Source organism: Vulpes lagopus, chromosome 3 (assembly GCF_018345385.1).
Source record: "Vulpes lagopus strain Blue_001 chromosome 3, ASM1834538v1, whole genome shotgun sequence".
NCBI lineage: Eukaryota > Metazoa > Chordata > Mammalia > Carnivora > Canidae > Vulpes > Vulpes lagopus.
This window is the reverse complement of record NC_054826.1, coordinates 53358459-53426236: the sequence shown is the minus strand read 5'-3', so window position 1 is coordinate 53426236 and position 67778 is coordinate 53358459. Positions and strand designations below refer to the sequence as shown.

Genomic DNA, 67778 nt, shown 5'->3' with positions numbered 1-67778 from the left:
CTGGAACAACTCCGAAGTCCCTCCACAGGACAGTGAGGAGGGACTTACTCCAGTGGCAGGGGGGCTCCCAGCTCTGTCGGCTCTGCTGGAAGCTGGTGGCTGGGCACATATCTCCCTAGTCATCAGCCTCCATGGAGCATAAGAAAAATCCGAGGTGTTGTAGCCTGGGGGGCTATAAGCGGGGCACCCGGGAAGCCTGAGTCCTGTCACCCCCACCCCCCTGGGGCTACTCCAACTGACCTCCAGACCCCATCCCCTTCCCAGGAGATTGCAAATGCAAAGGTCTTCCCTACTCTACATTCTGGGGTGGTTTTGAGGATGAGGGAAGTGCAGTGGAAGGGCTCTGGAAGCCAAATACGCTTCAGTCACACCCACAGTCACACCACGGATAGTACTGACCCCGTAAAGTTCATTCCCAACCCAACAGACAAGTGGGAAATGGCACCAGGTCAACGTCTCCGATCTTTCCAAGCATGGCTGTCGACCCCCTCCCTTCTTTGAGGGGCACAAGGTGCCTAGCGCACAGCCTGGCTCCCCAGGATGACACCTGTCAGACCCAGCTGTCCCAAAGCACACACAAGCTGAGACACGGTGTCCAGGTGGTTGAGGAAAGAAGCAAAAGCCTTGGAGGGAAAGCCAAGGACTTTCTAAGCAGTGCCGCTCTGAGCCCCCTGAGGCGACAGGGCATCTCCCTGGCACCCAGCACAAAGAGAGTCTGCTCCAGGGAAAAGCACCACAGCAGAGGACCACACAGACACAAACCCAGCGGGTTTCTAATAACCGCCCAGAAGGAGCTCCTGGCCATCACCTGCCCCTCTCCCTGCTTAAGGGGCGTGCAGAGGGTCTTATCTTGGGTTTGATCAAGACTGTCCCCACCTCCCCTTTTCCAGAGGCTGAGGTCTCCTTGAGCCCCTTCATGTAAGCAGTGACCCTGGGGTCAAAAGTGCCCTGAGGGGCACCCCAGAGTCAGGGTGGGAGGGCTGCTCTCGTGTCCAGGATGAAGTAGAGATCAAAGGCACCCTCGCAGGTTTTCAGCTTCTCTGTCTTGCTCCTATAGTGCCTGGTGCCCTGATGGAAGTTTTTCCAGGCTGGGAGGCGGTGTAGGAAGCTCCCTGTGCTCAGCAGTGGAGGTGGCAGCAGCAGGAGCAGCAGCAGAGGGAGTGCAGGGGCTGGTACCCAGAGACTGCTGCTTCTCACTTTCTCAGCTACTCCTGAGGTCCTACTCTCTCCTGGCGAAGGGATGGGATTAGTGCTGGCCATGCTTGGCCACCACAGGCCTCTGTCTCTTCCACTGTCTCCCCCAACCCCTGTGCCCTGGGGCCCTGTCCCCTCCAGCCCTTCCTCCACGTGCTACCTGCCCTTGGGGCGCAAGAGGCAAGCGGCTGGCTCTGGGGTGATGGCCCCACTACCTGCGCGGCCTCTCCCCGCGCCCCGGGGCAGAAGGCCTTGTGTGATGAGCAGTGGGGTTGGCATGGTGACTTTGTGACCTGCAGCTCTGCTCCGTGTCCTGCCTGCCTACAGCCCCAGGCGGGAGTCCTGGCATCTCTGGATGGGCGGCAAGATGAGGCCGCCTTTTGTCCCTTATCCCAACCCCCCCAGGTGGCCATTAATCCTCAAGACCCCGCCTGTTTATAACTCGAAGCAGGCCGCTGAGGTGGCTTAGATGAGGATGTCCCTGTGGATGAGGAGGTCAAGAACTATGTAGCTCCAGGGATCCCTGGGTTGCGCAGCGGTTTGGCGCCTGCCGTTGGCCCGGGGCGCGATCCTGGAGACCTGGGATCGAGTCCCACATCAGGCTCCCGGTGCATGGAGCCTGCTTCTCCCTCCGCCTGTGTCTCTGCCTCTCTCTCTCTCTCTGTGACTATCATAAATAAGTAAAAATTAAAAAAAAAAAAAAAAAGAACTATGTAGCTCCAGAATGGTAATGGTCATCCGTGGGAACACTGAAGTCATTCATGGGCATGGAAGGATCTAGAAGGTCTAGAAGGTTCATGTAAGCATTCCAAAGTCCTTTGTGAATGGGGGACATTCCAGTTACCTCCTGCTTTGTAATAAGCCACCCAGACAGGTGACATAGAAGAGAATCCTTTCCTCTGTGCGCAGGTTCTGTGGATTAGACTCGCAGAGAGGGCCGAGTGGGGAGGGCTTGTCCCTGCTTCGCGGAAAAACACAGGCATAGACAATTCTGGGCCAAAAGTGATTGCAAAAAGTCAGTATGTGAAGTAAAAAGCATTTAGAAATCCAATAAGTGATTTGTTTTATTTTCTTCACTTTTTGTATGCACAAGAGTGAATATACACTAAAAATCCTAAGCTTAAAACAAATTTTTCAATACTTATTACATAAAAATTACAAGTGATAAAAAGCTTTGTGTTGGAGGTTTTGTTTTCTTTGTTGGAGTGGTATTTAAAAGGACATGGAATATCTTAAACAATATTTGGAGTTGATAAGATTGGTATGCAGCTGTCAGCATAGTAGCTTCTCCTTTTCACATCCTTCAGGACACTTGGTATTGTCACATTTTGCATACTTATCTATTCAGTAGACATCTCATCGGTCTTATTCACATTTCCATAATTTCTGGTGGAATTGGTTTTCTGTTCAGGAGATTTTTGGTCATTCACTTTTGTTTGTGAAGCTTTTGTTCTTACCTGTATCCATTTTCTAATCCGTGTTTGTGCTTCTTATATCGATTCTTTAGCATTGCTTATACGTTTGGGGTACTGATACTTTATCAATTGTTGCAAGTATTTTCTTTTGGCCTATGGTTTGTTTTTCACTTTTAAGATTGGTAGGATTTTGTATTTCATTTAAGTAATTCTTCACTGTTAAGGTGAGACACATTTGATCTTAAGAGTTTTAAAGATTCTATGTCACAATGAAGTCTGATTTAATTGTAATTAGTAAGTATGATTTGTGCCAGGGATTTTACTTCATGTTTTCCCACATATATGTTTTACCACCATCCTTTTTTCTTTTTAAGATTTTATGTATTTGTTCATGAGAGACCCAGAAAGAGGCAGAAACACAGGCAGAGGGAGAAGCAGGCTCCCTGTGGGAGACTCAATCCCAGGACCCTGGGGTCATGCCCTGAGCCAAAGGCAGATGCTCAACCACTGAGCCACCCAGGTGCCCCTACACCATCCTTTTCGATCTGCTGACTACTCTATCTTCTTCTGAATGATTTGCAAGTCACCTCTCATGTGTTGCAAGTCCCATGTAGGTGTGGATATGGTTCTGTGCTCTCTCATCCATTCCATTTATCCATCTATTGGTTTATATTGATAGTGTCAACACCACACTTATTTCTTATAGTATGGATGACTATTATTTTTCCTTGCTGTCCTTTCCTCTCGTAGGGAAGGACTGTGCTTCCCTGTCACATTCACGGAGGGCTTGGACTTGCGTTCATCGGATGCTAACTACATGTGCTACCTCTGGACGGAAACTTTAAGAATCCAGGTATTTCAGATGGACCCAACAGCCTGGTGCCTGAGCAACTGTGTTGTCAAGTGCCCTCTTGGGAACCTGTGGGGGGGGGGGGGGATGTGTATATGTGGGAAAGTGAGAAATATGGATGGAAAATAAAGTTTGTGCTTTTAAGCTGTTCAGATGGGGGAAGGCTGTTACCAGAAGATAACTTAGCCAAATTTGATACACATGGCATCGGTTACTTAATCTAACATATAGAGTTCTGCAGCAGGCCCTAGAGGGGCAGCATAAATCAGATATACAGATACATTTGAAAGGATTTGAAACTGCCATCTAGCCTCCCCTATTGGTGAACATGCCAATGTCTCCATTTATTTGTTTTTTTTTTTTAAATGCCTTTCATATAAATTTCCCTATGAAGATCTTAAGCTGTTTTGCCAAGTACTTTTCCTATACGTTACATATACATACATACATGTATTTAACACATGTATACATATATACACATATATTTACATGCATATGTATAGCTGCTATTATAAATGGCATTTAAAAAAATAAAGTCCTTAAACTGCTAATTGGTATTGTGCACACATTTATTAATTTATTGATTATTCACCTAACTTGCTAAGCTCCCTTTATTTTTTTTATTTTTATGCTCCCTTACTTTAAAATACATCTGCAGAGCTGTTTTGGTTTCTATAAAAACCAAAACCCAAAAAGCATTGGGCTGACTAGTTCTCCAATGACATGACTGGAAACTTTGATTGGAGGCATTCTTAATTTTAGAAAGAATACTTCTAAAACAACACCATTAAGAATGATATTTATTGAAGGCTTTTTGTGGACATCTTCTAACAAATTAGGCAGTTTCACTATTCTTCTTTGCTACAAATTATGACTGAATATACATTAAATTATCTAAATTCTTTTTCTCATATTTTGTGAATATAATTTTTCTCCAGTAATTTATTAATATGGTTACTTACATTAATGTGAGTAAAAGCAATTTTAATATTTCATAAATAAACCCAACTTGGCCACGATAATTTTTGTAAACACTGCTGGATTGACTTTACTATCAGTTTAGAATTTGTTTTTATCTATGAACATGAGTGAGGCTGAGCTGTAATTACCTATTTCTGTGGTGTCTTTAACTGGTATTATATCAGGTAATAATAACCTCAGAATACATGCTTGGCAGGTTGTTACTTTCTTTCCTCTTGGAAATACTTTCAACATGATCCCAATAATCTGCTCCGTGTATATTTGGTATGATATCATCTGTGCCTGGTATTTTCTGTGTCAGAATTTTTTAAGCTACCAATATCATTTATTTAATGTTTCCTGAACATTATGGACTGAATTGTGTCCACAGACCTCAATTCATATCATGAAGCTCTAACATTTCATGTGACTGTCTTTGGAATAGGCCCTATAAGGAAGGAGGTGATTCAGGTTAAAGGAGGTCCTAAGAATGTGGCCCTCATCCTCCAGGTCTTGTGTCATAAGAGGAGGAACTTTTCTGTGGTACTTTGTTATGGCAATCTGAGCAGACAAACACACTGGATTATATTATGCTTGTATTTCTCTTATCAGATTTAGGGACCATATTTTTCTAGGAAGTTGGGCCATTTGTTTCCATGTGTTGGTATAAGCGTGTTCAGACTATGTCTGAATTTTGTGTTTCTGTTCTCTCTGTAGTTGTATCTTTTTTTTTTTATCTTTTTAAAAAGATTTTATCCATTCATGAGAGAGAGAGAGGCAGAGACCCAGGCAGAGGGAGAAGCAGGCTTTATGCAGGGAGCCTGACGTGGGACTCCATCCCAGGTTTCCAGGATCACACCCTGGGCTAAAGGCAGGTGCTAAACCGCTGAGCCACCCGGGCTGCCCCCAGTCAGATCTTTTAAATTACTAATATTACTCGTTTCTTTTCTTATTCTATGCATTCATAACAGGGAGCATATTGCCCCAAGGGGGGTGAAATTTAGTCTTTCAGTTTATAATTCTAAAACATATATAAATTCTTGGTACTAAAATTTCATGGAGGGGGAGAGTCTATAAGGACAAAAATTTTTTAAGACCTCTTGGGGAAGAGGCACCTACCTCGGTGGCTCAGTGGTTGAGCGTCTGCCTTGGGCACAGGGCGTGACCCCGGGTGTCCCGGGATGGAGTCCCGCAAGGGGCTCCCTGCAGGGATCCTGCTTCTCCTTCCGCTTCTCTCTCTGGGTCTCATGAATAAATACATAAAATCTTTTTTTTTTAAATTTTTATTTATTTACGATAGTCACAGAGAGAGAGAGAGAGAAGAGACAGAGGCAGAGGGAAAAGCAGGCCCCATGCACCGGGAGCCCGACGTGGGACTCGATCCCCGGTCTCCAGGATTGCGCCCTGGGCCAAAGGCAGGTGCTAAACCGCTACGCCACCCAGGGATCCCTACGTAAAATATTTCTTTCAAAAAAAAGGTTCTGGGGGGGGGCAGTTATAATAATAAAAAAATTGGGAAGCACAGTCTTGTTTTACAATCAAATTCATTAGAATATTATCTATGTTAACCGTCTCTTCAAATAACTTTTGGCTTTATTTCACTATTTTTTTGTATTTCTCTAAAATACCCTCCCTTTCATTCTCTTTGGGTTTAATTCTACTCTTTTTCAAATACTCCTAGGTCAGCCGTGAACTCGTGTATCTTCGCCGTGTTCCCCCTCCCCCCCCACCCCCCCCCAAATACCCACCTCCGGCCCCAGATTCTCGTCTCCGCCTCTGGCCCTGGGGCTCCACACACGCTCGCGGGGATTTGGGGTCTCACGTCACGGTCACCAGAGGGCTTGTCTGCGGACGGACCCTCCCCAGGTTCGAAGTTCCAACGTCCGTCCTGCGTCGGCCCCCCCCCCCGCCCCTCCCCCCTCACACTTACTAGACGCTGCGAGGCCTGAGGAGAAGCAGGGCTGCCCCGCCCCCAGGACCGCGCCCCACCCTCTCAGGGCGCCCAGAGCGCGGGGTCGCAGGGAGGAGCCGGCTCCGTGCGCCGGCCGCGCTCCCCGACGTGACCCGACGTGACCTGTCAGGCCGCCTCAGGCGAGCCCCCAGAAGCCCCCGCCCCGGCCCTCCAGCCCCGGCCCGTCCCACCGTCCGCTGGGCGGGCCCGGAGCGCTGGCGCGGAGCCCCCGGGACGTGGAGGTGACGGCACTCACCGCGCCGGCCTCAGGGGCGGAGTTCGGCGGGCGGCGCCCCGACGGCCGGTCGCGGCGTCCCAGGGGCGGTGAGGGGGAAGCGGCGGCGGCCCCCGCGGCCCCGAGGCCCCGGCGCAGCCCTCGGTCGGGGCTCTTCTCTGAGCCGGGCGGCCGCCCCGGGACGCTCCCGTCAGCCCGGCTGGGCGAGGCTCGGCGCCAGGGCGCGGCGGGCGGGGTGCGGAGCCGAGCGCGGGGCGCCCACCCGAGCCCTCACGGCCGCCGCGGCCCGCGGGCCCCGCACCCAGGGGTGGTGGAGGCGGCTGCCCGGGGCCCCGCCACGGAGGCGGTGCTGAGCCGTCCGAGGGCGGGGCGGGGGCGGGGGCGGGGCCGAGCCGTGCGGGGGCGGGGCGGGGGCGGGGCGGGGGCGGCCCCGGGTCTCGCGCTCGGGGTCCCGACACGCGTGTGGCGCCGCGCGGCCGGAGCGGTGGGGCGGCCCGCGCGTGAGCAGCAGCCGGCGCCGCGGGAGAGCGCAGGTGAGGCGGTCCTCCCGGGCCGGGCGAGGGGCGCGAGGGGCGCGAGGCGCGCGAGGCGCATGAGGGGCGCGAGGCGCGCGAGGCCGCGGACCCTCCCGGTGGGTGCGCGGTGCCGCCCGCCCGCCGTCGCCCCGCTGCGCCCGTGCTCCGAGCCCTGCCTTCTGCCTCCGCCCTTTGTCCCCTCCGCCGTCGGGCTCACTTTCCCGTCTCTGCCTGTGCGTCGCTCGCCCCCCTTCACCCCGCCCCGCGCTCCCCGCCCCAGGAATTCCTTTATTACCTTGCTGTGTCTCCCCGGGGGCGACTTTCGGCTGGGCCCTAGGGTGCGCGCCGCCCTCGCCCGCCCTCGCCCGCCCTCCGTCCCCCTCGGGGCAGTGGGGCCGCGTCCTCGCCCGGCGGGTCGCGTGCACCGCGTGGGCGGCCGCAGCCGGTTCTGGGGGAAACAGGGGCGCTCTGCTTGTGCATGGCGGAGACCTGGGGCGAGCTGGCGGAGGACGCGCGGTTAGAGAGGCAGGAACCGTTTCCCTGACGTTTGCCTGCGGTAATAGGTACAGACAGCGGCCGGGACGCTAAGTCATGCGGAAACGCTGGGGGCGCGGGGCGCACCGGCCTCTGCGGAAGTCGTGTCGGGCCGTGCGGGTGGGGGGTGGGGGGTGGGGGTGGGGGCGGTGCGAGCGGGCGGGGGTGGGGGTGGGGGTGGGGGTGGGAACACAACAGGGACGTCAGGGCTTTGCATGGCAGGCCGTTGAGAGTTCAAAGGTGAAATTAACTGTATATTTTCAAAATATGTACTTGTCAGTGCCGCTGATGAGCAGAAATTAAGTTACATAATCATGCTGAATCACACAGGCGTCTTTATAGCAATTACTGTGGCATTTAAAATTCATGTTTTTGTATCCACTAGATAAGACGGCAGTTGAAAATGTGCCCATCTTAGTATCAAAGATCGTCTTAGAGACATACTAAGTAACGAAATCTAGGAAAAACGAATCTGACTCATCTGGGGGAATAAAGCAGAAGTATTGTATAGGGAAGCAGCATTGTGCTTCTCGTTAAAAATGTAATTTTGTCAGAGACATGACTTCATTCTTTTATGATGTTTTATGATATGTAGCTCTATGCTCAAACACATGCACACACACCACAAAAATATGAAAAAAACCTTTTTATTTTTAAAGGTATTAATTACCACCTAACAGAAGCTTTTTTAAAAAGATTTATTTATTTATTCATTCATTCATTCGTTCATTCGTGAGAAACACAGAGAGAGAGGGGCAGAGACACAGGCAGAGGGAGAAGCAGGCTCCATGCAGGGAGCCCGATGTGGGACTCGATCCCAGGTCTCCAGGATCACGCCCTGGGCTACAGGCCTCGCTAAATCGCTGAGCCACCGGGGCTGCCCCAGAAGCTTTTTTAAATGAGTAATTTAGCCTTTTAGTTTACTATGGCTTTTAATGGTATTTCAGTTCATTTGACTTCTCAGTTGTTATGGAAAAGGAAACGTGACATTACATAAATCGCACAAGAGGAAAACAAAAATGAAATATGATGGAAGAGGATTGTAGTCTGTTTACTGAAAGAACTTTTTTTGTTTTAAATCAAGAACGTTGGGCAAATTCTTAAGTATATGCACAGAACTTTGATTTGGGAAACTGTTTTCTGCCTTGAAGAGTCAAATTGACTTCAGTCATTGTACCACTGCTTTCCAGTGTACCAGAATTCTGGAGAGGTGGGATGAAAGGGATGCTTTGCAAATGATTTGAGACCATCATGTCTGCTTTGCTTAGCAGATTCGTTTTGAGAAATCCAGGAAATTACTTTTTTTAAAAAACAAAATGACAATAAAAAGATTTTTTTCAAGCTTTTGTGTTGAGCTGTAATGCTTTTAAATTTCTTCTCTTTCTTTTGGTAGGGTGTATCTCTCCTTTCTAGTAGATGATGCTATTATTGGCATCAGGTAAAGTCTGGCTGAACAGTTTTATATACAAGTCACAGACTTTCCCCCGAAGGATGCCACTAGGATTGGTCTACAAGGCCAAGATGTGTTAGGTTTCCAGCTGACCTCATTATGGGCCTGCTGTCTGGCTGCATCCTGGGAATCCTGCATGTGGTTTTACTTGAACACAGCAGGCATCACTGCTAATGGGGTGTAGGCAGAGCTGGACATAGAGCCTGTAGGGATTGGCTAGGAAGCTCTCCTCTCTCCCAGCATCGTGGCATCACCAGCCACCCTCCAGGAAAGCCTGGATAGCTCTCCGGTTTTCACTTTTCTCAGGGTTCCAGAGAGCTAGGAGGATGCATGCATATTTCCCTTCTCAGAAAAGTCTAAGACCTCACGATCCATATGTAGAAGGGGTGGATGGATAATTATCCTCTGGAACCATCCAGAATGGTCTGAGAAGTGACTCCGAGGTCTAGAGAGACCAAAGGATTAGTGCACAGGAGGTATGATCTGCTCTTGTTTTACCTAAATAGGAAGGCAGACTCAGAAAGGCACTAGCTGGTAGTGTAAATGGTACCCCGGAATAAGATCCAGTTCCTGGATGAGGTGCAGCTTTGAAAGGCTGGAGGCTGGCAGCTGACAGATTAGAGACTACCTTCACATACCCTAGGAAAAGAAGGTCGTCCAGTTGTTTGCTGAAAGCTCTGTCTTGTGTGACTGAAGGGGGAAGAAGGAAAATGTGCAGGCCATTTGGTCACTCATTAAACACTACTATGCACAGGTTTCTGGGAACACATGAGTAGGGGAAAGGCAGCCAGAAGGTTGACTCTCACTCTTTGCACTAGTATGATAATAATCAATTAATGCTACCTAACATTTATTGAGCCAGGCTCTTTCCCACTTTAGATACATTAATTCATCTAATTTTTACCAACCACCAATGTATTAGGCCCCAAGGTGATCCTTTTTTAGAAAGGGTCATTTTTAAGATGAGAAGATAGGCAGAGAGGACCAGCACCTTGCCTACGGTCACAGGATTGGTAAGAGCAGAGTTGGGTTTGATCAAGGCATCTGACATGAGAGCCTCTAGGTGATATAAGGCCTGATGATTCCAAGGCACGGCCTGGGTGTAGCATCAACAGGAAAGTGCCATGGAAGAGTGTCGCCCGTTCTCCCCGGCGAAGGGATGATCGGGGCCTGTACTCAGTGCCTTGGAAATGGGTAATAAAGACACATGTGTTTGCAACACTGTGAGGTGGGTGAGGCTTCATCTCCAATAATGTAGCCCTTCCTGTGTCAGTCAGCAGCATCCTCACTGGTGGCCCAGGAAGTTGACAGCCTGAGAAAGAAGTATCCCCCCATGGTAGGAAAGGCTGGATGTGGTGAGACACCATGGCGGCTTGGGGAGCTCAGATTCAGGTTTCAGAGATAGCCATTTCTACTCCCATGATCTAAGGACTCAGAAATGTTGGAGAGTCTGGTATTGAAATCAGGTCCTTTCAATAGGAAAGACCACGAGGTGGTACTGAGAGATGTCTGTGTGACTCCGAGGGCTGTCTTGCTGGGCTCACACTGAAAAGATCCACGGAGGACAAGAGAACCCTTCTCAGGGCACACACAGCAGAGTGACGAGGACGAGCAGATGGTGTCAGTGGGTGAGAGCCCAGAATGAACTGAGGCTATTGAGGAGCACAGAAGGACAGCAAAGGGTCCCTTAAACAGGCACGGGAGCAAGGAGAACAAGGGCTGCATAGATCCATGGAACGTCCTGAGTGTATCCTCCAGGTGCAAAGGCAGTGGTAGGTCCACATAGGAGGAAGGAGAGGGGCAGCACTGAGCAGCTGTGCGTGTGGTCTCCTGACCCAGAACGCATTGGCCAGGGCATGACCCGACCCCGGAGATGCCATCACGTACCCGCACAGGCCATCTGAGAGGTGGATCACAGGAGAGGTGCATGAAGCCTGGAGCTGGATGAGACCTAGAGTCTGACATTGACCCTGGGAAAGGCCAGTGAGTCCTTCGACAGGAAGGGATGGGCATCTGGGGCTGGCACGGGCTCCCCGGGGACAGGCCACGTCAGGCCCCATCATTTTCCACTTTGAGAGGCTTCCATCTGGCAGTGTCGTAGAGTGGACCGGTTAGCTGGAGCCTCAGACAGGGTGTTTGTTATAGGACATTGTGTGCATTTGCCTGAGTGACCTTAGGCCAGCTGTGCTGACGCGTGAGAGACAGGTGACCTTCAGGGGGTTGGTCATGCCCATGGTCCTCAGCCAATGTAGGACCCTTGTCTTCTCCTTTTCTTCTTCTCCTCCTCTTCCTAATCCTCCTCCTCCTTGTTATTATTATATTTCCTTTTCTCTTCCTTCCTGTTGGTCCCATTGTTATTATTAAGATTTGAATAATACAATTGATGGTGCATGAAGTTGGGTGGTTAACGTAATATAATAGTTGGCAGGGTCCAGACCCACAGTGGTACATGAGGCTGGAAGGCAGCGTTGCACTTAGCAACGTGGCAACGTGACATTTGGCAGGTTGGTGATGAAGAGACCAGGCAGGTTGGCCCTTGGGTTGGATCGTGCGGCTTCCTTTGTGTGGTTTCTGTGAAAATTCCATGCAATAAGGTGCATGAAGCCTCTGGCCTCGCGGGCCTGGGTGCACTGGCAGAGTCAGGAAGCGGTCCCTTCCGCTCTTATATGATGGTAGTAAATATGTTATCCTGCAGTAGGGTGCTATGTTCCAAACTTGAATGCTGAAAGCAGAGTGTTCATCTGTGGCTCAGGGCGCTCCGGACATTGCTGATGACTGGGTGTACGTGGCTGCAGTTGGCAGAGGTGCCTGACTGTGAAGGCCCCCAGTGGGCCTGTCTGTTGAGGGGTGCCGCACACAGCAGGGCCCAAGGACAGCAGCATGGGCGCCCCCCAGGCTTGGGAAGGACGTTGTGTGGTTCTAAAATGTCATCTAGAGTCTGAGACACAGCTGGGGAGAAAGAGATGGATTGGGGTGGAAGGCGTGTGTATAAGTATTTGAGGGTATGTGTGTGTGTTGGTGTATGTGTATTTGAGTGTGTGTGAGTGTGCACGTGAGGGCGGGAGTATATCTGAGTGTGTGTGTGGTTTCTGTGTGCACATGAGGGTGTGAGTATATTTGAACGTGTGTGAAGGTGTGTGTGTGTACGTGAGGGTGGGAGTGTACCTGAGTGTGTGTGAGTGTGTGTGTGCATGTGAGGGTGTGAGTGTATCTGAATGTGTGAAGGTGTGTGCATGTGAGGGCAGGAACGTACCTGAGTGTGTGTGTAAAGGTGTGAGTGTGTACGAGGGCAGGAGTGTACCTGAATGTGTGTGTGAGTGTGAGTGTGTGCGTGAAGGTAGGGACATACCTGAGTGTGTGTGTGAGCGTGCATTGTGAGGGCGGGAGTGTACGTGTGTGAAGGTATCAGTGTGCGTATGAGGGTGGGAGCATCCCTGGGTGTGTGAGTGGGTGTGAGCATGCAGTGAGGGCGGGAAGGGCAGCAGAGGCGCCTGTGCCCTGGGCCGCCCTGGGAGGTGACCGGGCCCGGCCTGGCGCATAGGGGAGGGCGGCACGGGCTCGGGGGGGACCGGGTCACTGCAGGGGCAGGGGCAGGGGCAGGGCTGGGTCCCTAAGCTCTGCTGCCCAGGCCACCCTCTGCCAATGAGCTGGGCCAGGCCGCTTGGAGAGGCTGCGCCCCTAGAGGTGCCGCTGGGACCCGAGCTCACCGCGGGAATCCAGGAGGGCCCCGGGTGGTCCACGCGGGCGTGCTTTGGGGCCACCCTGTTGAGGCGCATGCCAGTTGCGCCCCGAGCCGCGGAGGCCGTCGGGCAGGGTGGTTAGCTTCCAGAACCCGCGTTGTCCCCTGTGAGACGGTGGTGACCCTGTGCTCCCGGCGGTGAAGGTGGATGGAGGCCCCGCGTGGGCACCTGGCCGAGGGAAGGCCCCTGCGGCGCCTTGGGCCCCCGATGCTCCTGCGCCACAAGCCCGGTCGTCCTCACGCGGGGGAGTTGGCCGCCCGTGGTCAGGCCCTCGTGGCCCGAGGGTGCCACCGTGACACTCGGGGGAGGCAGGTGCAGCCTCAGCTGCTTGCCCGCCGTGGGGGGGGGACTTAGAGCCGGTGTCCTGGTCTCAAGCACCAGCTGGAAGAGGGCAGAGGAAAGCCCCCCCGCGGTGCCCCCAGCCCCCCCGCAGTGCCCCTCACAAAGGCCACGAGCCTCGTGCGCCTCCGGGCCAAGTGCAGGCTGGTGTCCCCGAGCAGGCCCAGCAGGCGGGCCCGCGCACGCTGACAAGTGCGCAGAGCAGGGAGCGCGTTCATGTCCAGAGGACCCAGGGGACGGCTCTGGCGAGTGCACATGGGGCAGGCGTCGGCCCGGGGCAGGGCCCAGAGGGCGGGAGGGGCTGCCCCCGGGAGCAGCAGGGGGCCACAGGCGGCCCAGACCCACCTGGCAGGCCCGAGCGTGTGTTGTGCAGCCTTCACGCGCTGGCCACCTATGCCCAGGAGCTCCAGGGCCAGGTGGGCAGCGCCCAGCACGTCTGATGCTGTGGAAGGAACAGGGGTGGCCGAGCCGCGACACCGCTCTGAGCATAGACGAAAGCTTTCCTTTCGTAAACGCGGGCCACACACGTTAGGGACGCCGCCTGGTGGGAGCCACTGGGTGGGCACCTCGGGCGCCCGCAGACACAGCGGCTGCTGCCTGCATGCTGGCGGGGCAGGGGCTGCCAGGCCGCGGCCCTGGTGGCAGCGTGACGTGGTCGGGGCCTGCCCTGACAGGGCACAGGAGGTGAAGGGGGGGCCGCGCTCTGAGGCCGGGGTGGGGGTGCTGCAGGCCCCTTGGCTGCACCCTGCAGAGATGAGGCGCGCGTCTCACTGCTGTTGCTTCCTCTCTGTGTAGAGTCCTGCGGCCCAAGTGGGGCTGGCCCAGCCTACAGGGGACCCAACCTCCGGCTCCTGCCCGGGGCGGGCGCCCCGCGACCCCGAGCCCTGAAGCCCGACGGCCGTTGGAGCACCCTCCTCGTCAGCTGGCGCCCACCCTGCCTGTCGGCATGGCTGCTGGGAAGGGCACCCCACGGAGCGCTTCGGCTGACGACAGGTGGCGGCTGAGTGAAGCTGAGCCGGGCAGGGGCAGCAAGCCGGTGTTGCTGGAGAAAACCAACCACCTGCGCCCTGAGGCCACCACGGGCAATGGAGGGCAGGACGAGGCTCATGCTGACCTGCTGCTGCCAGCAACACCGGGAAAACTCGGACTGGGGGGTCCCATGGCCCGGGCGTGCTGCGAACAGGGGCCGAGCGCCTTCACGGAGGTGCCTCGGCTCAAGAAGAGGCTGGAGGGTGTGCAGGCCCAGGAAAGGGGGCATGTAAACCCCACAGACCATCCTGGTCCCCGGCAGCTGCTCCGGGACCTCCCCAGGAGTCCAGCTGGCAGCAAGGGCTCCGTGTGGCCTTGCGGAGCCCCAGGGGAGCAGAGGAGCGCCTTCTGCACTCCAGCCAGGTGTCCGGCAGGGGGCCCTTCGCCAGCCTCTGTCTTCCAGGCAGGCGGGCCCACGGGTGCCCTCGGGGAGCTGCTGGGACTCATCAACACGGTGGACGTCCCCGGTTGGGGTCAACTTTCGAATCCTAAGCTTCTGGTGGGTGATTTCTGGGGCCTGCAAACGTTGCCACAGAATGCTCCGGTGTGCAGTGCTTTCTTGGGCGCCCCCACGCTGTGGCTGAAGCGAGCCCCGGCCCGGACGCCCGTGGCCTCCTCGTCCTCTTCTGCAGCCTCCCGGGCCCTGCTGCCGCCCACATTCACCTCCCTGGGCCTGTCCACCCAGAACTGGTGTGCGAAGTGCAACCTGTCCTTTCGTCTGACCTCCGACCTGGTCTTCCACATGCGGTCCCACCACAAAAAGGAGCGTGCAAGCCCCGACCCCAGTTCTAAGAAGCTGAGAGAAGAGGCCCTCACGTGTCCCATTTGCCATGAATACTTCCGGGAGCGCCACCATCTCTCTCGGCACATGACCTCTCACAGTTAGCCGTTGGCTGAGGAGCAAAGCCACGGGCGCAGTGACGCAGAGCTGGCTCGCCGGTGCTGCCTCTGAGGGGGTGGCCAGAGTGGTCACCGCTGGGGGTCGAGGATGGGCACCTTGGCCATCGTTTGAGGAAGCCCTTGGCGAGTGTGTGTTTAGACGGGAATAAAGTCATGAAATAAAGTGACACAGTTTGCTAAGCCGGGGCACCGGGCCTGCGAGGCACAGGGTGGAGGGCCTGCTCCTGTCACCGTCCTGCGTGCTCTGTGTGGGGCCGGGTTGGGCACAGTGTGGGCTTTGCAGGCAGGCAAACCTAGATTCAGATATTTCACGTTAGCCCTCCCTTGCACACGTTGCTTTGACCCTTTGAGCCCTGACTTTTTATGTGTAAATGGAGATGGTGACACCTGTGTCTTAGGGATGTCGTCAGGGTTGTGTGGGCAGGTGAGTGGAAAATAGCCAGCATGGCACCTGGCGCGGTGTGATCACCGAGTCACCGGTGTTTATTACTGTCCCGATTAGTCAGTGTGGGGCCTCGGGCACAGAGCCCAGGCTGTGGCTGGGAAGGAGCTGGAGGGGGCATCTCAGAGCCCGCACCCCCACCTCTTCTTTCCACCTCCTGCATCACCTGGTCCGGGTGGCAGCGGGTCCCAGCCGGCCCACCCTATGCCCACCCCGCTGACTCCCGCACCCCTCATCTGCCTCCACCCAGAGCCAGCCATTTATTCACTCAATTATTGACCTCACCGGGCATCCCTGCTGTGGCAGGCTCAGGGCCAGGCCCTGGGGGAGGCCCATGGTCCTGTTCAGACCTGTGGGGGTGCTAGGCTCGGGGGAGCAGGCTCACATCCACCTGGGGGAGGGGGGTGCTCCCGCAGGCCTCCAGGAGTAGGGGCAGGGGCGGATCATCAGAGTCCAGGCGGTGCTGGGAGGAGGGGACAGAGCTGCAGATGCCCTGGAAGGGACAGAGCTGCAGAGGCTCTAGGAGGGGACAGAGCTGCAGACGCCCCGGGAGGGGACAGAGCTGCAGATGCCCCGGGAGGGGACAGAGCTGCAGATGCCCTGGGAGGGGACAGAGCTGCTGATGCTGCAAGGCCGTGTGAGAAAGGAGTGAAACAGGCCCTTTGAGGTGGAGTCGGAGGAAGGCCTCCAAGGACAGCTGTTTGGCCCAGAGCGCTGGAAGGCTCTGGAAGGCTGGTTCCCAGAGGCACTTGAGGAATACTGTGCTGCAGGGCGGCAGCAGCGGGGGTGGGGGGGTGGGGGGTGGGAAGCTGCAAGAGAGGAGAGGAAGCCAGCCAGAGGAGCCTTTGCATCTGGAAGGAGGCAATGTGTTCCCTGCAGGCACCCATACCTCCGCTCTCGCAGGGAGGTTTGCAGCCCCCACCCCCGAGGGAGACAGGAACGCTCTGTAGGATGGCCCCTGTCCCCACAGAAGGGCAGAAGCTGCGCGGGCCTCCTTCCCCTCCCCTCTCGCCCCATGTTTCTGCAGCAGAAGCTACGCTCCGTGAGGTTAAGTGTCAAGATCACAGGTTCAGGAGAAGCAGTGCACGGATCAGTCCCAGGACCCCCCGACTCTGAGCTCCCCTCTTCCCGGCCCGCCGTGCATCTGCTCAGACGTTCTCACGTGGCACCCTGGGTGGTTTAAAAGATGGGACTTTAGGTCCGGGCATCGACCTCTTCTAAAATTTCACCTCGCGCCCTACATACGCCCCCACATTTCCCACCACCTTTTCCTGGAACACTTTGCCACCAGCTGGCTCGCTACGCGAGTTACTGACTCGTCTCCCTTACTGTGTCTCTCCCATTGCCAGGGAGTCAGCTCCAGGAGGGCCTTGGGCCGTTTGGTTCACTGCCGGGTCCCAGCAGGAAGAACAACGTAGGAACGTAGGAGGTGTTCGGCGCACACACATCGCAGTCTCACCCGAGTCAGCTGGGCAGCGTCAGCCTCCTCGGGCTCATCGGATTGGCCCGTATTTCTGAGGCCGCCTCGAAAGGCACACGTGCACGATGCTCAGAATTAAATTCCAAATAGAAGGGGCTCTAGGGTTCTCGCGTGTCCTCTCACTTTACAGCGGCGAGCAGCGGGGTCCGCTGACTAGCTGAGCTGCGGAATCGTGCAGGACAGTTGGCGGTGAGGTCGAGGCCAGCCCCCCCCCCCCACACGTCAGCCTGAGCACCCTCCCTGCCCCCGCCCCCCCCCCCCCCCCCCCCCCGTGGCGTCGGCGAGCACTGGCCTTGGCCACATGCAGAATCACTTCTAGCGGCGACCCCAGCGTCTTCAAGCAAGGGAGATGTTTTGAAAAACATTAAAGTTAGCCGAATAAAAGTTATGAAGAAGTGAATGGAACGGCTTCCCCCAATTCAACTTTAGAAGACGGAGCTCATTTTGATGAAAACGGATGGACATGCCCGTCGCTTTGCAGCCATTTAAATCGACAAACTCCAAGAAGATGACTAGCGGAGTGATGACATGAACGTGGCGGCTCCTGCTTGTCAGCAGCTCGGCTTCCCAAAGTCCCTTTGACGGTCAAACCCTGTCTCATCCCTTCCCGAGTCGTCACTGTTAATCATGGCTTTGCCCAGGCTCCCCCTGCCACCTTCCAGACCGGTTAGGAGTTGGCTGGTGATGTTGCCACAAAGCATCACATCAGCAGGTGAGGGTTTTCCTCTTTGATTCTGGGGTGAGAATGAGCACGTTCCTTAAACTCTTTATATCTAATTGAATCTGCTCTGCACCTCGATCCTGTTTCTAGTGAGATACAGTCTGTCATTTTCAAATAGCCCCTGTCTTGGAAGCTCACAGAAAGTTCCCCAATCTGCCCCCCTGCCGAGGATGTAGACTCCCTGAGCATCCCGCAGTCCCCATGCTGAACTGTTGGCTTCAGTCTCCTCCACCTCTTCCAGGATCTCGGGCCTCGGCGCTTTTCTGGCCTCGTCGTCATTACGCACATCCCGCAGAAACCACTGAGTCAGTGAACAGAAATGCTTGGCTAATTTCTTGCAGTAGGCGAGGGAAAATACCCCCTAGGGGCTGGGAAAAGCAATGTGTATCTTAATCTCCCAAGCAGCAGCCCTTCAGTCAAGTTTTATGAGTGCCCAAAAATGTGCAAATGAGGCTAAAATAAGATGTCCCGGATTCAGGTCCATTTTGGTTCTCAATTTTAACCAAAGGCTGCTTTCATCTGGAGGCTGAGATCCTAGATTTCAACTTCCGGCCAGTTCTTGAATCTTAGACCTTCAAGACCGGGTATCCTACTCAAGTGACCCTATAGTTAGATTAGTGAACCCCAGTGGAGTCCACCGGGCTTCAGGGAGGGGAGGACAGAGGACAGAGGGTGGGTCTGGCACCCGGAACTCTTGCGTCCTGGGTGAAGACAGGCCCGTCAGTGCCAGGCTGAGCGCAGGCCCCCAGAGGAGCTAGAAACCAGGGCCCTGTGCGAAATTTTGATTCCCTTGGTCTTTGAAAACTCTTGGCCAGAACAGCAGGGACTTCAGGCAGCGACGGGGCTGGGGACAGCGGAGTGAGCGCCCGAGAGCCCCGGCTCTGTCGTGCATCCAGACTTGGAGAGGCCGGGTGCTGGGCCTGGACGCTGGCCTCCCACAATCCGCCCTGTCCTGGGCACAGCAGGAGAACCCCCCGCGGGAGGGTGGGTCCTGCTCCTTGGAGGAGCACCTTGCTGGGTCTTCCCTTTCCTGGGAGGTGCTGGTGCCCCCTGTGGGCAGCAGGCCTCCCCTGCAGGCCACATCTCTCCGACCCGGGTTTGCATTCCCCCATGAACTGCATAACTTAGTTTTTGTCTTGTGTTTGCAGTGGAAGTCATGAGAGAGGACTAAAACCCATATAGTAAGAGGTGAATCCCATAGGAAAAAGGTTTTATTTATTTTATTTTGTAAATATTTATTTATTCATGAGAGACCCAGAGAGAGAGAGAGGCAGAGACACAGGCAGAGGGAGAAGCAGGCTCCATGCAGGGAGCCCGACGTGGGACTCGATTCCAGGACCCCTGGGTCACGCCCTGGGCTGAAGGCGGCGCTAAACTGCTGAGCCACCGGGGTGGGCTGCCCTGTTTTATTTTATTTTTTTAAATAAATTATCCCCCAATGTGTTTTGATTTGTGTCACGTCCTAGGAGAGAAATTTCAGGAACCAGTTTTTTTTTTTTTTTTTTTTAGGAACCAGTTTTGCGCCAGGGTTGGGGAGGCAGTGAATTCTGGGAGGAGGGTTGGGGTTCCTTAACCCTAACATCTTCCTCCGCCAGCTAGTGTTTTCCTGGGGCAGGAGACAGGAAGCCGGTGGCCTCCCGGACCCGCGCTATTCTAAGCTGCTCGGATTAGCAAGCTATTTTCACGGCCCGCAGGAGGGAAGGAGGGCCTCAGGCCAGGTGGCCACTAATCCTACAGGACCCAGGAGGAAAGAGGCGGGCGCCCTCCAGTGGGAATCTCCGAGGCAGGCTTCTTGGCCCACAAGTGTGATCTGGGTTGCATCCTTTTTTTTTTTTTCTGAGCCCGTCCTCTCATTGCCTTCAACCTGTGGGGATAATCCAGGGCCTGAGGGCATGCAGCCTGGCCCTCGGCTGTGTGTTGGCTGCAGACAGACGCAGAGATGCAGCAAGCTGGAGGGGAAGATGGGAGAAGGGCCGGGTCCTCCCCTCTGATGCCCAGTATGGTCCCTGGCCCCTGCTGGACTTCTTCGGCCACCTGTCCAGCACGCAGCCTGATGGTGGAGGGTCGGCCTGTCTGAGGGCTGGGGTTACCTTGGGATATGGGGAGGATGGTGGGTGCCCTGTGGGGGCTGGTTCTCAAGCAGGGGGAGACCTGAGAAGGTTGCATGGCAGACAAGTAAAATTTCACCTCGTGCCCTACATACGCCCCCACAGGGTGGGCCCCAGAAGCAGGGTGGGAGGCTGTGGTGGGGATTAAGGAACCAAGCCAGGCCCCAGAAGAAGGGAGGGGGAGTGGCCGGTGGGCCCAGAGCAGAGTGCTGTTAGCGCAGACAAGTCCTCTTGGACGCGGGGTGGGGATGGACAGCAGGAGCCTGGGCTAGCTCTCAGATGTCTGCTCTGATCTCAGAGGGAGGTATGGCTGCGTACAAGACGAAGGATAGGAGCAGGCCTGGCCGGGCCCGGTGGGAGAGGTGGAGGTGATGAGCTCCTCCTGGAACATCATGGGCTCAAGGGCCCTATACTTTTTTTGCGGGGGTGGGGGGGCCTATACTTTTGTAACAGAGGCTGCTGGGCGGCTGTGGGGCACCCGGCTCTGCCCCTGAAGGGACGCCCGCTGGGATCTTGTCTCCCCCCACCCCCCTCCCGTCTTCTGTCTCCAAGCAGGTAACAGTGCAAGATAACTGGCTCAGGAGCACTGACCCTTTCTTTTTTGGTCTACTTCTCCCACTTCAGCCCTCTTCCCAGACCAGGCCCAGGGCCTCTTCATGATACGGTACAAACAGCAGGGTCTTTGGAGGCAGGTAGATGTGGGTTCAAAGTTCACCCGTGCCCTAACCCAGCTGTACTAGGCAGTGATGTTTAAAAAAAAAAAAAGTTTGTTGTAAAAAAATGTAGTATGTGGTTGAGGGAAGCAGGAAAGGACGTCTTGAGAGGAGCCTGGAGTGCACAGCATTGGGTTGGCAGGCTGGGGGCTCAGGCTGGACCGTGGGCGGGGAAAGGGAGCTGCGGCGGGACCTCAGCCATGGTGGCAAGGCCTCTGGAGGGTGCTGCAGCTGCTGCTGAGTGGGGCGGCTACGCTGCCCTCACGCTGGGCATCCGGCCCTTCCTGCTGCCCAGCTCTCACTTGCTTAAACATGTGAAATGTTTTGCACATTGGCCCGGGAGGACCTCGTGCCCGTGCCCTGCTGCTGTGGAGCTGGGAATGCGACCTTCCGAGCGTCCAGCCGGATGGTGGACAAATGGAGTCAGATGACGTGGGCCGGGCGCCGGATTAGCTTGTCTAGTCTAAGGAGTAAATGGCTTGGCCTTCCCCCCGGGGCAGGTTCAAGCCCAAGCCTGGGCTCCCAGACACCTCCCTGCTCTTGGTGAGTCTGTTTCCCACGGGTTCATGCGGGCAGTGACTCCCTGAACATTCACAGGGGGAACACGTGTTGGGTGACCTGGAGGAGGACAAGCGTCCACTGTGCTAACTCTGGGACCTCCTGTGAATTACTGAGCTTAACTGTCAGCTGCCTCCCGTGGAGACGGCAAGACCCACCGAAGGCTGTGCCATCTGCAGACCCCACAGTCCCTGGCCTGACACCTTCAACAAAATACAGTCAAATGTCAGTCATGCAAATCAAGGGAACCCGGATGCTATTGAAGGAGAACCCACGGGGAAAACAAGCAATCACTAGTGGTCATGGAGGTATGGTTAGGGACTCAGAACTTGATTTGATTTACTCCATTTTTGGAATAATGATGGCCGCATTTGAAAATTATGGTACAAGCTTATTATAAGGACTTAAGAAAAAGAGAAAGGTATAAAGAAAGTTAAAATATCAGCCCTAAAGAAAATTAAAAATAAATAAAATAAAATATCAGCCCTGATTGTACCACCAAGAGGAACCATTGTTTGATTTAGACGCTCAGGTAACTGAGTGTGGGGAGGGGCGGGGAAGAGGAGGGAGCACAGAGAACCCCTAGACTGTGTGCCCGCATGGTGCCCCACCTCTGCCTGGATGTTAGGTCCAGTCGGGAAAGGTGGGATCCCAGCATCCCGGGTATGCAGCCTGCCGCTCAAGTCCTCTCGTGCACTCAGTCTCAAACGCAGCAGAAGGGAAGGGGCCGGGGTGCTGGCCGTTGTCCCGTTGAGACGGGGCTGGTTCAAGGTTTTCCAGGTGGTGAATCCTTCGCTATCCCTGGCGACCCAGGGTCTGCTCGGACCTACAACTCTGTGGGACCCGGGGAGGTGGCTGGTGACGAGAGGGTTAGTGGTGAGGTTAGCTTGGGGTTCCGGGGGGAAGTGGGCGGTGGCAGCTACAGGTTGGACTTGGGCGGCGTGGCCTGGTGTCCTCACCGAGACATCCTGGAGCTCGGCCCTCAGAGCCCTGACGGGGGCTGGGGGTGTCCCCACTGCACATCCCCCCGTGACCTTGGGGGGTCCCGGGTATCTCTCACTTCTGGGTCGCTGCTGGAAATCAGCAGAGGAAGGTGGCTGGGTGCCCAGGGCCAGCCGGGGGCCTCATTCCTCCAGGTGGCCCTCGAGCCCTCATCTCCTTTTGGGGCCTGCTTGGTCCTGGAGGAGGAGGTCTTGGGCTCTGCAGGCTTCTCAGTCGGCTGGGAGCATCTGGTGGCCAGGGCAGCCACGGGTGCACTGGTCAGGAAGGGCAGGTACCCAGGTCCGCGCTCCCCCTAGCCTGCTGTGCTGGGTCCCAGGGCCGTGTGGTGCCAGAGATCGCTTTTGGGTGAGAACAAGGCCACGGAGGAACCCGCGAAGGGAAGACAGACTTGCTGTACAGAGCTGGACCGGGAGGGTTCTGGGTGAGACGAGGCCTGTCTTCGGGTGTCTAACGGCTGCCGCCTGGAGGTGCTGTGCTAAGTGGCCGGCACCCGAGACGAGGGCAAGCGGGGAGCGGGGCGGCCACCACCCCTGGGAAGCATGATGGGGCCAGAAAGGCTCCCAGGGCAGGAAGTGGAGGAGGCGCAGCGGCAGGGGGGGGCTCCCTGGCCTCTGGGCCGCACGGTCCACATGGACCCAGCAGCGGCAGGTGCCTGTGAGCGGGCGTGTGCGGGCGAGGGGGGCACGCGGCACGTGCAGCCCACACGACACGTCTCAAGGCTCCTGCAAAAGCGTCTCATTCCTGGTGACTTTAATGCGGCTGCAGTGACGCTACTGTGCAGAGAGGAGCTGAAAGGAATCACACGATCGCAATAAATTTTGCCCGTTTCTTTTTACTACCAGGAGATGTGAAGTGTGGTGCGTGTGCCAGGGTGTGCAGCTCACAGTGCAATGCGGTGGCTGGAGCTGCTGGGGGCCCGGGCTTGGCAGCTAAGAAGCGGGAGTGGGGGCTCGACTTTGCCGCCCTGAGAGCTCCCGTGGAGGGGGTGCCTCCGTGGGGTGGGCTCCCCATACCTGGCGCTCAGGGACATTGGCGGTGGCTGAGGGACCTCGGATGGACCCAGGCGTGCCTCCCGCCCCCCGCCTGGCGGAGCCCAGCAGGCCCCTGACCTGCCCCTGGCCTCAGGCAGGAACCCGGGCCAGGACCGCCGCCCGCCTGGTGTGTCGCCGGGAGGTCCCGGGCGCCCTGGGGCTCCTCCGGGCTCTGCGCGCGAGGTGCTGCAGCACCTCCTTGGCCCTGGCAAGCGCTGCGTCGGCAGGCACAGCCATGTCTGGCACGACGCCCACCCCCTCCCAGGAGCCGCCGTCCGCGGCCCCCACCGAGCGGGCCGTGGGGATGGTGATGTACAGGTGGGTGTCGTCCACGTGGTAGGTCTGCGGTGGCTGGCAGCCCCCGCTGGTCACCTCCCCAACGACCAGCGCCCGGCCCAGTCTCTTCATGATGTAGGTGAACTCCTCGGCGGCGCCGGCCGTCAGCGCACTCGTCAGAATGGCCACGCTCTTCTTGGAGCCATAGCGCTCACCTGCAAGACACAGGGCCCTTCAAGCCAGCTGGCAGTCCCCGGGGCCCCCGCATCCCCGTGCTGCCTGGACCCGCACAGAGGAGGGCCCGCGGCTCCGTCCCGTGGCCCCGCGTCCGCAGGCAGCCGCCCCTCCAAGCCCCTGGCCCATGGCCGTGAAGCGAGGACATGGATGCGAGCCTGGGGAGGAGACGTGCTTCCTCCACGGGGGATGAGAGTGCCTGCCCTGGCCGTGCACGTTGCACAAATGCAGCGCGAGCTGGAGCCGGGGCCACAGAGGTTGCCCGAGGTGTTCTCGCCGTCATGTCAAACAAGTGAAAAGAAACAGAGGAGATGAACCCTAATAAAGTTCTATGTAACTCAATACATCCCAAAAAAAGTCTATCTGAAAAATATAATCAATAAAATCTTTGAGATATTTTATATCTTTACTTTTCCGTGGAAAAGTCTTCAAAGTCTGGTGTGCACATTCCACGTGTCACATCTCCATTTGCAGGAGCCGCATCTCAGTGCTCAGTGGCCATGCGCGGCTCGCAAGGTAGACCTCGCCGTCCTAGGGCCCCGTGGTCCGCAGGCTTGGGTCTGTTTGTAACTCTGGGTTTTGAGTGTGTGTTTGAATTTACAATTCACCTGGTCCTGATTTTTATTTGCATTTTGCGATAGTTCTGAACGAATGTCTTGGAAGCTCCCCTCCGATCCTCGTGCAGGAGGGACGGGCACAAGTGATTTTCTGGTCACACGCACCTCCCGCTGTTGGTCTCCTGGCCCTAGTCTGATGCAAGTGTGGGTTCCTTGGCTCATCAGGCAGGGCAAGGGTGTCGGAGAGAGCCCGTCACCCACATCGAGCCATGAGAGTGCGGGGTTGCACCTGCCCCTCTGGCCACCGCCCTGGCCCACGGCACACGCCATCAACACCCGAACTTCCTTGCTGCGGGGACCTCAGGCAGGATGTGCGTTAGAAGCCCTGTGGGATGTGCGATGGGCGGGGGTCCTTCTGGTTCTGCATTTGTCCCTTAGGCTGAGGGTTGCAGGGCGAGAATGGAGGACACTTTGGTTTTAGACAAACCAGTGTTCAAATTCCGGCTCCTTCACATATCCGTCGGGTGATGTTAGCTAAGATCCTCAACCTAATTAAGACTCCCTTTTCTCTAGAAAATAAGCGTAACGGTAGCACTTTGCAGGGATTTAGGATCGTATGCAAAGTGCACAGCGTCGGACGGGCACTTGATGTTCCACTTACCAGGTTTTTCCCTGCACCCAAGCTATTGTTCATTCCTCTCCCCGATTTTCCAGAAGCTTCTAGAATGAGAACAGGAAAGGGGAAGGCTTCTGCACATACCTGCGAGCCGGGAGTGGGTCCAGAGCTCACTGACAGAGTCATTGGGCCGGCTGTAGATCTTGTCCAGCAGAACTGGGGGCCCTTCATCGAAGAAGTAGGAGCATAGGGCAGAGATGGAGGAGGTGGGGCCACCGATGTTGAACCTTCGGGGAGAGAAGTGGGACCGCTGGGGGCGGGGGCTGACGGGGCGGCCCCGTGTTCCCCCGGGAGCCTGGAGCTTTGCCCGCAGTGCCCCGTCCTAATGCCCCGTCGCCGTCCCACAGGTTCCCTTGTTGGCATTTCCCAGAGTTCAAGTCTCCTTGCGGTCAAGTTTGTGTAGAAAATGTCGAGGGTCATACATGCCCCCCCTCTTTTTTAAAGATTTTTATTTATTTATTCATGATAGACACAGAGAAAGAGAGAGAGAGAGAGAGGCAGAGACACAGGCAGAGGGAGCAGTAGGCTCCATGCAGGGAGCCCAATGCGGGACTCGATCCCGTGACCCCGGGGTCACGCCCTGGGCCCAAGGTGGCGCTAACCGCTGAGCCACCCAGGCATCCCCAATACCTGCCCCTTCTGATCGCGGTTAATACATTATGCAATGCCCACTGTATGCATTACACTGGGGGCTCTGACCGGCCCTGCGGTCCCGACACTGGCGATGGATTTCCCTCGCCTATGACCGTGGCTGCTGTCCTGCCCCCTGCCGCCTTCCCCAGCTGCATTCTCCATGATCCCACAAACCACTGGGCATGTTCCCTGGGGCAACCTCCCCAGAGCCTCAGGCCTGGGGAACCACGTTGGGCAGGAGCAGAGGGCAGGGGACAGCCCCGCTCGGGGGACGCCATGCCCGTCTCATCTGGAAACAAGAAGCGGGCTGGTGATGTGTTAGGAGTGTCTTCTGGTTGGTGGCCCAGGGTGGCTCCGCAGGGTGTAGGGCCTGCGGCCTCAGCCTCTGAACCCTTAAACCTCAGGTTGGAAGGGTTTTTTAAGCAAAGCCCACCTGAAGGCTGGGCCACTTCCTCTTTTACCAGGACTGCCACACAGTCAACAGAAGGGCACTGAGCATGAGCGTCGTCGGCACGTCCAGTAAAAGTGTTTGAAGGATAAAGCCTTCAGGGGTTCCTGCAGGAGCCCACAAACACGGGCCCTGGACACGCACATGGCCACGTGCACACGCGTGCACACGCACACGCAGAGCACCCCGAGGTCCCTCCTCAGGGAGAACAAGCCTCTGAGATCTGGGGCCCCTGGTCCCAACAAGAACTGTGGCTGAGCAGCCTCGCTCCTGCAGCTGGGTTGGGGTTCCACCCCGTGCCCTGGCGGGTGCCCCAGGAGCATCACGGAGGCCTGGGCCTGGTCCCCACGGGGCGGACGTGGTGGGGAACCTGCTTCCACTCCCTCTAGGAGGAAGCATCCCTCCAACAGTCATTTTGTGATGCAAAGAATTCTCTTTGCAACAATTGTGGCTGATTTGGAGATTGTGCCCGGGACTTGGGCTTTGTGCTTCTCCTGACCCAGGCGGTCCTGGGCTGATTTTGTGTGATATGAGAGGCACAACTGGATGTGGTGGCCTGGCTGTCCCAGCCACGGTGGGTCATCGGAATCACCCGGATGAGGCGTCAAGGGCACAGGTGACTAGGTGTCCCCCCTCCCCCGGCTCTGGGTTCAGTGGGTGGTGTGGGGGCCCAGGCTCTGCTCTCGAGGTCTCCCCATTGCTCTCCTGGGCCCTCTGTCTAGGCAAGTCTGGGAGCCAATAAGTAGCCCAGTGATGGAGGTAACCCTGCAATCATCAGAGGAGCTTGGGAAGCCCCCCTGCCGGGACTCCCTCCTCCGGCGAAGCCAGACCCCAGGCCCAGACACCTCCGTCCCCCCGACTCTGACCTCATGTCGATAATCATGGCATCCGTGTGCACGATCTTCTTCCAAACGTGCTCCACCAGCAGCTCTGACACCTGGGTGAGCAGCTCGCAGTCCCCAAACATGTCGAACCTCAGGTAGCCGACGTTGTCCTCAAATACGTTAGTGTGAAAGGAGAACTTGATGAGGTCCTCGAAGACTTCAGGGGAGGGAATCTGCAAGAGCAGGGCAGGGGCTGCGGGGCTCTGCTCAGCCCTGGCGCAGGTTCACCCCGCGTCCTCTACCTGAGAGACGCTGGGGAGCGAAGCCTGGCAGGGGCCCGGGCGGGCGGGCGGCTTCTGGGAGGTCACTTGGGATGTGGCTCGAGGTTGGTAGGCTGCGGCTGGCGGGCCCCCTGCAGAGGGTGCCCACCCGCGAGGCCCAGGCGCGGCCTCCACTCTGACCCCCACCCCAACCCCGCCCCCGGCAGGTGCTTCCTGGTGTCTCTGGGTTTGTCCTCCTCTCCTCCCAGGGCAGCGGGGACCCTGGGTCTTCCGCAGGGCTTCGGCCGCGAGCTGCGCACCTGCAGCCCCAAGCATCTCCGCAGGGCATCCCCTCAGTGAGGAGACCAGAGAGACCGGGTCCCTTCCCAGGGTCGCACAGCCAGGAAGTGGTGGCGCCAGAAGCCAAATCCGCAGGTGACTCCGGGGCGTGGGCCTGACCACACGGGGAGGGGACGAGGCCTGGCTCGGAAGCCCGGCCCTGTGAGCTTGGCGCGGTGCTGGCACGAATGGGGCTCCGCGTGCCCGGGGCCTCCTCCTGGCTGCACCATACGCGGGGGGGACGCGGGCTCTGCGGGCGGTGTGCGGGGAGCCCGGCCTCCAGGGCCTGCCGCTCACACCCCGGGTCTCTCTGTGTCAGGGTCCACGTCCCCATGAGGCCAGCAGCTGCTCAGTTCCGTCCGCGGGTGGCGGCTCTGGGTCCTTCCCCACGCGTTAGGGCCCCACGGGCTCCGTGGGGGCAGCGGCCTCCGTAATGCAGCCGCCTGCCCGCTCCCCTCCTGCCTTAACCCTCTCCCTGCTCCCTCTCTCCCCTACTGGGGAGGCCACAGCTCCCCCAGCCCCCCAGCGTGAGCTGCCTGCACCCAGACCTGCCCTGCCGCTCCTGGTCCTGACCGAGCGGTGACCTGCTAGAGGGCAGACTGCGAGCCGAGATGCCCTGGATGCTGCTTTTCGATGAAGCTCGGGGCTTGTAGCTGGTGGGGTGCTCAGGGCACCCTCAGCTTGTCTGGCCACTGGTCTGGGTGCTCTGGGTGGTCAACCTCCCAGCCGCAAACCCCTCAACCTCGGTTTACCCTCTCAGTGCCCCCCGAGGGCTCTGCTGCTTTAAACGCGTGACCCTCAGCAACATCACTCAGCTTCCCGCCCAGCTGAGCCTCGCTCAGACGGTGCCCACGGGGCCCCAGACGCGGAGAATCTCGCGCTGCGGGATTCTGGGGACTGCGCCCTCGTGCCCCTGGGCACGTCTGAGTTGGGCTCCACACCCGTGAGGCCACCCCTGGGGCAGGCGGGGGCTGGCGGGAACTCAAGCTGGGGTGGGAACGCAAGGCCGGGGTGACAGGATGACAGGAGGGAAAGATGCAGCAGGGAGAACTGGGACCCCGCACAGGTCCAGCACCGTGCTCAGGGCCCTGCCCGCGTGGACGGGGCCAGCCACCCCGGGACCGCGTATCTCACCTGCATGGGCACGATCCCGGGGATGCGGTCCTTGGCATCCTCGGGGATGTGGGCCGTCTTCAGGTGCGGGTCTCCGGACAGCATCTGCAGGTCGGCTGCCAGCATCTCCGCCAGCGCGCCCTCGGAGGTCACCCGGGAGTAACGGCTCTGCAGGCGGCTCAGCTTAGCCGCCACCTTGGCCCCCAGCTCCGGGGAGGCGTAGTTGTCGGCCACCAGCTTGCCCGTGGTCTGCAGCACGGTGGGCACCTTGGCTCGCAGGGCCACTATGTCCCGGGCGGTGGACAGGGCCTCACTCATGGGCACGGCGATGTCGGGCTCCACCCCGGCCAGGTCCCAGGCCTCGCCCGTGCTGGCGCTCAGGGCCATCTGCGTGGGCATGGAGGCATACAGGGGGCTGCTGCCCACCTGGTAGATGCCCACCGAGAGTGCCCCCCCGGCCGTGGGTTCCCCGATGACCGTGGCCCGCTGCAGGTCCTGCATGGTGTGGGCAAAAGCCTCGGCCGCCGACCCGCTGATGTGGCTCATGAGGATGTAGACGTCCTTGTGGGGGCCGTAGCGTCGACCCGCCACCTGCGGCAGGGTCCACACCTCCGTGACCCTCGAGGTGGCCCGGTCAAAGACGGAGTAGAGGTGCTGGCGGGGCTCCGCCTCGAAGAAGTAGGAGCAGAGCAGCGGCACCGCCGTGGAGTAGCTCCCGGGGTTGAAGCGCAGGTCGACGACCAGTGCGGCTGTGTCCACCAGCCCCTGCCACACCAGCTGCACCAGCTGCGGCCCGATGGCCTTGACCGTCTCCAGCTCCGCCATGGCGTCAAAGCGCAGGTAGCCCAGCCGGCCGGGCAGCACCTCGGTTTTGAACAGGGCTTCGATGAGGTAGGACACCTCCTCTGGGGAGGGCACGACAGGGGGCGGGGGGGGCGCCTCCTCGGCCACCATCTCCCCGGGGCTGTGGAACACGAGCAGGCGGTGGTCCCCCGACATCTCCTGCAGGTCGGCCGTGAGCTGCGAGGCCAGGGACTCCAGGTCCACCGCCGTGCGGTAGGCCCCCCGTGCCAGCTTGGCCCGCAGCAGGGCGCTGGTCTGTCCAACCACCTCGGGCCGCGCGTAGTGAGCCTCCACCAGGTGCCCTGTGCCCTCCACCAAGGCCTCCAGGCTGCGGTGGAACTCCAGCACCTCCTGGGCCCTGTCCAGGGCCTCCTCCGCCAGCACGATGGCGTCGGGCACCACGCCGCCCCCCAGCCAGCATTCGCCGTGGTTGTCGATGAAGGTGAGCACGGGCACGGTGAGCACCAGGTCGCCCTCCGGCGTCTCCAGCAGCGGCACCGTGCGCGTGTGCAGCAGGCTGCCCGCCGTGATCTCACCCACCAGCGTGGCCCAGCCCAGCGACTGCAGGAGGAAGGCCAGCTCCTCGGCGGCCGTGGCCGTGCGGTGGCTGGTGAGCAGATACACCCCGCGCTGGGTGGGGTAGCGCCGGCCTGGCAGCTCCACGCGGCTGAAGTGCTCCTGTGTGATGTTGGTGCGCCGGTCGTAGGTGGTGAAGAGGCGCACGGCGCCACCGTCGGGGCCCTGGAAGTAGGAGAGGAGCAGGGGCACGGCCGAGGACGGCCCCCCGGGGTTCTGGCGCAGGTCCACGATGAGGTGCTCTGTGTCCTGCAGTGGCTCCCACACCTGGCGTGCCACGTACGGGCTCAGCACCTCCAGCACCGGGGCGGCCGCGAAGCTGTCGAAGCGGAGGTAGCCCACATTGCCCGGCAGCACGGATGTTTGGAACATGGAGTCCACCAGGGCCCGGCGGCCAGCCTCGTCGTCTGGCACCGTGGGCACCGCCTCCGGCGGGTCGTCGTCCCCCGCCTCGGGCCCCAAAGGACCCTCCCTGGGCCTCACAGCCCGCACCAGGAGCCTGGGGTCCTCGGACACAGTCTGCAGACCAGCGTTGAGCTTGGTGACCAGGTCCTCCCTAGAGACCACGGCGGAGAAGTCCATGCTGGCCAGGTGGTGCAGCAGGGCGGGCACGCGGTCCACCAGTGTGTAGTAGGCCTGCAGGGCCTCCTGCAGGCGCCGTACCACGCCGGGCAGGGCGCGGCGCAGGGTCAGGATGGCCAGGGCTTTCTCCAGGGCCTGCTCGGCCGGCGTCCCCACACAGGGCAGTACCCCGCTGCCCTCCCACGTCTGGCTGCCCCCTCCCAGGGGCCCCAGGGACCTGGACACGGGCACGGTGAGGAAGAAGTCGGACTGGCCTATCCTCAGCTTCTGGAGGTCCAGGGCCCCCCCGACAGTCCGCTCGCCCACCACAATGGCCCGGCGCATCTGCTTGAGGATGTAAGTGACGTCCTCCGCCACACCGCCCGTGTGGCCGCTGGTGAGGACCACCACGTCCTTGTCAGCGCTGTACCTTTCCCCCAGGACCTGGGGCAGGGTCCAGATCTCAGTGGTGGTGTTGGAGGGGCGGTCGTAGATGGTATCCACGTGCAGAACCGTGTTCCCTGGGTGCAGGTAGGAGACGACGTAGGGGATGCCAGAAATGTGGCCGCCCGTGCAGTGCCGGAGGTCCAGCACCAGGGCAGAGGTGCCCATGAGCTTCCTCCAGATGCTGGCCACAAGGAAGCTGCCCAGCTTGTCCACCACCTCCTGGCCGGGGATGTCATCCACGCGCAGGTAGCCCACGTTGCCCTCCAGCACCTCGTGGCGGATGCCCTTCTGCAGGCGGGCAAGCAGTTCCTCCCGGGTGAGGTTGGTGAGGGCCGGGACTTGCCGGGGAGTCTCGAGGGTGCTGGGCTCGTACGAGATGACCAGGCGAGGGTCGTTCAAGGAGCTCTGCACCCCGGTGGTCAGTACGTGGGCCAGAGTCTGGGGGTCCGAGACGGCTAGGATCTCACGGCTCTTGATGGCCTGCTCGATGGCTTCCTGCATCCCCATCAGGTTCTCTGGGAAGCAGTAGTTGTCCAGGAGGACCTTGGCCATGTCCAGCACCAGGCCGGGCTGGAACAAGTGCGTGGGGCCAGCCAGGCCGCAGAGCAGCGTGCACAAGATCAGGGCCCATTCCCTCGTCATGGGGACCCACAAGGAGAGCTGGCTCCTGCACGGGTGCTCCCTTGACTGTGCGCAAGGCCACGGCCACTGCCCGTGTGGCCGCCTTCCTCCCTCGTCCTTCTCAGCGGGTGGACAGAAGGTCTGGGGCTAAACGCGGGAGTTGGGGTGCGGCTTGCAGCTCCAGTAAGCCTTTAATCCCGTCTAATTCAAGCACGTCAGCCCCGGGTACCGGGGAGCAGGGGCCACAGCGGTTTGACCCAGAAGGCGCGTGGATCTTGCCGAGCTGTGCCACCTCGGTGCACGGCCACCTGGAAAACTGCTGTGGACTCGGAGTTTCCGCCCCATGCCAGGCATTGGGCTCCGTGCTTCACAGGGTGACAGTGTGCACCAGAGCCTTGCAGACAGAGCTGCTGACCTGCCGCAAATAGCGTTTTCCCCACCGTGCGGGGTGAGCCACATCCCTGGAAGGAGCTAGAACTCACTGGGGGCCTGGCTCTGTGACCCTCGGCTCCGTGGCCTTAGGGACGTGTCCCACTATCGCGTAGATTGCTGGGAAGTTCTCCGTGGTGGATGATCTCTGCCGAGTAGCTGGGGGAGGAGAGCTCAGGAGCTAGTGGGTGGGGACGGGGGACGGGACAGAGGAGCAGTTCGGGGGTGGCGGGCTGCAGTCCGCTCAGGCAGTGCCGAGGCTGAGGGTGCGGGGCCACCCACTTCAGGGCTTGAGGTTGCTTTCTGGGTGTTGCTGAATCCGGGGAACTGTTGTGCACCCTCTCCCCACCCCCTGCCCCCAGCTTTCAAACAGCAGGAATACAATGTCTGGACCTCGGCGCCGTGTACGGTGAGTGGGAGGGGTGCCCGCCTTCCTGACACCACGGGGTCAGGCCTTCTGGGTCCCCTGAGGTTGTCCCTGCCACCTAACCAGGGTCCCTGCTCCTGGCTACGGAGGAGGCCCGTGGCCCACGGCTTACAGGGGAGTGGCTGCGGGCCCGGCACCCAGGCCGGTGCAGGTGAACGGCTGGACTCTCAGGCTCTCTCCAGCTCCTGGTCCCTCGCGTGGAAGTGCGGTGGGTTCTGCTTGCCGTGGACTTGCGCAGAGCCCCAGAAAACCTGCCGTGGAGCCCAGGGTCCGGGACCCCTGCGGGGGCGGGAGGTGTTCCCGGGGTCGGGGGCCGTCTGGGCAGCCCGGAGAACCACAATCTGCTCTCTGGGAATCATTATCTGGGGATGTTTACCAAGTGGTTTATGAAGGCCAAAGAGGTCAATTAGCTAAAACAAACATATTTTTAGCTCATTAGGATTTGTTTAATGCCCAAGTGACATATGGTCCCATCACTCCACTGTTTGCAGCCAATGAGGTGAGCCTGATTTATCACAGCAAGAAGGCCTCCTTAGTCTTCACTGGGAAGACCGGGCCTCTGCCCTGCCTTTCCTGGGGAGTCACACGTCGGATTTGCCGTCCTGGGCCTTCTCTGTCATGGCCTGGGCTCAGGCAAAGTCTCCCGACCAGGAAGGCCAGAGGATAAAGATGACCAGGAAAAAGTCCTTCTTTGGGGAAAGCACTTCTTCTGGACTTGTCTTAAAATGTGGTGTCAGGATGGGCTGCCTGGAGCCATTGCTGGGCCCCGATTTGTGGGGTTGGGTGGCCCAGAGCCCTGAAGAGGACGTGGAAGACAGAATGGGGCCCGTCGTAAGTCACTCGGGGGGGGCAGACTCCGTGCCTGCAAGGAGACTTGATGTGTCCTCCTGTGGGTGTGGCCGGAGGCCTGTGGGAGAAAATTCTGTCCCAGAGTTCTCCAAACTGTCCAGGAGCCAGGGATATTTTGGTCCCCACGTGAGGGGGAGCGTAAGCACTGGGCAGTGGCTAAGGAGAGCATGCCCCAGGTAGGTCCACAGTGCAAGCCAGGAGGGGAGGAGCTCTACCCCTTCCTATCCAGCCCCTGCTAGCTGGGGGCCGAGGGGGTCACGGAGCACCCCCTGTGATCTCCGGGTGGATTTTGGAGTTGGGATGAAGTCAGAGGCCCTGTGTTCCCACCATTGGCACAAACAGCTACGTGAGCAGATGTCAAGAGTGCAGGCTTGGGAGCCCCACATCTCCCTGGTATCCTGCTGCTTCCTGGGTAGAGACCCGGATGAAGTAACATGACTGCTCTGTGCCTTGGCTTCCTCAGAAGGTAAATGGGAAAAGGGAAAGCATCACAGTGTTGTTGCAACAGTGTTGGCAGGTGTAACAAAGAAGCTGACAATGGAGTAGGAGTTGGTGAGAGGCAGCCTGTGATCAGAACTCCCCTGTGGGGGTGGGGAGAGATTCCCCGGCAGGCAGGGGTTGTCCTCGAGGCCCTGGTATAGGGAACACTGCTGAGGCCCCAAACCTTCCATGGGCTTCTCTGTGTCTGGAGAGTTTGTATACCCGAGGGAAGCCCCGGCCTGGTGTTCACTCCAGAGTACAACCTGCAGAGAACCAAGCATCAGATTAAAAGGGGGACCAAGCACGGAGGGTGTGCTACTGGAACGATCTGCGGAACATGCCTGGGGCCCAGGCAACCCAGGAAAGAGCCAGTCGCCTGCTGCAATACAGACTCACTTTTTTGCTGTGAGCAGAGACCTTGTCTCTCTAGCCGTCCATCCATCCATCATCTATCCATCCATCCATCCTCCATCCATCTCTCCATCCATCCATCCTCCATCCATCCATCCATCTATCCATCCATCCATCCATCCATCCATCCCCCATCCATCCATCTATCCATCCATCCATCCATCCATCCACCATCTATCCATCCATCCATCCATCCACCATCCATCCGTCCATCCGTCCATTGTTTAATATTTGCCTTTCCCTCAATGTTCTTTATGGACATTTTCAAGCAGTACAGCAAATATCCACGTCCTTAGATTCTAACATTGGCATTCATTACCTTTCCTTATCTCACCTCTGTCTCTCCTACTCTTGCTCTAACCTCAAACCAATATATTTTTTGGATGCATTTCAAAACAAGCAGAATCCTGTCTTATTTGATTTTAATCCTTTTTCTTAATAATAAGACTAAAACATACTCATTTTTATATCTTTTTCCAAAGCCATTCCAACCCAGCCAATAATGTACACTGTACATACATAAATAATGTTTAATGTATAGCTGTCCTCATCTCTCTCTGTGTTCTTACATGAAAGCACATATGTAGGAGGTGCATTGTCTATACCCATCCGCCATCCATCCATCCATCCATCCATCATCTATCCATCCATCCATCCATCCATCCACCCATCCACTCATCCATCCATCCATCTGTCCATCCATCCAATGTCATCTATATACACATAGTGTCCATACTGTGTATACATGGTAATTTGTCTTTTGTTTGACTTACTTAAACATACAGCAGAAACACCCTCAGTGTTGCAGTACATGAAGTTCATCCTTTTAATGGCTGCGTTGTAGTCCTTGATAATTTACTGATCTGTTCTCCTAGTGAGAGATATTTTAATTGTTTCTGTTTTTGCCTCTATACACAATATTGTTATAAATGTTCTCAAACATGGGTTCTTAAGGACTAGTGCTTCTTGTTTCTGTCAATTCCCAAAACTGGGCTCACTGAATCAAAGAGTATGTGCACTTACTTCTTTTCTTCATCATATTTTCAGTAACTTTTAAATTATCCAACAAATGTGTATTTTTTCTGTTTTCTTTTAAACAACTTAATTGATATATAACTGACATACACTGAACTGCTCATATTTGAAGTGTACAATATGGTGAGTTTTGACATGTGTATTCACCTATGGAACTACCATCTAGATCAAGATAATGTATATTACCCTCACCCGCAACATTTTCTCGTGCTTCTTTGTTACCCAATCCCCTTTTTATCTTCATCTCTCGGCAAACACTGATTTGCCTTCTGTCACCAGTGGATTACTACTCATTTTTCAGAATTTTAAAAGGAATTACATGTGTATTTTTTTTTCTCCTTATCTTCCCTTACTCAGCATAGTGACTTTGAAACTTATCTATGTTGTTGAGGGCACCATTATTTTATTTATTTCATTGCTGGGTAGTATTCCATGGTATAGATATACCACAATCTGTTATCCACTCATGGATTGATGGACCTTCAGCTTGCTTCCATATAGAACTGTTACAAATGCAGCTGCAGTCAGTGTTTTAAGTTTTAAGTATAAGTCTCTGCCTGGATATATGGTTTTATTTTCAGTAGGACAGAAATGCATGTTTAGCATTTTAACAAATAGCCAGTTTTCTGAAACCTAAACATATATCAGCAGCGTATGAGACTTCCAATTCCTCTACATCAATGGCAACAATTGGTATGTAGGGTCAGACTTTTATTTTTATATTTATTTATTTATTTATTTGCCCCATTTTTAAATTAGGTAATTTGTCAAAAAAAATTAGATCATTTGTCCTTAATTATTGAGTTATAAGGGTTCTCTGTATGTTCTAGGTACAAGTCCCTTATCAAATACATGATTTACAAATACTCCCTCCTATTCTGTGGGATATCTTTTCACTTTCTTGATGGCATCCTTTGAATTGTAAATTTTTTTAAAAATTTGGGGCACCTTGGTGGCTCTATTTTTTAAGTGTCCAACTCTTGGTTTCAGCTCAGGTTATGATCTCAGAATCTTGAGGTTGAGTCCCAGGTCGGGCTCTGCACTGGGCATGGAACCTACTTAAGATGCTCTGTCTCCTTCTCCCTCTGCCCCTTCCTGCCTCCCTGATCAAATGGGCTCTCTCCCTCTTAATTTTTTTTTAAATTTTGATGATGCCCAGTTTACCTAGTTTTTCTTTTGTTGTTCTTGCTTTTGGTGTCATACCTAAAATCCTTTGCCAAACCCAAGTCATGAAAACTTATCTCTCTATTTTTTCTTTAAGAGGTTTATAGTTTTACCTTCTATATGTAGGTCTTTGATCCATTCTGATTTAATCTTTGTGTATGATGTGAGGTAGGGGTACAACGTCATTCTTTTGCTTGTAGAAATCTGGTAGTCCCAGTACTTTCTCCTTTGATCTTCAGAAGTGGACCCAAGGAACAAAATATAGAGATAGATAGGTAATAAAGATGATTTATTTTTTTTATAATTTTTTTTTTATTAATTCATGAGAGACACAAAGAGCGAGATTGAGGCAGAGACACAGGCAGAGGGAGAAGCAGGCCCCATGCAGGGAGCCTGACGTGGGACTCGATCCCAGGACCCCGGGGTCATGGCCTGGGCCAAAGGCAGGCACCAAACCGCTGAGCCCCCCAGGGACCCCAAAGATGATTTATTTTTAAGAAATTGGCTGGCTTGCACAATTGTATGGGATCACAAGTCTGGAATTTGTAGTACCAGCCCCAGCAGGCTAGAAACTGAGGCAGCGTTTCTACGTTGCTGTCTTGAGGCAGAATTTCTTCTTTGGGAAACCTCAGTCTTTCCTCGTCAGGCCTTCAACTCATTGCATGAGGCCTACCCACATTATAGAGGATAATCTGCTTTACCTAAAGTCAACTGACAATAGATGTTAATCACATCCTTAGATATCTTCACAGCAACATCTAGACTAGTGTTTGAGCAAACAGCTTGGCCCCAAGCTTTCTTGACATAAAAATTAACCGCCACAGGTGATGCTATTCCCATCTTATAGGTGAAGAAACTGGGTCCTGGAGAAGTCAGAGTTCTTCTCCAAGGGCACAGTAAGTAGCCAAGTGAAAACTGTACTGAAAACTAGCTCCAAAAAGGTATTCAGTCCCCACATCTACACGAGGCCTTTCCTTTTGTTCTGAGAACACCCAAGGCTCAGAGGACACTTGAGTATTCTACAAGCAGGTTCCAGAAAAAATAGTTTAATTGACCACAAATATATGCTGCAAATGACTTGAATTTCTCTAAAATACAAATTCCGCATCCTATTGCCCCTGCATTTTTATCTCACTAGACGTGAAGTTAGACGCAGACTTTCTTGGCCCACTTGCCCCAGATGTCCCAAATGGCTTGGGCTCGCTCGTCTCTGTGCCCTGCCGAGGCCTCCGAGGACCGCGCTTGAGTTAGAAGGGCCTTTTCTCTTTGGGGTTCCTGTGAGAGTTTGTTCCATCACCTTCTATCCTCAGCTTTCCCCCGGAAGCGGCAATTCAGTGTTTGGCCCAGAACATGGGTGAGGCTAACTCATGAGGATGGTCTGTGCTGGCCTTTGTGTGTGTGTGTGTGTACATGACTGTGCCTGTGTGTACACATGGATATGTGTGTACATCTGTGTGCTCACATTTGCGCCTGGATAATCCAGAGTATGGTCCTCCCCTCCAAATCCTTCATCACATCTTTAGCCACTAAGGGGATAGTGCCCCTCTGTGTCCCCTAGGGCCACACTCAGAGTCTAGGGATTAGGTCATGGCCATGTTTTGGGGTCTGCACCCACCACAGGGCTGAGCTAGGCTTGAGATCCTATTAGATGAGGCCAACAGCCCTTACACCCTGTGTCAAGGCGTCTCACTGAAGTCCCGGGTCTTCTCTAAAGGACCCTCTGCTTTCCATCCTCCATCGGCCCTGCTGCTGCAGTCTCCTTGGCGATGCCACCTGCCTCCTCTAAATCCCACGTCTTTCTCCATTTTATTTAAATCTCTCCCAACAAATGATACTTACTGTAAACAAAGAGAGAGGGAAAGACAAAAAACAATCAGAGGCAGAACACGGGAAGTGAATGTAAAGCAGCTCACATTCGGCCTTAATGGCAGCGCGGTTTCATAAGGACGAGCTCATGGATGCCCGCCGCTGGAAGGTATTTCTGCAGGTCCGATGAGCACATTCATCATCTGAAGACAGGGTGCTCGATGGGGCTTCATGAGACTATCAGTGTTAGGGACGCGTACCCCTGGGTGCTCTGGCGGGCAGGGAGCTTTTAATGTGGGAACCGCCGTGGGGGGCTGGGAGCTGGCTCCTCTGCTGTGTCTGCATTTTCAGACCCGCGCAGCCACCACGCCGTGCACACTCATCCACATCCGCGGAGGCCCGGGAACACCCCGGACAGATGGCGTCGGCTGTTGCCACTCCCTGGGCTTCGGGCAGGCGGGTAGCCCCAGAGCCCCGCCCTCAGGGCCGCTGGACGGGTCTGGGCTTTGGCTGGTTGGCTGGGACCTGCGCTTGCTGCCGCTCATCGCAGCTGTCCTGCTGCCCGCTGTTGTGGGCACGGATCTGTCAGGAGCTTCCAGGTGACGCTCTTCCCGCTGACGCTGCTTCCGTTTCCAGGAGTGGAAGTCTCGGTCGAATATAGGGCCTTGCCATGTCCTTTAAGTACCTCGTGATGGGAGCGAGCTGCGGCCCGAGGCGACCCTGCCAGCCCGTCGGTGTGTGACAGTTTCCCCTGGTGGCCCTGAGACGTGGCACTGCTCGGTCATGGGGTCCTTGCAGGCCTCCTGTTCCGCGTGCCAGGCCCTAGGCGGCTGCCTGGCCGGAGCCTTGTCCAGCTGCGGAGCAGAGTCCGGCACCCACGCGGAGGGGCCTGAGGGCTCCAGGAGGCGCCTGGGTGGCCTCCGGACACGGGCACGGCCCTGGGGCCCTGGGACAGCCACGGAGCTCATGCACTCGCCGCCCAGCTCTGAGCTCCAGGGTACGCTGCACCTCCATGTCCTATCTTAACCCCCCCAAACCAACATGCACAACCTCAGTTTATTCACTGTGTATGCGTCCTTTCTTCATTGTTCTTGTTTTTTTTTTTTAAAATGACAGAAGAAAAAAAAAGACCTTTACAGATAAAGCAAGATTTTTTTTTATATTCCTCACCTTTCTGCTATTTGCCGTGTATCCTAGTCCTTTTATAAACTAGTGTGTCAGCGTGACCCTCGATGGGTTTTTATTGGAGTGACTCGCATCGCTATGCTGCATATCTGACTCTGCCACTTGCTTTCTTCACTCAGCCTTGTATTTTTGATTTCTAACCATACTGGTCATCAACTAGTTGGCCTTTTGATTGCTCTCATCACTTCACCATACGCACGGGCCCTCTTTTTGTTAACTATTCTCCACCGATGGATATTCGGTCTGTCGCAGGTCAGGTTCCTGGAGAACCAGAATGAGCCGGACTGGCTGCGGTAGGCACCCCGGGGCTGCACCTGTCAGGGAGGCGAGGATGTTGGACAGAGAGAGAAGTCCAGTGTGGTACAGCTGTCACCAGGACCTCAGCCAACCTCAAGGGAGGCTCTGCAGAGGCGACGGCCCTTGAAGAGTCACCCCAAGTTGGGGGCGCCTGGATGGCTCCGTCGGTTGAGTGGTTGAGTGTTCAACCCTTGATCTCAGGCTCAGGTCTTGATCGTATGATCGTGAGCTTGAGCTGCACATGTGCAGCATGGAGCCTACTTTTAAAAAAAGAGTTACCCCAAATTGAAGCGCGGCGCCAGGCCTTCATACCGTGCACAGTCACTGGATGGAGGATGCCCCTGAGGAGGGAATATAACCTGGATGAGTCATTCCTTACAGGCACGTCTTTCCACTCCTGGGACGATCCTGAAGGGGGTTCCGGGTGGCACCCGACACCCAGCCCAGGTCTCACCAGGGTCTCATAGTTGCCTTGTGCAGCACTTGCTCTGAGCCCTCATGTGTAGCTGTCTGTAGAATGGGTATGAAGGAGAGGAGTGTCCAGAGCTCTCCAGTCTCTTGGATGCAGCTGAACTGCCCTCCAGGGTGACCGATATCATGGGCAGGCCCCCCTTACCCCCCACCATGCCCGTGGGCTCTAGAGCCACATGGCTTCATGTCTGCAAATCTAACGAGTATAGGATGGAACCTCATGGTCGTTTCCATTTGCTTTTCTGTGATTACAAACGAGGCCAAGCGCAAACACCTGCAGGTGGTTGATCCTCTCTTTGACCCCCTACTTTGTCCCCGAGGAGAAGCCGGACTATCCTGTCCTAGTGCTTCTTTTCCTCTCCTCCTGCCTTTTTTTCAGTTTGCCTGGAAGACGGGCCCCTCCTCCGAGATTTCTTGCAGTTTCACAAGTTGCCAATGTATTGGAAAGTCCCGCCAATTTTGCTGATCTTTGGCGGAAGGCAGGCGCTAAACTGCTGAGCCACCCGGGCTGCCCAATTTTGCTGATCTTTGGGTCAAAGGCATGTAGGCGTGTGTGTTCGTGCACGACTCTGTGACGTGTACACGTGTGTGGTGTGTTATGTGTGCTGTGTGTGTACGTGTGCGTGTATATTGGGCAGTCTTGGGGGCCATAGGGCAGGTGTGAGCCTGGCGCTGTCACTCCTGATCGGGCCCTTCTTGAATTCAAATCTGACTGTGCGCCTGGGTGGTTAAGCACCTGACTGTGGCTCAGGTCATGATCCCGGGGTCCTGGGTCAAGCCCTACCTACACTGGGCTCCCCCGTGGGGTCCTGCATGGAGCCCCACGTCAGGGAGTCTGCTCGTCCCTCTCCCTCCGTCCCTCCCCCTGCTGGCGCTCTCTGTCTCTCAAATAAATACATTAAATCTTAAAAAAAAAAATCTGAGTGGTTTAGAGCACAACCAGGGGCTAGCCCTCGGGCTGACCTGAGACTACGCAGTCCTTAGAGTCTTCCCCTCCACCCTCCAAACAGTCCTCCCGCCGGCTGTCTGCTGCTGCTCCCCTGACTTCTGGAGAAAGGGCTCTTCTTCTTTCGCACTGTGATCCAGGCCCAGGAAGGAAGAGGAAGGGGGCTGACCACAGCTCATCCCATTATTCTCCCATTGTTCATTTTAGAGAGTTTCTTGTTTTTCACTATGAAAAGCAACGTTCATGGGCAGCCTGGGTGGCTCAGCGGTTTAGCGCCACCTTCGGCCCAGGGTGTGATCCTGGAGACCCAGGATTGATTCCCCACATCGGGCTCCCTGCATGGAGCCTGCTTCTCCCTCTGCCTGGGTCTCTGCCTCTCTCTGTGTATATCTCTCATGAATAAATAAAATCTTCAAAAAAAAAGAAAAAAGAAAAAAAGAAAAAGAAAAGCAACGTTCAGCAAACATCAAGATTTCTCCGTATTTAATATATTTCTTCCGGCGGAGACTCAGAGCCAGTACTGCTACGTCAGCAGTAGGAGCATCTGTGGCAGAACTTTCTCGTTCGATCAGAACTCCTTCGATGGACAGCAGCAGCCGCCCTTCCCCGGAGCCCCAGAGTGCCAGGCACGGGGCTGGACGCGCTTCCGCCCCCTCCCAGCTCCTACTCTCTTTCCTGCCCTGCGTGCCCCTGCTTTCCCAATCCTGCCCTCTCTTGGTTCCCTTTGTACTCACGGTGGAACTTAGTGCCCTTGCCAGGGGGAAACCGACAGGCTTCCCAGCCCCTCCCGTGTTTTTAGCTCTGCCCATCACGTGCGGCAGCGCAGAGCAGCCCACACCGGCCTCGAGGGCTCTTCCTGCCTCCGAAGTGGGGAACGGAGAAGGGCAGTGAGTGCTCGCGTGCTGTGGGGTCCGCGTGGCAGCACAGTTGGTCAGCACGGGCCTGGCAGGGGGAGGGGGGCACTCGGGAGCACAGCCGCCTCTTGGGTTCCTCCTGGAGGTGACCTTCAGGGCTTCTTCCCAGGTGGGTACATGTGGGCCTGGTACTTGCTAGGCCGGCCCTGGCTTCTAGTCTTGTTATGGGAGGTGCTTTCCTGGCCGCGAGTCAGGTGGCCGCCGGGACGGACCCCAGAGAGGAGGTGTCTCCAGCCCCATGAGGAGACATAGAGCGTGTTCCAACTCATGCGTGACACCGAGGACCGATGTCAAAACCTGAGAGGACCAAGCATCACGCGTGCGTCTGCGATGCCCACGTGTGGGGAGCTGGTGTACAAAGCCTGGAGTTTGCAAAGCAGCCAAAACGGGGCTGGGAGAGGCATGATGGGTAGGCAGATCCCGAGGCCAGGACCCCGGCCGGCGCAGGGTCAGCAGGTCTGGGGGGCGAGGCAGGCCTGGCTCCCTTCGGGGGCGTCAGAGCGTCAGCAGGCTCACCCGGTGGAGGGGCTCTGGTCGAGGCCCCAGGCCCATGGTTGAGGACCGAACCTAGGGAGGTGGTTCAAGATCAGTTTGACCGGTGCACAGTCGTCAGCACGGACATTGTCAAGGAGGAGAACCTGGTACCTCTGATCTCCGGGATTTTGTTAAAAAAGGCGGCAGAGGCACATCTGGCTACTGCAGACCTACCTGCCCTTGAGCCCCTGGCCCTCCGGTCATGCTGTCCACACCGGCTGCGGCACAGGGCCTGTGCCCCGTACTCCTCCGTGTGCCCCGGGAGACCGCGCGCCACCCCACACGGCACCCAGCGCGGGCCCTTCCTTGGCAGCAGGATCCCCGTGGCTTGTCCAGCTTCTAGGATTCTATCAAAACGGGGAAAGAGGCATCCCTGGTTTGCTGTGTCCCTGCATCTTCTCTCTCCAGGGCCAGCTGTGTGCAGGGGGGTCTCGTGCTTGGGTCCCCCACGGTAGGTTTGCATGGGATCCGCGTGGGCCCCCGAGGCCGGGGTGGTGCCAGCCCTTCGTGGGGGACGGCATGCAGTCAGGGCGGGGTGGCCCGGGGTGGCCACTGCCCTGAGGCTACAGGGCTCCGTCCTTTTCATGTGAGCAGGCTCTGGGGTCACGGACGGGCTGGCCGCTGATGGAGGCTGCTCCCCACCATCTGCAGGTTGGGGGTTTGTGCGGGAGGAATCCTGGCAGCCGTCAGGGGGAGGAGGGGGTCGCTAAAACGGCGGTGACCACTGGGACTTGGGAGTTGCCCAGGGCAGGGGAGGAAGAGGAGGTGCTTGTGCCACAGCTGTGGCCCGTGGTCTGTCCTTGGGGTCCTGGGGGCCACGGGGTCACCCTGGGGCTTCTAGGACGTGAACCACCTGTTGCTCCCATTGCCTGCTCGGCTCTAACTGCCCGCCGCTCCGGGTCTTGGTGACCACGGCCCAGCACTGACGCAGGCCGACAAGGGGGCCACCTGCCGCTGCCCTGAGCACCCGGCGGGTGAAGATCCCACAGAGCAGGGCCGGTTGGGGGCACCACCGGAGAGCGTAGCCTGTGTCCTTGCCACGACCCTGATCCTTCGTGAGGGAGGTCGTCGGGACAGAGAGCGTGGGGTTAGCCCCGCGGCCGGGGGTCAAAACCCGGGTCCAGCCCTCCCGGCTGAGCTCTGAGCCAAGGCCGAAGCCTCCAGAAACCTCCACCTCCTCTTCATTTGCAAAAGTCAGGATAGAAACGTCTTTTATTCTGTGGCTGTCGTGTGAGCTCCGGAGTGCACGTCCCAGGCCCAGCCGGCGCTCGGGGACCCCCGCCTCTCCCCGGGGCTGGCCCCACAGTCCCCCCACTCCACCCCCTCGTTGTCGCTTCCTGCTGGGGGCTTCCTGCCCGGCATCTCTGAGCCCCTCTGTCCTCCCGCTCTGCGCCCGGGGGGCGGGTGACATGAGGAGCAGGGGACAACCCCCCCCCCACCCCCACCCCGTTGCAAGTGCGGTAGTAGAAGCGGAGGGCTCAGTACCGCGTCGGGAGACAAGCTCTGCTGGGGTGATCCCCCAGAAACATCCGCGGGGACATGGATGCCACGCAGCACCTGGGGGCGCTCCCCGCAGATTCTTTTCCCAGCACGTGGTCCAGGCCCCATTGCCCTGAACCTGGGCCCTGAGTGTGACCAGGCTGCAGGCTCCCAGGCCTCGTCCCCGGAGGACCTGGTGGTGTGGGTGGCTCGCGAGCAGAGGCAGGCAGGTCCCCACGCCAAGCCCACAACAGCCACAGGACAGAAGCACGGTCGTGCTCCTCAGGGTGGGGAGGTCAGGGCCAGGCTGCGGGGGAGGCTGAGGGGTGCCACCGGAGCCGGGCCTTCAGGGAAGGTGACTGGGCTGCGGTGGAGCGGGGCCTGAGGGCAGGCCGAGGACCGAGGGAGCCGGGCTGGGGCGGGGCTGGAGCGGGGCGGCTCTGGCTCTGACCTCTGGGCCCGCGGGCACCACGCAGGCCCTTCCGTGGACATCTCCCGCACCCCCCCCCCGCCCCCCGCAACGGAGATGCTGCCCCCTGCATCCGCCTGCAGCTCTGTCCCCAGGGAGGGGAAGGCCCGGGGGCAGGGGTGGCCTGGGCGCGGCGTCTGGCGGCCATCAGGCCTCTGATCAGGGGAGTCCACTGCTGACACACTCGACTTCATTTCCGAGTGAAGCTTTGATGCAGACACAGGATTGTGCCGCCGGGACTAAGAGGCATTCCTCATCCGGCCTCACCAGGAGTTAGTATTTTCTACAATTCAGTAGTTAATTGTATTTAAATTAATGAATTTGAATTCTGTTAAAGCTCTCTGTTGGTTCCCTGTAAACTAACATAAATCTGTTTTTTTTTTTTTTTAATATGCTGGGAGCTTCCACCCGCAGGGAAGGCCGGGTGGTGGGGTCTGCGATGGGCTCTGCTCCGGCCGTGGCCCTAAGGGCTCCCAGGAAACCCCGTCCTCCCCGGGGTCAGCGGGCCGAGTCCGGTCCTGGGGCCGGGGCCGTGCAGCTCAGGGAAGCCGGCGGGGGCGGCGGGGGCCGGGAAGGCCGGCTGGGCGAGGGGCGGCTCCGCCCCCCCCCCCCCTCGAGTTCGTGTCACCAGGACTAAAAGCAGGGACATCGCAGCCACTGAGGCAAGAGCACATTTATTCCGACCAACTCCAATCCAGGCCCTGGGGTGTCGTGCTGGTGAGCTGCTTGGGCCGCGTACACCCGGGGACCCCGTGCTGGGCAGTGGCCTGCACCGCCGGCTGAATGCACTGTCCCACGGCCCCGGCCCCCCCACCCCCTGCCGTGTGTACGCAGCCTCGGGCGCCTGTCGTGCACTCTGTCCCTCCTGCAGCTGCTCTGGGGGATGGTTGCCCGGGGACTCGAGGCGCATCTGAGAAAGCCCTGGGCCCCTGGTGCAGCCCGGCGCCTGTCAGAACGTGCTGGACGCTCCAGCGGCCTGGCCAGCCTGGTGGGCACTGGCTGGGGCTCAGTGCAGCTCGGTCCCGCTCCCCGCCTCCAGCGTCTAATTTTCTTTAGCTGCAAGGTGACCTGATACCCTTTGATGGGGTACCTAAGAGGGTCCTGGGTCCCGGGGGATGACGGATCTGTGCAGACCGAGGGTTGGACCCCATCTCCGTGGCCGGTGTGGCTTGAAATGCCTGCGTTTTGGTTGCTCGTGAGCCCCACCTCACCGGGTTGCAGGGAGGCTTGAAACGAGGGGTGTAGAGCACGTGGCTCTCAGGGCCCGCACCCCCTGAGTTGTGGGAATGTGCCCCATCCTTCCCACCTCCTTTAAGCCCCACCAATCTCTGCACCTCATCTGCCTAGCCCCCTGCCTCGTTTCTGCTATTTTCTGCTAACTCTGGATTGCTTCCCTCTCGGCCTCTTTTCTCGTCTCACCCCTTGCACCCCAACGATCCTTCTGGGCTCTCCTCCTCTCCCCCGCCCCGGCCCCAGCCCCGGCCACTGCTGTCCCCTGCGAATGGGCCCAGTGGTGGACGCCTGGGGTGGGCAGGCCCTTGCCTCCCGGACGTGGCTGCCCCCTTCCCTCCTTCAGGCTGGCATGCCCAGAGGGAAACGGGGCCCATCCACCCTGTCCCCCCCGCCCGAGGCCGGCACTACCTGCACCCACACTCTGCCACACTCATCCCTTCGTAGTGGTACTTGAGAGTGGGGACCCCCATGTCATCCTTGTAGAGGATGGAGATGGGGCTCAGTTTGGTGGGCACGCAGCAGGCCTTGCCCACCTTCATGGGGAATTTGAGATGCACCAGAGTCTGCACGATGGCGTGTTTTGTTGGGGTCATGTCGTCAGCCAAGGGAAAGAAGCAGCCGCCTTTACATTCGTAAGCGTCGTACTCCTTGGGTGCAATGATCCAGCTGTCCCAGCCGATGTCCTCGAAGTTCACCCGCAGGGAGGTCTTCTGACAGTGGTTGTTGGCTCCGGCACTTCTCTTCCGTCTGGCTAACGAGGACCCTGTGGTCGTGTGACCTTCCCCGCCCCCCTCGGCCTTGCGGTCACCCGCCCCTGCTGGACCGTTCTTGGACCACTTCGTGAGCACGCTGTCCTGTTCATGGCCGATCATCTCCCTGAGCTCCAGCCTGGTCTCCTTGGTCCCATTGCTGCGGTCGTTGGAGAAGACGACAAAGAAGGGCAGGTTTTTGGAGCCCGGGGGGACACTGATATCCAGCTTGTCGCAGCCCTTCCTGTGACTCTCCACAGTCACTTCCAGTTTGTTTTTGCTCTTGGCGGAGTCTGCTCTGACCCACCGCTTCACAGCGCTGGACACCTCGAAGGTCTCCCAGCCCTCATCCAAGATGTCCTGGGACACGAGGAATGTCTTGGTGCCTGCGGAAGCATCCCAGGCATCTGCTCCATCCAGAACATCATAAATAGCCATGTTGCCTCTCAGCTCACGAGAAGCGGCTCCGTGACCTTGGCAGGAGACGTAGAGTCGAAGCTCGGCCCTGGTGATCTGCTCGTGCCTAGGAATGGAGATGTTGAAGAGCAAGATATGCTTCTGGAAGGGGAAGTCCTCTGTGGCCATGATGGAGACAGCATCTGAAATGCAAGGGCACAGTCAAGGTCACCTTTCATGACACCAAAGCTGAGACTCGTGACTTGGGTCAAAGGGCATCCAGGATGCCACTGACCAACTCTATCAAATCTTTATTTGGTTTCACTTAGGCCCTTTGTGTAGAAGGATTTAAAAGACATTTAGGATCTTCCAGAAAACCAGAGGCAGGAGGTGCCTTGCATTGGAGTTGACAGGTCCGCCCTTCAGGGAACACCTACTAGGTGCCCAGCATCGCACTAGGAGCTCTGCATTCCCTGTGTCACTTTGCTCTCCGCATGGGCCCTGGGATGGTCTAATTATTTCCACTTTTACAGATGTGGAGACTGGCATTTGGGCTGTTTAACTGCCAAGTGCGCACATCCTGTTAAGCTCCTCACATTAAAAGAAAGTACCAAAAAAAAAAAAAAAAAAGAAAGTACCAAATAAGCAGTGCAGCAAAGCATACTGTCAGCCTCAGAGTGGGAATCGCAAGCGTGTGACGTGGGAGGAGCCGCCCTGGGAGGGGATGGCAAATTTCCAGCATTAACACAATGTTAAAAATCTCAGCAATTTAAACAGCATAGAAATTATTCAGAACTCTAATTTCCAAGCAAAGTGAAACTGAATTTTTTTTTTATTGGGGGAAAAAAATGAAAGAGATTTGCCTCACCTGCTTTGTCACGTTAGTCATCAATGGGGTATACCCTGTAGCTACCCAAGTGTCTCAGTTTCCAACTTCTCCTAGCTGGCACGCAGCCACCAGCACGTCTCTGTGATGCCACGGCTCGGTCACAGCGTGAGGGGAGCCTGCGTGCTGCTGTGAGATCCGGCAGCGTCTGGCAGACCAAGGTGCTAGTCTGGACTCTGTCCCTTCCCAGGCTTGTGACCTCGAGAAGTGCTGAGTGGCTCTGAGCCTCAGTTGCCTCATCTGTGGAATGGGGCTCATCCTCCCCGCCTTCCAGGGTTGGTGGGAGGCTCCCCCAAGGTGGCACATGAAACTTACTGACACTGCCCCTGGCTCACAGCTGACGCTCGGCCAGTGCTTCTGTGTCCTCCTCAGACCCTCCTTCCCAACCTGCACGCCCCTCAGAGCGCATGGCCCCGCACCCGGTGTGCGTGTACCATTCTAGCTCCTGTAGAATGGATGGGAACAGCGAACGGGGCCCATGAGCAGGAGTGGTCTCCTGTGCCATGCTTGGAAAATTGCTGGGGGGCCATGTCACACGTCCACAAAACGTTACCCTCCCTGCCTGAGCCGCGCTTAGACCGTCTGCGAGGGAAGCATAATTGGCCTCCACAGCGGCGTGGGCCGCGGGCAGAGCTGGGTTGAGCCAGGAGGCCTGTGCTGGGGACATGGTCAGTGCTGGGCAGGGGAGGGGATGCTCATGGACGTGGCTCCAAATGCTGGACCCCCGGACCATGGGATGGTGATGCGGTCCAGCCGGGGAGGCACGCCTTCTCCCGAAGAACAGGCTACAGAGCTGGAGACTTGCTGGCAGCATCTGGGTGATCCGTAAACCACATTTTTTTAAATCAAGCTAATATTTTAAAAATCAGCAAGTTCACATCCAATCTAGAGTTTTCTCCTTCTTCTGGGGAATCAGAAAACTCAGGACTGCCGGGCTTGCACCACGACCATGACGGGGCATGTGCTTCGCAGGCGCGGCAAGTCGGGGAGCTGTGGTGCTCGGCCAGGCCTATTAGGGGTTTGCAGGTGTCAAGCCTGTGGGAGGGAGGCCCCTGTGCCCGGGCGCTCAGAGAGGCAGTGGTGGCCAGGGCCGAGCTTTGTGGGCCCGCAGGGCCTGCGTCACAAGGCAGCTGCCGAACCACCTTCTGACCTGGGCAAGCTCCCCCTGTATCTGCCGCCTTGGCCGTGTCCTGCGAACTGAGTCCGTGTTTGCTACCTCCTGGCCCTCTCCGATGGGGTAGATCAATTTATGTGTAGAAGATGACAGGCTTGTCCTCTAAAATCTCTGTCTCGGAAAAAATGCTCAGAAGTGTAGACGCTTTGTGATGGGAGAGAAACAGACCTTCTTCCAAGGTCCAAAAACACACCAATTGGTTGAAAGCTGGGTAGGCTGTCTGTGTTCAAGTGGGGAGGCGACCGCCCCAACCTCCTCCCCGGAGCCGCCGGGGGACAAAGCCCGGCCCGCAGCGCCAAGCTCACCCATGCATTGCATCTCACTGAGCTCCTTCAAAGGCCCCTTGCGAGCCCCCCGTGGGCCCTCCTGCCCCCAGCGCCCCGGTACCTTCCACGCTGAAGCTGCGCACCACGTTGGAGGCGGGCGCGGCCGCCTTGTCGCTGGCGTAGCGGTGGTACAGGTCGAGCATGTACTGCGGCGGCTCCGCGCGGGCCCGGGGCTGGGCCGGGACGCCGCTCAGGTTGAGGCCGCGCAGGAGGTCCCGCTGCACCGCCTGCGGCAGCGCCCTGAGGTCCCGCGGCTCCCCGGGCGCCCCCTGCGAGCCCGGCCGCCGGCGCCCCTCGAGCGGCCGCCCCCGCGCCCCGCAGCCCAGCAGCCACAGGGCGCACAGGGCGCGCAGGGCCCCGCCGACCGCCCGGCCGCACATCCTGGGACGTGCTCGCCCTGCACAGGACACTGCGGGCAGCGGCCGCGCGGCGGGCAGGGCGCGGGGGCGGGGGCGGGGCCGCCGGGCCTGCGGGGGGCTCCCCAGCCTGAGCCCGGGTTCACCGCCCTGGCCCGTGGCCTCCTCCTCCCGGCGGCCTCCTCCTCCCCGCGGCCTCTGGCCCCGCCAGGCCTCCTCCCCCCAGGCCTCCTCCCGCCCCCTGCGGCTGCTCCAGGAGCCCGGGGGTGCACCGCCCCAGCCCGGGGCCTCCTCCCCCCAAGTCCGCCCCCCGCGGCCTCCTCCTCTCAGGCCTCCTCCCCTCGCGGCCTCCTCCTGCTCCCCGCAGCCTCCTCCTCCCCGTGGCCTCCTCCCCTCGCGGCCTCCTCCCGCCCCCTGCGACTGCTCGGGGACCCCGGGGTGCACCGCCCCGGCCCGTGGCCTCCGCCCCCTGCGCCCCCCTCCCCGCGGCCTCCATCCCCCCTTCCTGCGGCCTCCGCCCCCCACGGCCTCCACCCCCTGTGCCCTCCTTCCCGTGACCCCATGCGGCCTCCACCCCCCTCCCCTTGGCCTCCATCCCCCTTCCCACGGCCACCAACCGCTTCTCCGTGGCCTCCGCGCCCCACAGGGCCTCCGCCCCCCTTCCCGCGGCCACCTCCCCCCTGCGTTCCCCACCCAGTGGTCCCCCATGGCCTCCGCCTCCCTCCCCGCAGCCTCTGCCCCCTGCGCCCCCCTTCCCGCGACCTCTTCCCCCTCCCCGCGGCCTCCTCCCGCTGCGCCCCCCTCCCCGTGGACCCCCGTGGTCCCCCACAGCCTCCACCCCCTGCGCCCCCCTCCCCGTGGCCCCCCCACAGCCTCCACCCCCTCCCCGCGGCCACCGACCCCCTCCCCGCGGCCGCGTCCCCGCGGCCTCCCGCTCGCTCCTACCGGCCTCGACCTCCCGCCCTTATCTGAGGCTGCCCGCTAATGAAGGCTCTGTAAACATCTGAGAAGCCCACAGGGCCTGTGGGAAGGGCGCGGCCGCTGCGGAGAATCTGAACTTCCCGGTGGGGTTATCGCCCCCTAATTAGGATCCTCTGTCCTTTCCTTGCCAGCTCAGCCCAGAACACTGGAGGCGGGTGCACATGCTCCTTGAGGCTGCGCAAATGAGGAATCCAGGAAACGGACAAGACCAAGAAGTCCTCCAAGTACAGAAACCACACAAATCTCTCAGAAGACCGAGGCCTGGGAGGTGGGGTCCCCCAGGGTCAGTAGGAGGCCCTGGCCCTGGGGAGCAAACCTAGGCTGGGTGTGTGGCTGCAGAGCTACCCGTGCTGCCCCTCAGCCAGGTGAGCCCTGAACTCGAGACCCCAGAGCAAGGCAGCATCTAGTGAGGTGATGGAGGCTTTGGAGTCGCTGAGAGGAGGGTTCACACCCGGCTCCCTCGTCTGCAGCCCACGAGTGTCACCTCACCTTTTTGAGCCTCGAGTTTACGAGAGACATGTGGGAAATCTAGGACGACCATGTGCTGAACATCATGGCAGTCGCTGCCACCTGGGCCCAGCCGGTGGTCACACGCTCCCCGTCTGCTCTAGGGACGCCGTACCCTCCCTGACACCTGCTGCCCAGGCCCCAGGAGAGCTCTGGCCCTGGGCTGGGGCTGGGCGTCCCTGCTTGTGTCACTGGGAGGCTGCTGGGGCCACACTCCACACCCCGAGGAAGTGTACAATCTGGGGAGAAGAAGGGGAACGGGGCAGCCCTGACACCGGCACGTGCCCGGGTGCTGTCCCCCCGCCCCGGGAGGTGGACCAGCTGCAGCCAGGAGGACTCTGTGGGCCCTCAGGATCTGAGTTATTGTGAGGGCGTCATGCCCACACTGGTCTCTGTCCATTCCCATTATGTGTGGGTTTGAGGTTAAAAAACTGGGGATGGTCACAAATCTCTCAGGAGGGGTAGCCCCAAGTCAAGCAGCTTCAGGAAGCTGTAGGAGGGGCAGGCAGGACAGCAGGTGGCGGCGGGGTCCCAGGGTGTGGCCAGCGTCCCCCACCCGCCACGGGGGCAGGGTGAAACCCAAGCTCCAGAGCTGCCGGCCTGGACGGAACTTGCTGTCCCCATCCCGAGGGGACACTGTTAGGGGAGGCTGGACGGGAAAGGGGGCAGCTTCAGAAGTGCCGCTCGCAGAGGGGGCGGAAGCATGCTGGGCATTGAGCCAGCTTAGTGTGAGAGCTCGGGGCAGGGAAGGAGAAGGGTGCAAGGCTGGAGATGCCGCTGCCGCTGCCGCGCACAGGGAGGGCCTGGGGGGGCCAGGAGAGCCGCAGGCGGAAACAGGCCAAGGGCCGCGCAAGGGTGGCCTAAATGTGGTCAGGGCAGAGGGGCTGCCTCCTGATGTGTTCTTAAGAGCCCCGTAGGTCTCTTTTCTGATTACAACAGTAGAGTACAGTGAGGGTAACTCAGGAAATGCGAAACATGTTGAAGAAGGAAGTAAAAATAGCCTCTGGTCTCAGTGCCCAGTGAGGCCCATGGTCCATATTCTGAAAGGCAGTGGGCTACGTACCAAGGTAACGTAGCAAGGCTCATGCATATGGCCTCTATTTTACTTATTTTCCTAAGACGGTTCGTCAGAAGAGGAACGTCTAGGGCAGCGTATGCAAGCATCCTCAAAGCTCTTGGTACGCACAGCAAGTTGCTTTCCAGAAATGCTCTTTTAACATCCCCTCCCACGAGCAGGGTCCAAGCGCCAGTCCAAGCGGCGGTGCTCTCTAGTCTAGGAATTTGATGAACAAACATATCAATTTGCTTTGCCCGCTGAGGGGACTGCTCGTGTTCCGAGGAGCCACCGCCCAGGATCGGGGCCTCTGCGCTCTGAAAGGTGCAGCCGCCTCCGACCCCCTCGTGGTCCAGGCTGTGCTCGGGACACACACCTGGGGCCCCGCGGGGTGCCCAGGGTGGGAGGGGGGGCCCGCAGACGCCGGGCTGCCGCACGATCGCTGGGCGCTGGCCTGGGCCTGGTGCGGAGGCGCTGAGCGGGTGCCCGTGCTGCCCGTGTCCGTGTGGCGCCCGCGCTCTCCTCTCCACTTCTGTAACCGGAGCAGCGCTGCCCTCCTGCCGCGGAGCCCGGCCTCCCGGGCTTCCCCTTGCCATGCCTCACGCTCCTCCCTGCCTGCCTCCCGCTGGCCAGGCCCTCCCGCCTCAGTGTCTGCGTAGACTCCCCTCCGGCGTCTCTGGGTTCTCGGACACCTGGGTCTCCTGCCACCCAGGACGCGGGCCCTAGGGCCACGTGGGCCGTTGGTTCGGGCGGCACGTCCTGCTGCCGTTGGACAAGCCTGGAGAGTGGGCCCTGTGTTCACGGTGGATCTGAGGCCCGGCTTCCCTGGGCAGGCCTCCTCGCTCATCTCTGTGCATGTCCCCTGGCTCCTCAGCGGCCCGGTATGTGAGACCGGGTGGCCCTGCCCAGGGGCTGCGGACCCAGCGCAGCCCCCGTCTGGCTCAAGGCCCCGGCTGGCGCTGCCGCGCTGCAGACACCATCATCGCGAGCACACGCCATGGGGACACAGTGGGATGCGCAGGAGCGGGCCTCGGAGCGAAGGGCACCTGCTGAGTGCTCAGCCAGCAGCAGCAGCCGGCCCAGGGTGTGCCCAGCCGGCAGCACGTTTGCTGGAGCAGTGGTTCTTCGAGTGTGGCTCCCGGCCCTGCCGCAAAGCTCCCAAAAGCTGGTTATGGAGGCAGGGTCTTGGTCTGGGTCGGTGGCTCTAGAGGCGAGACCCAGCAGCCTGCACCAGCCCCACATCGGCTCCTGGCACACACCCCGGTCTGCACGTTGGACTCGATAAAAAAGGAAATCCGTAGGAGGCTTCCAGGAGGTGAGTACGTGTGTGCTGCCCACCACGCTACTGGGCATGCGGTAGCTGCTACGTGACTGGGTGGACAGGCGCACGCAGCGGCGTTTAGAGCGGGGTCAGCCCTGAGAGGGAAGGAGAAGAGCTGCAAAGCTGTGGCGAGCGGCATTCTCTCTAGGAGTAGAAGAGAGCAAAGGAATAAAGCAAGTCTCAGGGGCATCAGTCAACCTGAATTTCCGGCTTTTGCTAAAGGAAACCTCCTTGAAGGGCCGGCCCTGCCCTGCTGCCCTTCCCACCAGAGTGCAGCCCCTCGTGCACTTTGCTCGGGAGAGAACCTGCATCGCCTTCACGCCGCCGGCCGAGCCCGCTCTCCCACCCTGGGGGCGTCGGCTCCATCCCTCTCCCCCGGAGCCCCTCCTCACGCTCTCCCACTCCCACTCCCACTCCAGGCTTCTGCCGGCTCGTGCAGCCTGGCCCTGCAGCCCGGCCCTGCATCTATCTGACCACCGAAGAGGCGTTGGGTACAGGCTACAGCTCGTGTGGCATTTTATGAGCAACTTAGACTCACAAGGCACCTGTTGCAGTGCCTCAGGCCGGACCCTTGGGGGCACCTGGAGTCCATCTCCCCACTTGTAGAATAAAGGCCATTTCAGAAGTTTCCCCAAGTTTCTAGCTCTCTGGAACTGTCCATATTTGTCACATGAGTTATCTTTGAGGCCCTGCCCTTTCAGAGGATATAAACGTCCAAGAATAGGGCTCAGAGGCAGGCCGCCACCCTGCTCCCTCTGACACAGATGAAGCCTGGTGACCGCAGGGACCCACGCGCATCTAGGCTGCATGCTCGAGCCTTTTGTGTCTGGGCCGATGTGACGCTGGTGTTTGGCTTTTAAGACGAAACAAAAATTGTTTCATACAAACGTTTCTTTCCAAACCTTGCTTCACTCCCAGGCCATCCAGTGTCACTGGGAAAATCCTAATAGGCTGGTGGTGGGGGTCACTGTGCAGGAGGCTGGGGGCAGCACCAGCCACATGGTCCTGGAGTAAGGCGGCCGCAGGCGTCAAAGCTGACATTGCCCGTGGCCCTGGTGAGGTGCCGTGGCTGTGCTGCCCATCCCGAGCCTGCTCTTCTGTAGCAGCAATTGCACAGCTAAGTTGCAAGGTGGCTGTGAGGCTAATAAAGACGCCGTATCTAGGGGCGTCCGGGGCTCCGCGATGGAGTATCTGCCTTCGTCCCGGGGTCTTTGGTTGGGCTTAATCCTATGTATCTTGGTGTTCTTGGTGCTAATACACTTGGGATGGGACTGAGTCCTCAGTTTCTCTTCCTGCTGCCTCGTTACTGGTGCATAGAAATGCAAGAGATTTCTGCAAGTTTTCAATTTGTATCCTTTACTGAATTTATCAGTTTTTGATGGAGATTTTTGGGTTGAGGATGATATTCTGGGTTTCTCATCTAAGGTTTTTAATGTGAGGTATATTCCCTCTAAACTTAACCTGTTGAGGGTTTTCACCATGACTGGATGTTGTGTTTTATCAATGCTTTTACTGCATCTGTTGAAATGGTCAGTTGGTGGGATGCCCGGGGGGCTCAGTAGTTGAGCATCTGCCTTCGGCCCAGGGCGTGACCCCGGGGTCCTGGAATCAAGTCCCACGTGGGGCTCCCTGCATGGAGCCTGCTTCTCCTTCTGCCTGTGTCTCTGCCTCTCTCTCTGTGTCTCTCATGAATAAATAAATGAAATAATTAAAAAAAAAAGATGCTGTGTCTAAACTGCACGACACTTCATAAAAGTGAGCGTCACTGACACCAGCTCTTGCTGCACACTCCATGGTCATCACCGGCACAGGCGTGGACCCCGCGCGGCTGGACGTGGGTGGGCTCCCAGGCTGCCCCCATCCGTGTCAACCAGCAGTGAAGCCCCTCAGAAGCCATAGGCTTGTGTGATGACTCCGATCTTCCAGAAATCGCACATTGGGGAAGGAACGAGACGGAACCTGCTCAGGACACCTGATTTCATCAAGAAATGGAAAGGGAGCCGTGGATGAGAAAAAACCGAGGGGGACAAGGTTAAAGGAAGAATGTGCACTGAGAGGAAGGGAACTGGGAGCCTTATCGAGTCGCCCTGGTTTTGCTCATTTTGCTGTTAACTTGTGTCGCGTCCCGGCGCATGGAGGGCATGACGCAGCCGGCGGGCTTCGGCGCAGGTGGGGGGAGGCCAGCTGCATGCAGTGGCAGAGGCTGCAGGCCCTGCAGGCGGACACCCAGTGCCTGGGCCCAGCCTTGCCACCTGCTCGCCGCCGGCCTATGCGCCCAGGCCCGTGGAGCGTGGGGGGAGATGCAGACCGCCCCCCCTGCAGCAAGCAGGCGGCCTACGGGAGACCGGGCCCCTCTGTCTGCCCACCTGGAGCAGCCTGGCGAGGAGCCGCTGGGCTGGGCTGACCCTGAGACCTCACTAGACTCCGGGCTCCCTCAGAGCTGGGGCCTGGGGCGCTGGCGTGGTGGCCCCTACCGCTGCCGCCGGCCTTCCGGTGTCTGCTGGGAGCACCTGCCGTGCCCTGGCCCTGCTCGCCATCTCAGGAGCCGACTGAGCACGGCCGTGGGGCGGCTCTGCTCCTCCTGACCCCTCGGAGGTGGCTCTGGCTCCTCGGCCTCCTCCAGGGGAGGCCGGTGGCCGCAGCTCTCGGGGCCCAGCTGAGGACTCGGATGCCTGCCTGAGCGGCCCGGCGTCTCCCATCCAGGACCGTCAGCTTGGGGCAAGGGACCCGCGTCCGGGAGGCTCCTCCGGGGAGGGGCGGCTGGTGGGGAGTGGGAACCGCGCCTCAGGGGACACCCCGTCTGCGTCTCACTCAGGCCCTCGCTCCAAGCAGGACGGGAAGAGGCCTGTCCCTGGGCACCGCGGCCGATCCCCCACGTGTCCGGCACTGCGGTCGCTCATGGCCCCCCCGAAGCTGAGGGTGTGAGGAAGCTCCGCGGGACGACTGAGCCTGCCCGGGGGCCTGTCCTGCCCGAGGAGCCCCGGTGGCACCCATGGGCAGCACCTGTGGGGTGGCACCTGTGCACCTGTGCAGCAGCAGCCGTGGGGTGGAGCGGGCGTGCAGGAAGCGGGAAGCCTTAGGAGTAGCTGGTTTCCGGAACCGAGGACAGACAAGCCCAGGGGCTCCGCTCCCCAAGCGTGCGGTGCCCTCGCGGCCACCAGGTCATGTTTGTTGGGATCTGTGCATATTTGGGGACTAGGTCATGTTTGTCGGGATCTGTGCATATTTGGGGATGGCTGACATTCAGTTTCTCAGGTACCGCTGTACCTTTAATTTATTAGCTTTGTATAAAAACACACAACGTACACAATCTACAGTATGGAAAGTATAATTTACAAAAATATAAAAATCTCGGTTACTTTTTAGTATTCCAACGTATCACTGCCTGTGTTATTTCAATAAACATGTTTGAACAACGCACCCCTAACCAGCCTGATGACCTCTGTGCGGAACGGTGTCCACGCCCTCCCCTTTGCTTTGAAATAAAATATATATTAAGAGAAAGCAACCAGAACCGGTCACACGTGCACCATGCGTATGAAAGCTCTTGCCGCCGTTTGGAAGTTCGCGCTGCGCTTGGGCACCAGGGTCCTCCATCCCTCGTGTGGCCCCGGGTGTTCTCCACTGATGCTTTACACGGGGGTTCTTTCCTGCGGAGAGAGCAGGAGCCTGCAGTTCTGGAACCTTCCTCCCCAGTCACGAGACAATGCTCATGGAAGCCAACACAGTGGCCACGTTGGGCTCTGGGGTCCTGTGAGCGGAGGCGTGGATGGCGGGCGGCCCCCAGGTGGGGCTGACTCCTGGGTTCCTTCGGGGGATTCCAAGTGGCGAGCAGGGGCTGAGTCATCAGCAACTGTCTCCCCAGAATGCGCCATGGGGGACAGACCTTGTGGGACTGGCAGGGGTGCCGGCGAGCTGCGCCCTGCATATGCAGCCGCCCCCTCCTGAGGCCCTCACCCTGGAGGCCCAAGCCCTGCCTGCCAAGTGCGGGGCGGGCGAGGTTTCCTTCCACCCCGGAGCGGCTGGTCCTACCGGCAGGCGCAGGTCTCCACGGACATGTTGGGGTACACCTTCAGAACCACATCACGGTTCTCATCCAGGAAGAGGACCCCGAGAGAGTTCATCTTGTCAGGGACGCAGCACGGCTCCGGGATGCCGGGGACGATGCCCACGGCCCTGACGATGCTCTGGATGGTGGCGTGGTTGGACGGGCGGACGACCTGCAGGCGGGAGGAGCACAGTTACCCGGCGCTCTGCCCTCACCCAGCCATGGGCCACCTGCGTGGGCTCGACGGGGCCTCAGGACAGGTGCTGACCCAGAAGGTGAGAGTCCAGGGCGGGCATCGGGGCCTCTGAGCGCGCGCTGCACGCCAGCCATCCTGCCCCTGGGCCTCGGGAGGGAAGTTGCGGCCCTACATGGCGCTGGCCACTTGGGGGCACCTGCGCCTCGCTCATCCCCAGAGGGTGAGGCGGTCGGTGGCTCTGCTGGGGCCACGGCTGCCCAATTTTCACAGCCACCTCCTATGCCTCCTTCGTGAGTGTGTCCTCAGCCCTGGGGAAGGCCCAAAGGTTTGGGCCCCGCACAGTGGGGGCCGAATGGACGTTCCTGAGGGCCTGCCTCACCTCCCCACCCCGTCTACCAGGCGTGGGGGTGGGATTACCTTAATTGTACAGGCGAAGAAGCAGGAGCTTCAAATGTCTGAGGAGCTGGACCAAGACCCCGACTTAGGGAGCAGCCAAAGTCACAGGCCATGCAGCCTTCCTTGCCTCCCCAGGCACCGTGCGCACCCGGGAGCTGGGTCCAGCCTCAAGCACAGAGAAGGACCTTCTCTGGCACAGGGAGCGGGACAGGGCCCGGGGGCGCCCACTTCCACACGGTGTGCTGGAGGCCCCCGCGGGGCGGGTGGGGGCACGGCAGGGGCCCGGGGCAAGGTCTGGTTTGTGGTGCAGGCCTCGGGGAAGGCGTGGGGCTCAGCGGACGGTAAGGTGGGCGCTGGCTCACCCAGGCTGCCCGCAGCGGCCCACTCTCTCTGCATGTGCAGGAAGAGCCCTTTAATTCCCAAACAGCTTCCTGCCCCGCTGGGAAATCCCAGACGACTGATTTATTTACATTCAAATTGGATTTATGCACAGATTTCAGTTTCTCAAAGGGGAAGGAATGACCTGGAACTGACGGAGGAGCTAAGTCCCCCCCCCCAAAGTGAGCACTCTGTGGGGAGGGCCGACCCCAGCTGGCAGCCAGCCCGCCTGCCCACAGCCCAGAGATGGGTGAATGGAGCCTTGACCCAGCCTGGGGGGGGGGGCCTGCCAACCCAGGGCCACGAGGGGACAACACTGCCACCCGCGGGGACCGTGCACACTCAGGCTCTGTGAGCACTGGAGGCCCTGAGGGGCCCTGCCCTGTGTGCCAAGCAGGGGGTGGTGAGGGGCGAGGGGCCCACAGGAAGCCCCCGAAGCCAGGTCTGTGCTGCTCACAGCCTCCAGCACCCTGAGGGCCAGGCCAGGAAGGGAAGGAGACCTTGGCTTCAGAGGCCTGCGCTGCCTCGGGGGGCGGGACGGCGTGTATGCAGCACACACCCAAGGGTGGACCCTCCCCGAGAAGACACGTTCTGATTTAAAGTTCGAACTCAGGGCGCCTGTGGGGCCAGCGGTGGAGCATCTGCCTTCAGCTCAGACCATGATCCCGGGGTCCCAGGATCGAGTCCCACATCGGGCTCCTCACAGGGAGCCTGCTTCTCCTCCCTCTACCTGTGTCTCTCCCTCTCTCTCTGTGTCTCTCATGAATAAATAAATAAAATCTTAAAAAAGTAAATAAAACTGAAAACTCAACTAGGTCGGCCCTTTCAGAAGCACAGTGAAGCCACGTCTGCCCGCGGGTTGTACCTGCAACAGCTGCCGCCCGCATGTGCACCTGCCCCCCACCTGGAGGCAATGGCAGGGGCTGCCCCACACATGTGCACCTGTCCCCCACCTGGAGGGGTCGGCAGGGGCTGCCCCACATACGTGCACCTGCCCTCCCACCTGGAGGACGGCAGGCGTCCTCAGCCCCAGGGCCCAGCGGGCAGGAGGTCACAGAGCAGGGCCCTCGGGAGGCACCTACCTTGGGCATGGGGAACTCGCACTCCCCCGCGCAGTAGTAGGCATCGAAGGACTTGGGCAAGACGATCCATTCGTTCCAGCCGATGTCAGCGAAGTCCACCCTGAGGTACCTGCGGGAGCAGACCCTGGGCTCGGCCCACTGCCTCCTCCGGGCTTTCCGCATGGTCTGCTCATCGAAGTCCAGCACCCGCGAGGCAGCCGGCGCGTCGGGGCCCTTCCTCCTGCGCTCCCGGCGCCCGGGCCGCGGCTTGAGCGCCCCAAGGGGGCCGCGCCACAGCTCGTGCCGGGGCCGCGGGGGCTGCCGCGCGGGGGGCACGCGCCCTGGCCTCTCGTGCAGCCCCGGCAGCTCGTTGTCTTGCAGCGGCCCGGGGGCCTGCGAGGCCCGACGCACGCGTGGGTCGGCCGAGCCATTGTCGGCGGCGTGGGGCTCCGGGTCGGCCGCCGGGAGGGGGTCGTACCTCTGCAGTGTCCCTGCCACGCTGTTGGGCTCGGCAATGGCCAGGTCGTCGGCGTAGACCAGCAGGTAGGGCAAGGGTGCACTTGGCCCCGCCGCGCCCGGGGCGCCCCCCGCGGGGTCCAGCTGTGCCCACAAGAGCAGCTCGCCGGCCTGCCGCGCGGCCCGCACGATGGGCGAGATGTCCCGGGCCTGCCACAGGCCGCGCAGCGGGGGCGCCAGGGCCAGGGCCCCGCGGAGCAGCCCCTGTGCGGCCGTGTTCTGCGCGATGCTGCGGAAGAGCAGGTGGCGTCGGGCGGGCGGCCCGGGGGGCGGGAGGTGGCAGAACGTGCTCCTCACCCGCTGCCTGCAGGGCTCCTCGCGCGCCCGGGGCCAGTGGGGCTCCATGTACAAGTGGAAGGTGGCCGAGAGGATCACCTCCGAGTCCTGCAGGGAAGTCAGGTTGAAGACGTACGCGGGCCTCTGGTCCACCGTGTCTGTGAGGGCGGGAGGGACACAGTGGGTTAGGGCCCTGGGTCGGGACGGAGGGGGCGCCCAGCGGGAGGCCTCCAGGAGGCCCGCCAGGCTCACCTCTCCTCCTGTGATCCTCCCCGGAGGCCTAGGGGGCGCCCTGACTTATCCCCAAGGAGCAGGTGAGGAACTGAGGTGGGTCAGGAGGGTAGGGAGATGGGGATCCTGCATCCCATTGCAGGAAGGAAGAGGTAGGAGCCGCGGCCCAGGCCCTCCCTCCCTACTGCTCAGGGACAGGCGCCAGCCTCAGGACACCTCTACTCAGGAGAGGAGGTGGAATCGGATTCGGGGGCAAGCCCTGGGCGGGCCTCCTGCTTGTGCCCAGCCCTCCCTCCCACCCACTTCAAACAGGCTCATTCTTCCAAATGTGGTGATTGGCGTGGGGCACCCCGGCTCCCTGCGCTCCGAGTCCTTCTGGGGGTAACCCGGACCGGAGGGCACAGCTGTCTGGGCATCTGCTTCTGGTTTTGCCCAAGGGCTGGGAAAGCTCATTTCACAAAGAGAGAGTGCCATCCAGGTTCCATGGGGCCACTCGACAGATCTGCAAGGACCCGCTGGCTCTCCAGAGGCCAGGATCAGGTTAAGATCGGGATCGGGGTAAGGCGGGATGGGGTAAAGCCCAGGATCAGGGTAAGGCCGGGATCGGGGGTGAGGCCGGGATCGGGGTGAGGCCGGGAGCCGTCTTAACACCGGGTGCCTGGCTCAGGAGCGCTTGGGCCTCCCCCTGGGCCATCCTCCTGCCTGCCTCTGCCAGGTGCTCCCCGGAGCCACGGGCAGACGTCCTCATCCCTCATCCGTGGCCTGGGAGCCAGGCAGCCAAGTCCTCGGGGGCTTGCGCTGGAGGAGGCGTCCGCGGGGTGGCGCAGGCTTCCAGGAGCCCGGGGAGGATTGGCACGGGCTGCCCAAGCTGTGGGGGGATGGAGCCCGAGGCGGGGCACCGTGCGCAGGCAGGACCCTGGGCCCACGGGGTCTCAGCCTCCGTGACACCTGCACCCACGGAACCGGCTGAGACTTGGTTGTCCTTTGTTGTTGTTTTTCAACCAAAATACTCAGTTTAGGGTCATTTCCTTCCCTTGGGAGGAAGGCATAACCCGCATACGTGCTACATGCTCCACCCGTGGGGCAGCGTGGGCTGGAGGGACATGTGCACGTGGCTCCACAGACTCCGCGGGCCTTGGTGCCTGGGGCTCAGGTTCTGTACCTCTGCCGCCCTCCCCCGGAGATGCTCACTCTAGGGTCTGGCACAGGGGGGCCGAGGGATTTGGGTTTTAAGCAGCGTCACAAACAGTTCTGCCCATCAGGCACGTTGGTGTAGGTCTGGGGCATAAGCCGCCAATAGCGCAGCCCCCCGTCCTCCAGGCTGCCCAGGCCCTGGGGAGCCAGACCCCAGGCTGCAGCCCGACCATGCTCGGCGGCCTCGGGTGCACAGTGGGGTCTTGCGTCACCTGACTGCAGGACTCGGTACAGGACACGCAGCATGCCAGGCACGGAGGAGGAGCCCCACCCCCCACTCAAGCTCCACACATGCCCAATTCCACAGAGAGGAGTGCAGAGGCCATTTGTCTCTGGAGCGAGATGGAGCTTCACAAGGGGGTTCAGACTTGCCTCAAGCCACCAGCTGGCCCAGGGCAGGGCCTGGGCGTGCACCCGTCTGTCTGACCCCAAGGCCGTGCCCCCGTGTGCCCTGCTGGAAGGCCCCTGCCTCCTACAGGATAGCAGATGTAACAGAGGCCACGCTCTGTGAAGTCATCATTTGGGCGTTTTGGGGTTCTAACTCCGAGGAAGAAGAGACTAACTTTATCTAGATGAGCTCTTCTTTCCTGGGAGTTCTGAAATCTGAGAATCCGAACTGAGTCCACTTTGTGGGCACTCAGCCTCCTTCCCGAAAGTGGTAGGGGGCTACGGGGGTGCGGGGAGAGGTCCCCTGGGCACCCTGCTGGCCTGGGGGAACAGGACTCAAGCCAAAGGGAGACTTGTCCCTTCACCATGGCCCTAGAATCAGCCATCAGGGTGGCCAAAGTGAGAACGTGGGTCAGAAGATTCCGGCACCAAGGTAGGCTGGAGGAAGGGAGCCGTGGGCCCCGGAGGTGCTGCAGGGAAGGAGCCGAGGGCATGGGTATGAGGTGCTCATCGCGGGCCCTGGGGGAGACCCGGCCTGCATCACTTGCCAGCCGTGGAGCCAGAGGCAGATGGCAGCCTCTCTGTGCTCAGGTTCCACATCTGTAAGCGGGGCAGGGTGTTTGTAGGCACCTCCTACAGTTGTGTGATCATCTCTGCGGGGCTCGTATGGTGCCTGGCACCCAACACGCGCTCAGAATGTAGCAGCCTTGTGGTGTCACCAGCCTCCACCCACGCGCTTGCGCTTTCTTCTCCCCCAGCTTGTGCACTTTTCTGGGCAGGTCCAAGAGTCCACGCCTCTTTGTGTCCTCTGGGCTCACGGCACCTGCCACCTAATGAGGGGCTCAGGAAATCCTCGGGGAACCAAATGCCGGTGACCTCTGGCACTGCTGGCAGACAGCTGCGTACTGTGTGGCCATGGAAACCTGAAGACAGAAGCTCGGAGACATTCAGCCGCTTGCCCGACTTCATCCAGGTCGGTGGGGGAGCTTAGATTTAAACACAGGTTGTTTGGGACGTGGAGCAGGTCTCATCTGAAGCCCCAGGCTCAGAAGATTGCTCCATCTAGGCGTAATAGGGAACGTGACACCTCGAGGGGGCGGAGGCAGGGTGGCTAAAGCAAGAGCAACAGCATCTAATAAATCACCGACACCTGGGCCAGGCACTGTCCTAAGCACCCGGTATGTCTCAGTTCATCCCAAAGCCCCACAAGGAAGGGAGTGTTACCAGCTGCCTTCCAGACGTGAAAACAAACAAGCAATGGCAGGTGAGTCACGGACAGGTTTAGCCCCTGGTCACACTCAGCACTGGGACCTCAGCAGCCTGGCCAGCGCTTGCATCTGAGCTAGGCTGCCTGGTGGCCGCAAGGAATGTGGCTCCAATGGCCCCAGGGCCCAGCCACTGAGGCTGCAGAGACCACTGTTGTGCCAGGGGATGGCCTGGGGCCCCCGGCCCGGAGCAAAGGCCCCCACATCAGAGCCTCGTCCACAGGTGAGGGGTGGGAAACCAGACGGCCCGGCCTACGCCAAGCCAGGCACAAAGCCACGTCCTCCCACGGAGCGTTCACCTGTCCGCCTTGTGCTCAGAAGCTCCTGTCCGGGGACCTGGAGCCTGGACCCACACCTGGTCAAGTGGTTCCAAAGAATGTGCTGGATCGTCCGACAGTCCAGACTCCCCGGATCATCCGGATCTCTCAGAGAATCGTCTGCTCTACCGTCTGTGTCCTAAGTCCTGGGCTTAGCTCCGAGGGAGGTGGGGAGAGGATGCTGGCGGGGGAGCGGCACTGGCTGGGCAGATGCGGGGTGCCAGTGAAAGCCCCCCCCCCCAGCCTTCGTTTTCATCTCTGTCAAGTGGGAGGGCTGGATGGGAGGTGCCGTCCTCCGTCCTTTCCAGGGTAACATCCTACGAGTCACTGGTACTTGCGTTGCCCTGCTCTACGCAGACGGGAAGATAGGACGGAGCGCGTCCATGCCGGGGCTGCAGGCGGTGGGTGTGCAGCAGCACTGACCCTGCTGGCCCTGCTCTCCTCAGCGACAAGGCTCTGGGGACCGGGTTAATGGCAAGGTCCAGGGCACACCTATATGGCCTTAAATGCCTTGCATTTCCATGGGAATAACCCGCAACGCACCAACACCTCATCTGGTTAGTGCTGGGCTCTGGGCAACCCTGCGGGAAAGGTGCCGCACACCTGCCCACCTGTCGATGAGTGCAGTCAAGTCCACGGGGCTTTAGTGACTTGCCCAAGGTCCTGATCATGCCGGATGATTCCTGAGTGGCTTAATTTAATAATGTTGCTCCAGAAGCGGACCCAATGTGATAAATAAAAAGCACCAGGGAGGACGGACTTAGGTCCACTTGGCGTGGAGCCCGGGAATGGTACCGAGTGGTCTGCTTGGTGGAGGAGGGACAGGCCCCCTGGGGCAGGTGTTCCCAGGACAGTCACACAGGCCAGCTTCCGGGTCTGGCTTTGAGGCCGCAGGTGTAACCTGGCTCACCGGCCATCCGCGGGCAGCCGACCTGACCCAGCCTGTCTGTCGGGCCTGCTTCTCTCCACCGCAGGGGGGTCCGTCCCTGGAGACCGACAGCGTTTCTCCTGCTGGACGGCCTTCTCCCCCACGAGCGCTGCTGTGGACCTCTCCCCACACTTTCTGGGATGGGTCCTGTGACATGAGCGGTCTCCATGGCAACAGGGTTTTCCCACCACCCTTGCCACCAGGCCCCCCGTCCTCGCTGCTTGCCCAGGGCCTGGGCTGGCAGATAGCTGAGGCTACAGCAGGGTACTCTGTCCCTGACTTCTGTCCAGCATCATCCAAGGTGTGACAACAGGGGGAAGGGTCTGTCCGGGTGGGGCGAGGGTGGGAGGGAAGTAGGATGCCCATCTCTCCCCCACCCAAGCTTCTGGACCCTTCCCCAAACCCCCGAGGACTGAACCTTTCATGTTAGTGCCTTTCCAGCCTCAGCTGTGTGTGCCCAAGACCAGGCACCCCAGGCCCTCCTGGGTTCACTGTCCAGCCTCGGAGCCCACTGGGGGCCCGGCCAGAGGTAGCCGCCCCTGACAGGCCCACCTGAGGATGCCCACCTGAGCTCCCGCTCCAGCCTAACAGCCCAAGGACCGGTGGTTAGGGTCCTGAGCTCCCCGGGACCGGGGCCTCCCCCTAGGTCTGTGTGCAGCAGCCTCCCCGCCTCCCCTTGGCCGCCCCAGGGGCAGGAGCTCCTCGCCCCTGCCTGAGCGCTGGGGGCTCCGCACAGTGGAGGAACGAATGAATGAGTGAAGGAGTGAGTGGGCGGGGGGGGGGGGTGGCGTGTACTCACCCAGCCGGGCCCTGAAGCTGCGGACGGTGTTGCCCCCTCCGGGCCTCGCGCCCCTGCGGCCGTACTTGTCGTAGAGCCGGAGCATGTGCGCGGCCGCCGCGTCCGGGGCGCCCAGGCCCAGAGCCGAGGCCGCGTCCCCGAGGGCGCCCCGGGGGGTCCTGGCGGCCGCAGGGCGGGCGGCGGGGGCGGGCGGCGCGGGCTCCGGGGGGTCCCCGCCCGCACCCCGGAGCAGCAGCAGCAGCAGCGGGAGCAGCGGGAGCAGCGGCCGCGGGGGCGGGGGCGGCCGTGTGCGCCCCGGGGTCCGGCTCGTCCGCGCGGGGCCGCGGCCCATGGTCGGCGGCGGGAGGGGCACGGGGAGCGGAGCGCGGGGAACCGGTGCAGGGAGCTCAGGGGGCGGGCGCGGGTGCACGGAGCGGGGAGCCGGTGCAGGGAGCTCAGGGGGCGGGCGCGGGTGCAGGGAGCAGGGAGCGGAGCGCGGGTGCAGGGCGCGGGTGCAAGGGGGGTGGTGCGGGGAGCGGGGCGGGCGCGGGGAGCCCGGGGGGCGGGTGCGGGGAGTTCAGGGCTCAGAGCGGGGAGCCCAGGGCCTGGAGCGGGTATGGGGAGCGGAGCGCGGGTGCAGGGAGCGCAGGGCGCGGAGCGGGTGCAGGGAGCCCAGGGCCTGGAGCGGGTGCAGGGAGCCCGGGGCGTGGAGCCGGGAGCTCAGGGCGCGGAGCGGGGAGCCCAGGGCCTGGAGCGGGGAGCCCGGTGCGCGGAGCGGGTGCAGGGAGCCCAGGGCGCGGAGCGGGGAGCCCAGGGCCTGGAGCGGGTGCAGGGAGCCCAGGGCGCGCGCCTCCGAGCCCCGCGGAGCCGAGCCGAGCCCGCGCCGACGCCCCAGCGGACTCCGCAGCCAAAGTTGGCGTCCGTGGCGGGCTCGGCGGTTCGGGGGCGGGGCGGGGGCGGCGGGGGCGGCGGGGCGGGGGCGGGGCGGGCGGCGGCGGCCTGGGCCCGGCTGTGCCCCCGGAGCGCGGGGCGGGTGACCCGGGGGGTGGGGGGGGGCTGGGGGCCCTCGGAGCCGCAGGGCGCCCGCTCCCCGTGAGGACCCGAAGGGGATGCGCCCAGGCCAACCGCCGAGCAAGGGGAACCGCCAACCCCGAGCCCCGCCACCCCTGGCCGCTGAGCAGGACCAGCATTAAGACTCGGAATTAGCGCCTTAACCGGCCCCGCGCTTGGCCACGACGCCTCCAGTGGTGCAGGACGCGCTCGGGAGCCGCGGTGGGACCTGCAGCCGCTCTCCCTGGAGAACGGCGGCCTCAGCGACTTTGCAGAGGGTTTCCATGGCATCAGGATAGAGGAGACCGCGGGCCCTCCGGAGGCCTCACAGCAAGGCGAGGGTGGGGGCCCCTGGCCGCCCCCCCCAGTGGCCTGGGGCAGAAGGGCCCAGGGCTTGCCTCTAGGGCACTGTCCTTTCCGCAGTGTGTGTGTGTGTGGGGGGGGGTCGCCCAGCGTGCATGGGGCAGACTTACAATTTCATTCTCAACAACCTGTGAGCGACACTTAGCATTTCCTAGCATGAGCAGTGCAGGCGACCAACCAAGGTGGTATCTGCACCGCGAATTAATCAAAAGGCAGGTCTGCGGCTACGCCGCCAGGTCACTTCTCACCATATGCAGAGAGCTGTGCTTTAATGTAACTGCCTTTCTTGGTACCCTTGTGTATTAAAAAAAAAAAAATACCTTTGAAAAGGGGTCCCTGGGCTTCATCAGCCTGAGGAAGGGGTCCAAGGCCCACACCAAATATTTACAAATCCTTGTGAGGGAAGGAGAGGACCTCTTCAAGCCCATGTTTTCCCAGAACTATCTAGGATGCTGCCTAGGGTGTATTTCAAAGGACTGTTTGCAAACTTGTGAACACCCTGTTCCCTCTACTTGGGAACGTTGGGCCCCGTGAGCCAGAATCGTTACTTTTCTTGGAGGGCTCACAATGACATAATTGAAAAATTGCTGGAAAAAGCTTCCGTCGGTGTTGTCAAACGCGGCCTGTTTGTAATTCTTCTTAAACCTCACAGTGACTATGGTACTAGAGGCTCTCCTATGGAAAGCCCCTGAACCTCAGGCCTGTAGCTTTTGGAGAACTACAGAGAAGCGTTTTATTTACTTTGATAATTGTCTCACGTGGCATCCAACTAGCTCCCGTTTGTTCTGCAGAAGAACTTCCTAAACTGCTTGCCTGGAGGTGAGATGATCACGTCACAGTCAGACTCGGTGGATCTGTCCTTAGAAGTGATCCACACCGACTTTTATGGCTGCCTCCCCCACCCCCGCCCCTCCTGCTCCAAGTGCCCCTCACTTCCCCT

The 67778-nt window shown here is 59.2% G+C and overlaps 4 protein-coding genes across 4 annotated transcripts; 1 reads left to right on the top strand and 3 right to left on the bottom strand.

Moving 5' to 3' along the window:
* The first annotated feature begins 4543 nt into the window (after positions 1–4543).
* Positions 4544–15279, top strand: ZNF488 (zinc finger protein 488). The gene is made up of 3 exons (XM_041748484.1): positions 4544–4547; positions 6417–6612; positions 13979–15279. The coding sequence occupies exons 1-3, from the start codon at positions 4544–4546 to the stop codon at positions 15096–15098; spliced, it is 1320 nt and encodes a 439-aa protein (XP_041604418.1). The 3' UTR covers positions 15099–15279.
* Positions 15280–23257: 7978 nt separating this feature from the next.
* On the bottom strand, positions 23258–31596 carry RBP3 (retinol binding protein 3). The gene is made up of 4 exons (XM_041748483.1): positions 28549–31596; positions 26858–27048; positions 24995–25137; positions 23258–23658 (listed from the first exon to the last, which is right to left on the bottom strand). The coding sequence occupies exons 1-4, from the start codon at positions 31594–31596 to the stop codon at positions 23258–23260; spliced, it is 3783 nt and encodes a 1260-aa protein (XP_041604417.1).
* A 13294-nt stretch (positions 31597–44890) lies between these two features.
* On the bottom strand, positions 44891–49634 carry GDF2 (growth differentiation factor 2). Its single transcript, XM_041749487.1, has 2 exons — positions 49297–49634; positions 44891–47052 (listed from the first exon to the last, which is right to left on the bottom strand). Exons 1-2 carry the CDS (start codon positions 49613–49615, stop codon positions 46109–46111), a joined length of 1263 nt encoding a protein of 420 aa, XP_041605421.1. The 5' UTR covers positions 49616–49634; the 3' UTR covers positions 44891–46108.
* A 7077-nt stretch (positions 49635–56711) lies between these two features.
* GDF10 (growth differentiation factor 10) lies at positions 56712–65885 on the bottom strand. The gene is made up of 3 exons (XM_041747163.1): positions 65447–65885; positions 59555–60483; positions 56712–57674 (listed from the first exon to the last, which is right to left on the bottom strand). The coding sequence occupies exons 1-3, from the start codon at positions 65775–65777 to the stop codon at positions 57483–57485; spliced, it is 1452 nt and encodes a 483-aa protein (XP_041603097.1). The 5' UTR covers positions 65778–65885; the 3' UTR covers positions 56712–57482.
* Positions 65886–67778: the final 1893 nt, after the last annotated feature.

Excerpts from the sequence above, each read along its gene's own strand:
- ZNF488 (XM_041748484.1), top strand. Across the intron at positions 6,613-13,978 it reads GGAGCCCCCGGGACGTGGAG|AGTCCTGCGGCCCAAGTGGG; the intron begins GTGACGGCACTC and ends CTCTCTGTGTAG.
- RBP3 (XM_041748483.1), bottom strand. The coding sequence starts at position 31,596 with ATGACGAGGGAATGGGCCCTGATCTTGTGCACGCTGCTCTGCGGCCTG. Across the intron at positions 27,049-28,548 it reads CCGGGATCGTGCCCATGCAG|ATTCCCTCCCCTGAAGTCTT; the intron begins GTGAGATACGCG and ends CTGCTCTTGCAG. Across the intron at positions 23,659-24,994 it reads GACCCACTCCCGGCTCGCAG|GTGAGCGCTATGGCTCCAAG; the intron begins GTATGTGCAGAA and ends TGTGTCTTGCAG.
- GDF2 (XM_041749487.1), bottom strand. The coding sequence starts at position 49,615 with ATGTGCGGCCGGGCGGTCGGCGGGGCCCTGCGCGCCCTGTGCGCCCTG. Across the intron at positions 47,053-49,296 it reads GCGCAGCTTCAGCGTGGAAG|ATGCTGTCTCCATCATGGCC; the intron begins GTACCGGGGCGC and ends CTTGCATTTCAG.
- GDF10 (XM_041747163.1), bottom strand. The coding sequence starts at position 65,777 with ATGGGCCGCGGCCCCGCGCGGACGAGCCGGACCCCGGGGCGCACACGG. Across the intron at positions 60,484-65,446 it reads CAGCTTCAGGGCCCGGCTGG|ACACGGTGGACCAGAGGCCC; the intron begins GTGAGTACACGC and ends CCGCCCTCACAG. Across the intron at positions 57,675-59,554 it reads GCGAGTTCCCCATGCCCAAG|GTCGTCCGCCCGTCCAACCA; the intron begins GTAGGTGCCTCC and ends TCCCGCCTGCAG.